This window comes from Tenrec ecaudatus, chromosome X, assembly GCF_050624435.1.
Source record: "Tenrec ecaudatus isolate mTenEca1 chromosome X, mTenEca1.hap1, whole genome shotgun sequence".
Lineage (NCBI taxonomy): Eukaryota > Metazoa > Chordata > Mammalia > Afrosoricida > Tenrecidae > Tenrec > Tenrec ecaudatus.
Genome location: NC_134548.1, coordinates 51891854 through 51963942, shown reverse-complemented (window position 1 = coordinate 51963942; position 72089 = coordinate 51891854). Strand labels below are relative to the sequence as shown.

Genomic DNA, 72089 nt, shown 5'->3' with positions numbered 1-72089 from the left:
TGATGAATGAGGTAAAACAAATAAAAATCCTAATAGTAAGAGGAAGTTTTACAGTAGCTCCTTCCTCTGAAGTGGGGAGCTAGGTCCTTCACCTCTATATGTTCTTAGCCTGGAAGTCCTGCTGAAAGCTGTTCACTTTGGGTGACCCTGCTGGCATTTGAAATACCAGTGACAGAGCTTCCAGCCTCACAGCTACACACAAGCCACCACAGTATGACACACTGACAGACAAGCGGTGGACCGTAATATATGAATTTCAGGCTCAGGTTCCCATTTCTATAGAGCAATGCGGCTTCCTGGAAGATGGCTGTGGAGTGACACATACCAGAGGGACTCCGCAGAATCCAGCTCAGGAGAGTTGCTTAGAGGGAAATTCAATGTTGCTGGATCGCAGGAGGTGCATCCTAAAGATAAGTAGGCACAGATTCACAGGGTTTTGAGGAGTTGGGGGCTTTTGGCTTACCTCAGTGGAAGCCGGCTGGGGCTTGACCCTAGCCCAGCTGCTGTTTCTGCCCAAGCCGGGACCATTTGGAGCCTGTAGCAGGGCTTGGTCTCAGCACAGCCACAGTTTTCCCCTACCTGCCTCAGAGCAGTGACATGACCCTTGGGGCTCCACTGGCAGGGATCTGGGTTCAGCTACATTGTTGTTTCTGTTTGCGTTTCTGCTCTATATTCCCACACAGCTTTGGAGGGCTGCACAGGGGTTTTTTCAAGGCACAGCCACAGCTTGCCCCATTGCGTGGTCTGAGCAGGGACTAAACCCAAACCCCCACAGCTCCTGATCAAGGTTCAGCTACACTGCGGCTTCTGATAACATCTCTGCTCTCTGTCACCCCACTTCTCTGGGTGCTGCTCAGCAGCTTTCTTGCAACTCACTTGGTGCTCAGCTGCGGACTACCACTGGGGCTTGGGGTAAGGCGTAAGCCCTTGCAGGTCCACAGGCAGGGAGTGGAACTCAGCTACATAGTTGCTTTTGCTTCCCTGACTTCCCTATACCCCTGCACAGTCTGGTCTCACTTTTAAACTTTTCTCCTCCTCTTATTCCTAAACTGCTCTCTCACACTCCATTGAGGATTTAGGGAGCACTCCCATTTCCCTAGGGAATTTGTGCCTGGGACACACCCGCAGTTAGTTGAGCTTCACCCTGCATAGATAGCCCAAGGCTAGGGAAAAGCCTGAATGCTCTCCAGGGGATACTCCTCAGACTTCTGACCAGGGAGTTCCTGACTGTGTACCTGGGGACATAAGGCAGCACAGCCAACACTTATCAATATTCAAACCAACGGCAGGAACTTCAGCCCAGCCTCTGCAAGACTGGGGCAGGCAGCCGACAAGCCATCTGGGGCACTCCCCTGATAGGAAAGCCACAGGAAGATAAAGTAGTAGGTAAATCTCATAGCAAAATCAGCTGTAGGCCAATCAAAGAAGCATTCCTATAAGTCTTCCAGAGAGAGACTAGAAAATGGCACTTGGTCTCTCTAAAACAATTCAATGCAAACAGCCATCAGCCCCAATGTCCTCAAGGAAAAAACAGGAGAAACAAAAGACAAAGGCAGAAAATGTCCTGAACATAGCAACATACATAGAAGAAGCAGACATTGAGATGCCACACAAAGAAACTCTCAGAATGCTGTTTAGAGCCTGAAGGATATGAAGGAAACAATACAGAAAAAGGATGAAATGATACAGGAGATAAAAACCATACACCAAAGGGAAATACAGAAGCTTAGATAGGAGATAACGAAAAATAATAGCAGAATCATGTTCCTTGAGAATCGTTTGGAGGAATAAGAGAACCGCATCAGTGTCTTCGAGGACTGCCAAGCAGACTTTAATAAACGTGAACAAAAATCTAATAAGAGCATCAGAGAAGCCGAAGAAAACCTAAGAGCTATTTCTGATGGTATGAAGCGGAACAACATTAGAATTATTGGCCTACTGGAGGAAGACACAACAAAGAAGTCATCTGCAAGAAGAGCGAGAGAATGCTTGGAGGAAAACTTCCCCAGCCTAATGAATGAAAACCAGGAAACAATCAAGGAGGCTGAAAGAACACCAGCACGACGGGACCCCAAGAAGAATTCACCCAGGCACATAATAGTTAAACTATCCAACCCTGAGGAAAAGGAGAAAATCATGAGAGGAGCTAGGGAAAAACAAGCAATCACATATAAAGGTTTCCACATAAGGATATGTTCAGACCTATCAGCAGAAATTACGAAAAAAAGGAGAGAGTGGAGTAACATATTCCAAAAATCAAAGGAAAACAACGCAAATCCGAGAATACTCTACCCAGCCAAATTATCGATCAAGATCGATGGAGAAGCAAAAGTCTTCCCAGACAAAGAAAAACACAAAAAATACGTTACAACAAACCCAGCCTTACAAAGGATGCTCGCCGACTCAGCATGGGCAGAAGAACAACACACACCAAGCACAAATAAGAGACCAACACATAGAACAACCTCACCCAGAGCACAACAAAGAGAAAACAGACCCCAAGATAGCAATGGCCTAAGGATGGAAAGAAGTTAAGAATGATACACACACAAAACACACACTAATGAGAAAGGACAGTAGGAAAACTCCCAACACAAAAGGTATAGAATGGCATCACAGATTCCGCACATGGAGATAATAACCCTGAATATCAATGGCCTGAACTCAGGCATTAAAGACGGTGACTAGCAGAATGGCTTAGAAAACTCAACCCATCAATTTGCTGCCTACAGGAGACACATCTCAAGGCTACAGACAAAAATAGGCTGAGAATCAAAGGCTGGAGAATGACCTACCAAGCAAACAGCAATGCAAAAAAAGCAGGGGTTGCAATCCTAATCTTGGATAAAATTGACCTGAAAGTGCAAACCATAAAAAGAGATAACGAGGGACACTATATAATGCTCAAGGGAATCATAGACAATGAACCACTGAGACCAGCTCAATATGTCAACTAAACAAACCAAAAGATAAAGAAAGAAATCATAGGCTCGACAATTTTAGTGGGTGACTTCAACACACAACTCACTGAGAAAGATAGATCTCAGGAAAAGAAACTCAGCAATTGGACAATTTGACCTAATAGATATTTACAGAGCTTTTCATCCAAATATAAAAAATTTCACGTTCTTTTCAAGTCCCCATGGCACATATTCAAAGATAGACCACATGTTGGGGCATAAGGCAAATCTACATAAATTTAAGCACATTGAAATAATACAGACCTCTCTCTTTGATGACTGTGCCATAAGACTGGAAATCAACAAAAGGAAGACAAAGAAAATAAGAGCAAATAATTGGAGGATGAATAACTCTCTACTGAAAAAGGAGTGCATACTGGTGCAGATCAGAAATGAAATCAGGAAATTGCTAGAAACCAAACGAAAATGAGCACACGACGTATCAAAACCTATGGGACACAGCAAAGGCAGTCATCAGAGGAAGGTTCATAGCAATACCAGCAGACCTAGGAAAGGAAGAGAGACTCATGATGGATACGCTGACACAAAATTTACAAAAACTAGAGCAGAGTCAGCAGGACAACCCTACTAATAGCAATAGAAAGGAAATTATAAAAATCTGGGCTGAGATTCAGGAGAGGGAAAATAAGAAAACTATGGAAAAAATTAATATCGCTAAAAGTTGGTTCTTTGAAAGGAGAAACAGGTTCGATAGACTATTGGCAAACCTAACCAAAGAAAGGAGGGAACAAATCTCAATAGCAAGAATAAGGGATGAAAGAGGGGTCATTATAACAGACCGTAATGAAATCAAAAGGATAGTTACACAGTACTATGAAGGATTGTACTCCAATGAATTCAACAATTTGGAAGACATGGACAATTCCTGGAAAAACACTCCCTCCCTAGACTATCCTCGGTGGACACCAAGAATCTCAACAGACCAAAGCAATAGAAGAAATGGAAAAGGTTATCAAGGGAATACCAACAGAAATATCCCCCGGACCAGATGACTACACTGGAGAATTCTACCAAGCATCCAGTGAAGAACTAACACCAATCCTACACAAACTTTTCCAGAACATAGAAAAAGATGGCAAACTCCCGAACTCCTTCTATGAAGCTGTATAACTCTGATATCCAAACCGGGCAAGGATCCCGCAATAATCAAGAACTACAGATCAATATCCCTAATGAACATTGATGTAAAAATCCTTAACAAAATACTGCCAATAGAATACAAAAATATATAAAAATCAAATAATTCACCATGACCAAGTGGGATTCATACCTAGGATGCAGGGATGGATCAACATACGAAAGTCCATTAGTATTATTCATCACATTAACATGAAAAGGTCTAAGAATCACATGATAATATCAATAGACACAGAAAAAGCATTCGACAACATACAACACCAATTCCTGTTTAAGACCCTAGCGAAGATAGGAATGGAAGGAAAGTTCCTCAAGACAATACAAGCTATATATGAAAAACCAACAGCCAACGTGGTAGTCAATGGAGAAAAGACTAACAATCCCACGGAAAAAGGGGACCAGACAAGGATGACCCTTGTCCCCACTCCTATTTAATATCGTGCTAGAGGTTTTAGCTAACAGCATAAGGCAAAGAAGTGACATCAAAGGTATACGTCTAGGAAAGGAAGAGGTGAAACTATCGTTATTTGCAAATGATATGATTTTATATATGGAAAATCCCAAAAGTTCCACAAGGGGAGTACTGGAAGCAATAGAGGAGTTTGGCAGAGTGGCAGGATACAAGATCAACAAACTGAAGCCCATCGGACTGTTATACACATCAGATAAGAGCACAGAAGAAGAGATCAAAAAGGTGGTACCCTTCACAATAGCCAAACACAAATTGAAATATCTAGGGATACACCAGACTGAAAAACCAAAAGATCTGTGTAAGGAAAACTATAGAACACTATTACAAGAAACCAAGAGCGACCTCAACAAATGGAAGAATATCCCATGCTTTTGGATTGGGAGATTTAATATACCTAAGATGTCAGTTCTGCCAAAAGCACTATATAAGTTTAATGCCATCCTGATACAATTACCGTCATCATTCTTCAAAGAAATGGAAAAACTGATTACCAACTTCATATGGAGAGAGGAGAAACCCAGAATTAGCAGAGAATGCCTTAAGAAGAAGGACACCGAGGTAGGGCTTGCTTTACCTGACTTTGGCACATACTATGCAGCCACAGTTCTCAAAACTACATGGTATGGGTACAATGAGAGATACTCAGACCAATGGGAAAGAACTGAAAACCCAGAAATAAAAGCATTGGCATACACACAGCTAATCTTTGGTAAGGGCCCCAAAAATATCAAATGGGAACCCGATGCTCACTTTAACAAGTGGTGCTGGAAAAAATGGATATCAACATGCCGAAAAATGAAGCAAGACCCTCATCTCACTCCATGCCCAAGAATAAACTCAAGGTGGATCACATACCTTGAAGTTAAACTCCAAACTATTAGGGCCATCAATGAAGGAATTGGGACCAACTTGAGAACTTTGGTGCAGGGAAAACTCAGGCTATCAGAAATAGGGAAGGACATAAACACAGAGGAGGCACAAATTGGCAAATGGGTTATACTGAAGATAAAACACTTGTGTCCATCTAAAGAATTCACCAAGAGAGTAATAAGAGAGTCCACAGACTGAGAAAACATCTTTAGCAATGACACATCAGACTAAGGCCCTATTACTAAAATCTACAATACTCTGCTAGCTTCCAAAAAGAAAAAAACCAATAGCCCACTTGAAAGGTGGGCAAAGGACTTGAACAGAAATTTCACTGAGACAAAAATCCGAATGGCCAATAAACATATGAGAAAATGTTCCTGATCTTTAGCCAAAAGAGAAATGCAAATTAAAACAACAATGAGGTACCACCTGACACCCTCAAAGGTAGCCCAATTCAAAAAATCAGAAAGCAACATGTGTTGGAGCGGCTGTGAGGATACAGAAATCTATCCAGTTCTGGTGGGCCTGTAAGTACGAAGAGCCAATATGGAAATCAATCTGGCGATACCTAAAACAGATGGAAATAGAGTTACCATATGACCCAGCAAGCCCCCTACTGGGCATATACCCAGAAGAGGCAAGAAAGAAACCAAGACCAGACATCTGTGCTCCAATGTTCATTGCGGCACAGTTCACAATTTCAAGGAGCTGGAAGCAATCCAAATGTCCATCAACTGACGATTGGATTAAAAAGCTGTGGTATATACATACAATGGAGTACTACGCATCACTAAAAAGCACTGATGAACGTATGAGGCACATAGCGGCATGGGAAGAACTGGAGGAAATCATGCTAAGTGAAGTAAGTCAGGCACAAAAGGACAAGTACAACATGAGCCCGCTGAGGTAAGTATTAAAAAAAAAAAAAAGTGGCATAGTGGAAAAAGCTACAGGATACAAACATTTTTGCAGTGAAGATGGTATAGTATGGCAGAGACCAGACCAAAACCAGGGTCACATGGTAGACAACGATGGATGGGGGGGGGTAGGGGGAAGGAAAATAAAAGGATGAATATAAGGAAGAAAAGGGGAGTGGGGACATGGGCACTAATCCACCGAAGGGGACCGTATTGTTTATTTCTCCACAGGGAAAGTGGGACCAGACTTCAAACCAGTGCCGCAAGGTGTGTATGCAATATCCTGGCATGGAGTACAGAACCAGTCGAGAGGTCTGGGTGATTGGCCCCAGCATCATAAATTAAGTAGATTCCTGCCCTTCCCACGAAAGGAATTTGTTCCAAAGAATGACATTGACTCTGCAGCTCCAGGAGATGGACATATCTGATCAGAGCACATGGGAGCAGATGAAGAGGCAGGAGGAGAGAGTGGAACACAGCCTGGCCCACCAGGCCGTGAGGATGAGGTTCCTGAGTAGAGCAGCCAGTCCACAGAGAGAACAGCATGGCTGGCCCCACTATGAGAAATGATACCCCTCAGTGACTAAGGGCAATACAGGGAACAGCACCGGAGACACAGTGTGGGAATTGCACCTGACCTGATCCCAGCACACCTAGGCAAAGCACTGGGGGAGTGCAGCGGAACAGCAAGGGAATGGAGTGGCAAGGTCCCCAGGGAATGCTGAATGTGGAATTTGGGGCCAGGGCGTGGTGCCCCAACAGACTGGACTGGAAAACGCTCCTAAGGGCCAGCAAATGGTCCTTGAACTAATTAAAAGCTTTTCTTTCATGAAGTGTTCTGTTTTGTTCTTTGTCAGTGGTTAGTTCTTGTTGTTTGGTTGTCTGGTTGTATACTGTTGCTTTGTTTTCCTCTGTCTTGTTTTCGTGCATGTTATTGTCTCCACAGGTCTGTATGTATAGGACAGGCTAGATGAACTATCTGGAGGTAAAACAATGGGACCAACAGTTCTGGGGGGAATTGGGGTGGGTGGGTGTTGAGGGGGGGGGTAAGGAAATGGTTTTAACAAACACAGGGACAAGGGAACAACATGGGACCCAAAATGGTAGTGAGGGGGGAGTGGCAGGCCTGGTGGGGAATGATCAAAGGTAAGGTTGCGTAGAGAAGAGGTATATCTGTAGCCCAGGTGGGGATGGAGAATGGTAGTAGTGATAGGAGGAAAGTCAAGGGAGATGGAGAAAAGCGCTGGGAGTCAAGGGGCATTTATGGAGGTCTAGAAAAAGACATGTACATGCAAATATATATATGAGGATGGGGAAATAGGTCTATATGTCTATATTTATAGGTGTTATATTAAGGTGGCGGAATGAAATTGGGCCTCTACTCAATCACTCCCTCAATGCATGAATACTTTCTTTTATTAAATTGGAACTCTACGATGCTCACTCTCCCGACACAACTGCTGAAGCCAAAGTGGGTGAACAAGTAAATGTGGTGAAGAAAGCTGATGGTGTCTGGCTATCAAGAGAGATCGTGACTGGGGTCTTAAAAGCTTGAAGAGAAACAAGGGGCCATCTAGCTTAGAAGCAACAAAGCCCACATGGAAGAACACATCAGCCTGTGTGATCGAGTGGTCGCGAAGGGATCAGTTATCAGGCATCAAAGAACAAAAAATCATATCACTGGCTGCACACCTCCATGATACGATCACCGAAGACAAACAGGTGTATAAGCAAATGTGGCGAAGATAGCTGATGGTGCCAGGCTAATGAAAGAGATAGTGTGTGGGGTCTTAAAGCCTTGAAGGTGAACAAGCGGCCAACTAGCTCAGACGCAATAAAGCCCACATGGAAGAAGCACACCAGCAGGTGTGATCACGAGGTGCCAAAGGGACCAGGTATATAGGCATCATGTAAACATATATATAAGTGTGTGAGGGGTGAGGCTGGGAGAGTGGAGGGTGAGTGGTTTGGAAAGGCAGAACTGATTAAAAGGATCCACATGTGACCTCCTACCTGGGAAATGGACGGCAGAGAAGGGGGGCAAGGGAGACTCCGGATAGGGCAAGATATGACAAAATAACAATGTATAAATTATCTAGGGCTCATGAGGGAAGGGGGAGCGGGGAAGGAGGGGGAAAAATAGGACCTGATGCAAAGGGCTTAAGTGGAGAGCAAATGTTTTGAGAATGATTGGGTAAGGGAATATGCGGATGTGCTTTATACAATTGATATATGTATATGTATGCATTGTGATAAGAGTTGTATGAGCCCCTAATAAAATGTAAAAAAAGAACAGAAAAAAAGAGAAAATGATTAGGGAAAAGAATGTACAGATGTGCTTTATACAATTGATGCATGTGTATGTATGGATTGTGAAAAGAGTTGTATGAGCCCCTAATAAAATGTTTTAAAAAAAGAAAATGCAAAAACAAAACAAAACAAAAAAAAAGAACACTGCAGTTGAAGTTTTTAAAGAGATTGTCTTGAATCTGTGGATCTATTAAAGGAACTATTTGGAGAACTATTGTCATCTTACCAATATTAAATCTTACAATTTGTGAATTTGGACTATCATTCCATTTATTGATGTCATCTTTGATTTACTTTAGAAAGTGTTAAACTTAATTGGTTAAATTCATTCCAAATGATCTTATTGTTTTTGTGTTATCATAAGTGAACTGTGCTCTTAGTTTCATTTTCAAATTGCTCATTTGTAGTGTGCAAAATCTACTACTTGTCTGTCAGTTTGTTTTCGTTAAACCCACCAACTGGTATATGTGAAAACATATTTCTGCTTCCATAGATATTTTAAAGGCCTTGGAAACTCTATATAGAGTTGCTTTAAGTTGAAATTAACTAATGGACATCGGTGAGGCTGTTATGCCCTTTGCTTATATTTTTTTCTTCATATGGATCTTATTTCCTGTCTATTTTCTTTTCTTTAGACCTGTTTTTTTTCAAGCAGAGATCCTAGCGATGAACTGTTAGGTTTTCTTTATCTGGAAATATCTTAATTTTCCTTTCATTTTGTAGGAATCTGCTTTTCCAGATATGGAATACTAGTTACACTTTCTGTCTTTCATCATTTTGAATGCCACTCCACTATCTTCTGGCCATCACAGTTTCGTATGTGAAACAGCTGTTATTTTTTAATCGTTTAATTAGGGGCTCGTACAACCCTTATCACAATCCATACATATATCAATAGTGTAAAGCACATTTGTACATTCATTGCCCTCATCATTTGCTTTCAACCTAAGCCCCTGGCCTCAGCTCCTCAATTTTCCCCTCCCTCCCCACTCCCCACTCCCTTAGGAACCTTTGATAATTTATAAATTATTATTTTGTCATACCTTTCCCTGTCTGATGTCTCCCTTCACCCACTTATCTGTTGTCCGTCCCCCAGGGAGGAGGATATATGTAGATCCTTGTAATCGGTTCCCCCCTCCAACTCTCCCTCCCTCCACCCTCCCAGTATTGCCACTCACACCACTGGTCCTGGAGGGATCATCCGCCCGGGATTCCCTGTTTTTCCAGCTCCTATCCATACCAGTGAGCATCATCTGGACTAGCCAGATTTGTAAGGAAGAATTAGGATCATGATAGTGGTGGGGGGAGGAAGAATTTAGGAACTAGAGGAAAGATGAAAGTTTCATCGTAGGTACATCAAACCCTGACTGGATAATCTCCTCCCAGAGACCCATCTGCAAGGGGATGTCCAGTGGCCTATAAATGGGCTATGGGTCTCCTCTCCGCACATTCCCCCTCATTCATAATGATATGATTTTTGTTCTGATGGTGGCTGATAGCTGATCCCTTCAATGCTTCGTGATCACACAGGCTAGTGTGCTGCTTCCATGTGGGCTTTGTTGCTTCTGAGCTAGATGGCCGCTTGTTCACCTTCAAGCCTTTAAGACCCCAGAAGCTATATCTTTTGATAGCCGGGCACTATCAGCTTTCTTCGCCACATTTGCTTATGCACCCATTCGTCTTCAGTGATCATATCAGGGAGGCGAGCACACAATGATATGAATTTATTTTGGTTCTTTGATACCTGATAACTGATCCCTTCACCACCTCATGATCATGGAGACTGGTGGGCTCCTTCCATGTGGGCTTTGTTGCTTCTGAGATAGATGGCCACTGGTTTACCTTCAAGCCTTCTAGAGCCCAGATGCTATCTTTTTTGATAGCCGGTCACCATCAGCTTTCTTCACCACATTTGCTTATGAACCCGCCTTGTCTTCAGTGATCATGTCAGGGAAGGTGACCTTCATGGAATGCAAGTTTAATACAACAAATTATTCTTGCATTGTGGAAGTACTTGAGTGGAGACCCAATATCCATCTGCTATCTTAACACTAAACCTATAAATATATGCACATAGATCTAGTTCCCCATCCTCATATATAAATGTATTTACATATGTACATGCCTTTATTTAGACCTCTATAAATGCCTTTGCCTCCTAAATCTTTCCTCTATTTCCTCTGACTTTCCTCTTAACCCACTATCATACTCAGACTTCATTTGGATATCAGTAATTCCTCTTGGTTACATTAATCTTGATCATGTCCTACCAGGCCTCCTGCACCCTACTCGTCACCGAATTGGATCACTTATTGTTTCCTTCTCCCTGGGTTTGTTAACACCACTAACTTTCGCCCACCTCCCCCTCTCCCATTTCCCGAGGGAACTGTAATTTTCATTGTTTTCGGCTCCAGATTGTTCACCAAGACTATCTTATTTAGACAGATCTGCAGAGATAATAACATGCAAGAAACAAGACAGAGCAAAACCAAGCAACAATATACAACAAAACCATAACAACAAACCAATGACAAATAAAAACAAAACACAAGAAAGAAAAGCTTTTAGTTAGCTCAAGGACTGCTTGTTAGCCTTTAAGAGTGTTTTCAGTTCATTCTGTTGGGGCACCAAGTCCTGGCCCCAAAGTCCACTTTCAGCATTCCCTGGGGACTTCGCCACTCCATTCCCTTGTTGTTTTGTTGCACCCCCTTAGTATTTTGCCTCGGTGTGGTGGGATCATCTAGGGCGCATTTCCCACACCGTGTCTGCAGTGTTGTCCCCTGTAGGGCTATGGGTCAATGAAGGACGTCATGTCTCATAGTGGGGCCAGCCACGTAATCCTGTCTCTGAACTGGTTGCTCTAATCAGGAACATGGTCTTCAAGGCCTAGTGGGCCATGATGTGCTCCACTCTCTCTTCCTTCCCCTTAATCTGTTCCCCTGTGCTCCAATCAGATATGTACCTTTCCCAGACCTGCAGATTCAGTGCCGTCCCTTGAAATAAATTCATCTGAGGAGAGGGGCAGGTGTCCACATAGTAATTGGGATTGGGGCTGGTCTCTCAGACCTCTCCACTGGCATGTTAACTGCTGTTATCCTTATTAAGGATACAGTTTATGTGATAATCTATTTTTCTTTCAATGCTTTTGAGATTCTAACAAAAGTTTGATTAGGATATATATCTGTAAATGTATTTGAAGTTATTCTTATTTTTAAGTTTATTGAGCTTCTTAGTTGTGAAGATTAAATGTTTTTCATGGAGTTTAGTAACTTTTGGCGTTTATTTCTTTGAAGACTTGCCTCACTTTTTTCCTCAGTTTTCTCTCCTTATACGTATGTCATTGTTTTCTCTAAAGCCTTTACGCATTTTTTAACATTCTTTTATCTCTGTTCTTAAGCATGAATAATTTTGACAAATCTATTTGTAATATTTTTTGTTCTTTATGGTCAAATATGTTATTATACAACTCTAGGGATTTTTTTTATTTCTATTTGGTTCCTTTATATAATTTCTATTTTTGCATAGTCTCCATTTCTTGAAACAAACACACATTCTGATGCTTCTCCCTATTTAATTAATTAGATATTATTTTTTGAACTTTATTCCTCTAAAACAAAGACTATTTTGAAGTTTTTGCCTAGTAAGTACACTGTCTGCATTTTTAAGTGCAACTTACGTGATTGCTTATTTTCCTGACAATGGATCATACTTTTTTTCATTGTATATCTTATAATATTTTGTTGAGAGTTGGATTGTGACATTTGGAAATTAGTTTCTCTCAATTTTCCAGCTTTGGTTACTGCTCTTTTGCATTTTAGCGTATGTTGTTTGCTTACTGGAATTTCTGAATGAATTTTGTAATGTCAAGTGTGTCTACTAAAGTTTCTCCGAGTTAGCTTAGTTCAGTAATGATTACATAAAATAATCATTAAATAACTGGACAAAGATATCTCCAATTATTTTTTTTAATTTTGGGTAATTGAATGATTATTTATTGTTTTATTTTTGTAGTTCTTAACCTGCAGGGAATTCCACAGCACCAATATTGATGCCACCTATGATATTTTGAGGGTGGCTGCCACCAACATTGCAGCCCACAAATTAGACATAACCTAGGATTTCATTAATAATTCGAGAGAATTCTCTGGCCAAAGATCAGTGTCTCATCTGACAGGCGATGCTGACAATCTCAACAGAAGATGTTCCCACTGTGCCTAATGTTTTGCTGCTTCTTTCTGTCCCCGGTTGGTTCATCAGGGGCTTTGATGATCAGAGTAGGGGCAGAATGCACCACTTCCATCTGGGCCGGTCTCTTCTGAATGATCAATTTCACAGTAATCCCTCACACCTTCTACTCACTGGTTGCCTTGGCAATGCCATCACCAACCTTTTATGGAGACAAACCAAAGAGCCTGATCTTGGGGGCCAGTGCAGATGTGGGCACTGACTTCCCCACCTCTTTACTTCAAGTACACGACTTTGGTCTCATGGGGGTCAAACTTGAGAAACATAACGGAGACGGCTGATGTCAGACAAACCCAGATGCAGAGCGACTGAAGAAAGGTGCATTGAACTCTCCTCTGATCCTACCGCTGAACGCTCCATCTTTTTTCTAAGGGCTCCTGTATTTGGTGGAGTGTGCCTTCAACATTAATCCAAGCAGTTTCCAGCATTCCCTTAATCCTCATCTCTTGCTAGTGCACAGCACCAAAGTCAGGCAGATGTAAGAGATCACAGCCTTCTCATATTTGTCCTGAACATGAGCAAAACCCTAAAAATGTGCATGCACCTCCAGGTTCTTCGATATATCCCAGCTTTTCTAAACCCCAGTGTATATCTCACCCCCAGTGTTGTAAAATTAGGCTGTCTGGCTGCTCTATTGTTTTCTCTACCTTTTATCTCATTTAAGACAACCCTGGTGGTGTAGTGGGTTACCAGCATGAGCTGTTGAACCTCAGTTCAATCAAATAACTACACCTTGGAAGAACGGTGAGTTGGTTTGCTTCCGTAAAATGTACAGCCTCAGAAACACTTAAGAGACTGTGACTCTTTGATGGAAGTAGAAAGGCCAGTCTTTCTCTTGAGGACATGTTGGTGGTTTTGAATTGTTGACCATGCAATTTGCACCCCAACTTGTAACCCTACACCACTATATGGTAGCAAAGAATATTAAATATACCAAAGACAGCCGGAAGAATGAGCAACTCTGTCTCGAAAGGAATAGGGCAGTGAAAGAAAGAGAAAGGACTAAGACAGGGATTGGCTTTAGAAATAAAGGTGTCAAGAAGTCTTCTCGTTTATTTTGGATGTCTTATCAGAGGGACAAATCCCCTAAGAAGGACATCATGATTGAAAGAGTAAAGGTTCAGGAAAAAACAGGAAGCTCTTCAATGAGCTAGAGTCATCCAGTGCAGACATATTGTGAAGATGGTGGACTACTGAGCAGCGCTGTGTTCTGTTGTCTGTGAGGTTGCTATGCCAATTTGAAAAACAAAACTAGCACAAAGAATTTTCCAAAAGTTAAAGGATATTTTACATTCTGTATTAAATCATTTTCTATATAATTTTTGAAGCTCCTCATAAATTCACTGAAGACACAACCACAGATACTCCTCAGACCTAACTAAATATCTTCCAAGGTCGGTTTTCTGTGTTTGAAGGCCTAGGCAATAGTCTCATAGAAAAACTCAGTCAATTTTCATTGAAGGAGTCTTCAAAAAGTGCAAGGAAGCAGCTGAGGAAAAACATAGCCACTGGCCTGAAGCTCTACAAAATCCTCTTCAAACAAGGCTTGTTTAAAAGTGAAGAAGAGGTCGCTAAAGACTATGCGGATGCATAAGCAAATGTGAAGAAAGATGATGGGGCCTGGCTATCAAAAGATATAGCGTCTAAGTTCTTCAAGACTTCAAGATAAACAAGCAGCCACCTAGCTCAGAGGCAACAAAGCCCACATGGAAGAAGCACACCAGCAGCCTGTGTGATCATGAGGTGTTGAACTGATCAGGCATCAGACATCAAAGAACAAGAAATCATATCATTGTGTGCTCACCTTCTCTATACGATCACTGAAGACAATTGGTTACATAAGCAAATGTGGTGAAGAAAGCTGATGGGGCCCAGCTATCAAAAGATATAGCATCTCGGCTCTTAAAGACTTGAAGGTAAACAAGTGGCCACATAGCTCAGAAGCAACAAAAGCCACATGGAAGAAGCACACCAGCCTGTGTGATCACAAGGTTTCTAAGGGATCAGGTATCAGGCATCAAAGAACAAAAAATGAAATCATTGTGAATGAGGGGGAGTGCAGAATGGGGAACCAAGACCCATCTGGAGGCAACTGGATATCCCTTTACTGGAGGGTAGCAGGGAGGAAATGAGCCAGTCAGGGTGCAGTGTTGCAATGATGAAACATACAATTTTCCTCTAGTTCTTAAATGCTTCCTTCCACCACTATCAAGATCCCAATTCTACCTTACAAATCTTCCTAGACCAGAAGATGTATACTGGATCAGATAGGAACTGCAAACACAGGGAATCCAGAACAGATGGTCCCTTCAGGACCAGTGGTGAAATTAGCAATAGCGGGAAGGTGGAGGGAGGGTGGGGTGGAAAGGGGGAACTGATTACAAGGATCTACATATAACCTCATCCCTGTTGGATGGAAAACAGAAAAAGTGTGTTAAGGGAGATGTCAGACAGTGATGAAATAATAATAATTTATAAAATATAAAGGTTTCATGAGGGAGGAAAGTGTGGGGAGGGATGGGGAAAATGAGAAGCTGATAACAAGGGCTCAAGCAGAAATCTAATGTTTTGAGAATGATCATGGCAACAAATGTGCTTGAAACAATGGATGGATGGATTGTGATGAGTTGTACGAGCCCCACAAAAGAACATTTTAAAGATTAATTAATTGAAATAGAAGAAGATTCAGGAACCTGAGTTCTAATCTCCCCAGAAGAATAGAAACCCCTGCTAGTAACAGCCTGGTCACATCAGAGGAAGGAATTCAGTGTACAGAAACCAAAAGAAGCCTCAAATTCTTGGCTATCTTGAAGTGACATCTGCAGAGATGCCCCTTTCCCCAGTGCTCCAGAAATTAGCTGAAGAGAAGGATTTTGTGAGAACAGGCCAACCTTACAAAAAACACTGACATTGGTTGTTTGAACAGAGAATCAACAATATACTGCATCCAAAGATCAACATATATGATGTAATTTTTAAGAAATCATCCTCCATAAGTAACACACAGAGTGAAACAAAATGGTACAATTCAACATAGGGAAGCTCAGGTAACATTCTGCAATAAAGACAACAATATGGTGTGGGATTATAAAGAGACTTTTCCCCAGCTTTGTTTCCCCCAAAGACATGGAAAGCATTAGGGGCTTTTGGCTAGCATATGGGGGGAGGTCAGATGCTTACAGACAGCTTCCCTGGAGGCATTCAGTCACCAGACTAAGGTAGACCCAGCTCCCTGATGTTAAGGACAAAGGATTACTTCTCCCTAAAGGTTTGCAGTCATTGATTTGGTTCCTAGAGGTGGATCTCACACCCTACTGATTATGGTCTGTATCAGTTGAGCCAGGGAACAGATCAAACCATCTCAGTCACATCCAAGTTAGGCTGCCATCCTGAATCTAGGATCTGCCCATCTTGACACATTTATACCCCCAATCCCTCATCGTCCTATTGGGTGGATACCCCCAGGTCACCCCCTCCCATTATTGTATTACCTATAGCACAACCTTCTCCTGTGACGTATGTCTTCACCTGTAATTAGGGGGCTTACATGTCCCCAGAGAATATAAAAGCCTTGGTTAGCATTAAATCTCTCTCTGTCCACGTGAATCATCATTGAGCCTCAGTTGAGCAATGCTCCCATGAAATGTGTCTGACTCCGTTATTTCTGCCTCTTTTATCTCTGATTCTCCCTATGACTTTACTATGATCTTTATTATTATCGCTGTACAATTGCACTTACCGGGCCCGTGATGATGTGCCAGGGGCAGGCTTCACCTTGCAATACTGTAATACAGTACTTACAATAAAGGAAGAGAAGAAACATAGCAGATATTAGTCGAATGGAGAAGATACTGAGTAGTTAACAAAAGACAAGAAACCGCCTTAAATTTGGAAAGAAAGTAATTAAAAGCAAACTGATCTCAAAAAAATTCTATAAGTTCAACAAAATAAAAAGGGAAAATCATAAAATGTTCTTAAACAGTAAGGTAAAAACAGGAAAAAGTTGAACAGAAAAAACATAAGAAAATGGAAATCATCATCGAAAATCATGATGAACAAGGAAATGAACACCATGAAAATATACCAAAATGCTCTTTCACCGGAGGTCTACGCATCAACGCCCTGTTACTGCCATGTCTCTAGTTATCCCTGCGAATTTCCTGCACAATTTGTAAGTGCTCAAGACTAAAAATACATGGTTGGCAGAAAATAGCCTTTGCCTTCACTGCCATGAAGGGTGTGGGGCGAAGATATGCTCATGTTGAGGAAATCAGACATTGAGCTCACCAAGAGAGCAGGGGAGCTCACCAAAGATGAGGTTGAGGGGGTGATCACCATCCTCCAGAATCCACTGCCATACAAGATTCCAGACTGGTTCGTGAATAGACAGAAAGATGTTAACAATGGCAAATCCAGCCAGGTCCTGGCCAACCATCTGGACAACAGGGTCTGTGACATCTGGAGCAATGTGAAACATTGGGGGCCCACAGAGGGCTGTGCCACCTCTGGGATTTTGACATCAAAGTCAGCACACCAAGACCACTGACTGCAGTGGTCAAACCCGTGGACTGTCTAAGATGAACTAAAGCCTATCAACCTTGTCTATTAATTAGTAGTTTATACATAAAAAGGAAACATATACAACAAAGTGGTAAGATTAAAAACATACCCATCGATAATAACATCGTATGTAAATGTATAAGATCTACTAGTTAAGAGACAAAGATTGTTAGAATGGATGAGAAAAATTGAGCTATTAATATGCTGCTTATAAGAAACACATCTCAGCTATAAAGACAAAAAACAGACTAAAAATCAAAATATAAAAAATATCAAACTAATGGTAGTCAAAAGAAAGCAGAAGTAATATTAATTTTTGAAAAAATAAATATCAAAGTAAAAACTATCAAGAGAGACATTGTATACAGTTGGGAGTTGAAATTGGACAAGTAGACATAACAAAATAAACATCTATGTATGCAAAGGAAAACCTCAAAATACATTAACATTACATAATTAAAGAGAGGAAAAGACTAAATTACAATAATACCAGGAAATGTTAATATATCACTTATGACCAAAACAGATGAAAAAAGAAAATCAATAAAGATTTAGAAGTAAGAATGTAATTAATCAACTTGATTCCTTAGACCTATACACAGCACATAAAAAGAGCATAATGTGCATCATTCCCAGTGCTCATATAATACTCCAGAATAGATTATACACTAGGCCGCAAAGCAAGCATCAATACATTTTAAACATTAAGATATTACAAAACATTTTTTCAGATCACAATGCTATAAAATTAGATATCAAGTACACGACAATTGACCTAAAAGTCAATTATATGGAAACTGAACAATGTTCTACTTTAAAACATCCAAGTAACTGAAGAAATAAAGAATGCAATTTAGAAATTTCTTGAAACAAATGAGAATGTAATGCAGCATACCACAATCTGTTAAATGGCAAAAGCAGTACTGAGAGGGCAATTTTAACAGTAAGTACTCGCATCACAAAGGAAGAAAGGATTAAAACAGACACCATAACACTACATCTAAAACAATTAGAACAATAAACTCTCAGACACTAAAAGACAAGGAATAAAAACATTAGAGCAGAAATAAATGAATCAGGAATAGATTAAATGTAGGAAAATTCAACAAGAACTTGTTTCTTCAAAAGGATTAACAAAATTGATAAGCCATGTGCGAACCTAACAAAGGTAAAGGAGAAAAAGCAAACATTGTAAATAAAAAATGAAAATGGTGATATCACAATAGAACCAACTGAAAAAAAAGATAATTATACAATTTATGAAAAAGGTGTATTCCAACAAACTTGAAAATCTAGAAGTGTAATTTTTTCCTAGAAACCCGTTACCTACCTACAATTATACAGAGAGGTCTATAAAACCTCAACTTCAAAATAAAAATGTCTGAGACCAAAGGGTTTTACAGGGGAAATCTACTAATCATTTAGGCGTCATCAAACTAAGGTCCGTGGGCCACATGTGGCCCACTGAAGGACATTTATCCAGTCCGCCGGGTGTTTTTGCCCCGTTTATTTTTTTTTACTTCAAAATAAAATATGTGCAGTTTGCATAGGAATTTGTTCACAGATTTTTTTCTTTAAAAACTATAGTCCGCCCCTCCAATTGGTCTGAGGGAAAGTGAATTGGCCCCCTGTTTAAAGAGTCTGAGGATGCCTGATTTTAGAGAATAGTTAACACCTATTCTACATAAACAATTTCAGAATTTTAAAAAGGATAAGATATTACTAAACTCATTTTGTGAAACAAGTATGAACCTAATAACTATGCCATTCGAAGACATCAGATTTGACAACTTCTGACCAATATCTCTTGTAAATATAGGTGTCAAATTTTTCAAAAAGCTGCCAGCTAAGATTTTCAGCAAAACATTTTTTAAAACACCATGATCAAGTGAGATTCATACCAGGTATCCAAAGATGGTTTAATATTAGAAAATAGTCAATGAAATCTATCAAGAAAATCCATCAAAAGATGCCTGGCTATCAAAAGATAGAGTGTCAAGGGTCTTAAAGACTTGAAGGTAACAAAGTGGTCATCTAACTCAGAAGCAACAACGTCCACATGGAAGAAGCACACCAATCTGTGTGATCACAAGGTGCCAATTATCAGGCATAAAAGAACAAAACAATCATATCATTGTGTTCTCACCTGCCTGATACAGTCTCTGAAGACAAATGGGTACATAAGCAAATGTGGTGAAGACAGCTAATGGTGCCAGCCTTTCAAAAGATATAGCATCTGGATCCTTAAGGGCTTGAAGGTAAACAATCGGACATGTAGCTCAGAAGCCAGAAAGACCACATGGAAGAAGCACACCATCCTGTGTGATCACAAGATGTTGAAGGGCTCAGGTATCAGGCATCAAAGAACAAAAAAATCAAATCATTGTGAATGGGGGGTGTGTACAAGATCCAAGATCCATCAGTAGGCAACTGGATATCCCTTTACAAGAATGGTTGCGGGGAGGAGACGAGTCAGTTAGGGTGCAGTGTAGCAATGATTAAATATACAACTTTCCTCTAGTTACTAACTGCTTAATTCCCCCACTATCATGATCCCAATTCTACCTTAGAAATCTGGCTAGACCAGAGGACGAACACTGGTACAGATAGGAACTGGAAACACAGGAAATCCTGGACAGATGATCCCTTAAGGACCAGTGCGAAGAGTGGCAATGCTGGGAGGGCAGAGGGAAGGAGGGGTAGAAAGGGGGAGCGGATTACACGGATCTACTTATAACCTCCTCTTCCGGGATGAACAATAGAAAAGTGGGTGAAGGGAGACGTCGGGCATTGTAATATATGATAAAATAATAATAATTTATAACTTATCAAAGGCTCATGATAGAGGGGGGAGGGTGGGTGAGAAATGAGGAACTGATTCCAACGACTCAAATAGAAAGAAAATATTTTGAGAATGATGATGTCAACAGATGTACAATTGTGCTTGACACAATAGATTGATATATGGATTGTGATAAGAGTTGTATGAGCCCCCCCTAAAATTATCTTTAAAAAAGAATCCACCAAAAGAAACAATCATATCAATCAATACAGAAAAGGCATGTGATGGAATTCATTATCCATTCTTGATAAAAACACTTAATACAATAGGAATAGAAGGAAAATTCCTCAACATAATAAACGCCATATGAAAAACCAGCAGCTATCATCTCACTCAATGAACAGACATTGAAAGCACTTTCCTTCCCAATGAAACCCAGAGAAGGTTGCCATTTATCACTATTCTTATTTAATATTATCCTGGAAGTCTTACCCAAGTTATAAGATATCAAAAAGTTATTAAAAATTACAAGTTGGCAAGAAGAAAAAACGAAATTTTGTTTCTTTACAGACACCATGATTTTATAAAAACGTCACAGAGAACCAATAAAAAATGCTGAAACAAATTGAAATTTTCACAATATATCAGAATATGAGATCAAGAAACATAAATCAATTGGATCCTTGTATATTAATAAGGAGGACACTGAAAAAAAATTAAAATAAAACAATGACAATAACCACCCCAAAGAGAAAATACTTAGGAATAAATCTAACAAAAAAACTAAAAGGCTTATACAAAGAAAACTATAGAACATTTCCACAAGAAACTAAAAGAAATTTACATAAATGGAAGAACATCCCATGAGCAGTAAAGGAAGCTATAATGGAGTGAAAAATGTCAATATTACCAAAAGCACTCTATAAATTCAGTCCAATTCTCATCCAAGTCCCAGCATAATTCTTTAAACAAATGAAAAATTGAATCACCAGCTTCATATGGAAAGGAAATAAACCCATAAAATCACACAAACACACACACACCAAGAAAAAAAGTAAAAGTCCTCTCACTTCCTGATTTCAAAACTTATTATAAAGGCATGATCATGAAAATAGCTTGATATTTGTAATATGATGGATATGTAGACCAATGGATTAGAACAGAGAATCCACAAATAAAACCAAGCACCTACCAATACCTGATTTTCCATAAAACACTTTAAAGGAGGAAATAGTCTTTTTGATAAATGGTGTTGGGAAAATTAGGTTTCCACTTGCAAAAAAATGAAACAGACCCATATCTCAAACCACATACAAAGAGGAGCACAATTACATTAAAGAATAAAATAGAAACCACAGGACTATTAATACCATCAATGACAAAAAAGGAACAAACTCAATGGTCCTGATAGAAAGCATAAACACACTACCAAACATAATAAAAAACACACACACAACAGAAGACAAAATAGATGGCAGAGGCCATTTAAGAATACGACACTTGTGTCCTTGTTTTGTTTGGTTTCTGTTTGTCTGTGTATGGGGGTGTCTGAGGATTTCAGTCACTGAGGATCACTCTCTTGAAGTTGAGTTATAGACCCCAGATGCTGTATCTTTTAATAGTCAGTGAGAGAGTTAGTTGATTGTGCTTACCTGGTCGATAAACACATGTGGTTTTGTTGAAGCGCGGAGAGATAAATGGCGCAGTGAGCCTCTCCTTTCTAGTTCTCCAGTCTCTTGCTTTCTGTGGTTAGACCAGGGTGCAGCTGCCTTACCTGGTTCCCTGCTTCAGGTGGCAAGGCTCACTTCCTGTAAGACATCCCTGAGAAAAAGCCATGTAGACCTACCCTGATGCAGCACTGGGTGCTGGAGAAGCCGTGTGGAGACCCGTCAGTGATGAGATGCTTACATGTTCACTGATTAGGCTTTTCTCCTGCACTATGTGCCATTGCATCCATTTTGTGAGATGGAGGAGGGACTTTGTGGATTGGTGTCGGACATATGGGTTAATGTTGGACTTGTAGGCTTGGGCAGCTCTGGGTTGTAATGTTTTCTTGCTGTGCACTTACCCTTTAAATAAAACTCTCTCTTATACATATGAGTTTCTGTGGCTTTGTTTCTCTAATGTACATCAACTTTCTTCACCACATTTGCATATGCACCCATTTTGTATTCTGTGATCATCTCAGGATGGTGACTATGATACAATAAGACATTAGTAGAATAAACTATTCTTATACCAAAAAGATTTAAGAGCAGGCCCAAAGTCCATGTGCTTCTTGTTGCATTTGCATATATACACACATAAACAAATAGAGCAATATTTAGATATTTACATATGTCCACATATATGTATATATTGTTCGTTCTTCTTTTTTCGTTTCACCTGCCTCAATCTCACGTTTACCCATCATTTCCCTCCCAGTAATTCCTCTCAGATACAATTAGATTGATCAGACACCACCACAAAAGCTACACCCTCCTCGCCATCAAATTCAAACCCTTAATATTCTCCTATCCCCAACATTACAGGCTCACCACTCACCTCCCCTGCCTTCGCCTTACCATGCCTACGCCACAACCTTTGGTTCCACTGTTGTTGTCTCCATGGGATTGCCTCACCAGCCTATCTTGTAGAGATAAAAGATAGAGGGAGAGAGAGAGAGAGAGAGAGAGAGAGAGAGAGAGAGAGAGAGAGAGAGAGAGAAGAGGTAGCATACAAATAGTCCGAAATCTAACAGAGATCCTGACACAGATTACAGAATATTGCTCTGTTCAATACTGAGAAGGACAAGTTATAATCCAGCTGTCCAGTCCCCCCTTTTTATCAGGGTTCCATATCCCAGGACCTACTTACCTAACAGCAGATATGTCCTTATTTAGTCTTCAGCGATCGTGTATCTTTTAGCTTCGTTTTCCCACAAACTTTTTTAAGCCCTCTCATATAGCTCACAAAGTTCATGTTCTGAAGCCCGATGAGATGAGTAGGGCTTCGGGGTCTAAAAGCCTGCAAGAGGTCATCTAAGATACAACTATGGATCTCTCCTGGGTAGGAGAAATAGTAAGAAAGTGATCAACATGTGATGAGACACAAGTTTACAAGGCTAATAGACTACATGGTCTAAGACCTCAACTACTCTGAGAACAGAAGAGCTAAATGGTGCCCAGGTTCCACCTTGAGCTATCTGATGGACGCAGGGGCACGCAATAAACATCTCTGATTAGTATGGTAGAAAAATATAGAACAAACAAAAAATTCTTAAATATTCCCAGACTACTTGGGCCACCTGAGGCCAGAGGACTCTCTGGGCTATCATCATGCGATACCTTGACACCGCCCCCCCCAATAGATCCTGTTAGATGAATATTATTGTAAAAAAAACACCTGCATGAGTCAAAAAGTGAACATTTAATCCAAAACAATGAAGACAAAATAAGAAAGGAACGGCAAACAAGAGTACTGGAAATGGAAAAATGGTAACATAATTAATAGGAATATTGAAACAATATGAAAAACATCAGTAATGTCATTTTCAATATGTGTGGAAATTGTCAAGGGGGAAATGAACATGTGTAAATTTTCACCAGAACACAATAAAATATTATTTTTAAAGTAAATAGAAAATTACCATAAAATGTCAATATAAATGTAAAGAATATGGAATTACTAACAAGTTGAAATCAAAGAGTAAAGTAGAAAGACTTAATTTCCTGCTTTTAAAACTTTTCAAGTCCACAGTAATCATGACATCACAGTATTAACATGAGGATAGACATAAGATCCAAGGCGGGAAATATCCAAGGAAATAATTTTAAAAGGAAAGATACCTATGTATTTAAGATCAATTGATTTTAAACCATGGTACCAAGTAATATAATGGGAAGGGAATAGCCTTCAACCATTTTTTGGTTATATGCCTGTGATTGGTAGGTTTATTGTGCCAACCAGTGAACACATGGGGTTATTTCAAGGGCATTTTAATAGAAGGGCGAGAGATAAATGGCTCCAAGAGCCTTGCCTTTCTTGTCTCTTGCTCTTTGGTGATTGGACCAGTGTGTGGCTGCCTTAGCTAGTTCGTTGCCTCAGCGTGTGAGCTACATTACCTGTGGGACACCCAACACATGGACTGTGTCGCTATAGTTTGAGGTTCCTTCAAGGCCTGCTTGACCATACTGCTGGTGTAAACATCACTTGAACTGTGGAAGGTGGGACCATGTCATCTGGATGACTGTTGGTGACCTGCCCTGCTGTTTGCTACCTGTGGCTGGATTGTCTGAATAGTTCTACAGAAGATTCAGCTGTCTGCTTCATTAACTTGCACCCAGCAGACCTCATGAGTTGAAGTACTGCCATTGTATGAATTGTCTCGCAGAAGTGAGTGCACTCTGCCCTTTGTACTGCTCTGTGGACTAATGAGCTGTTCATTTCTTATATTGTATCTACCAATCTATCTTTCCATCTTAAATCATGCATGTCTTGGTCTTCTTTCTCTAGAGAACCCTGTCTAACACAATGCCATATATAATATGAACTTAAACTTCTATTTTACAAAATACACAAAAATGCACTAAAAAACTTATCATATACCTAAAGCTGGGAGCTAAAGCTACAACACTTCAAGAAGGAAATATGAGAAAATATTTGTAATCATGACTTCAGGAGATATTTTATCTATGAAATAAAACCATACTCCATAAAACCTTTTTTAAATGATAAATTACGCTACGTAACCTTTTTTCCTCGTTTTTTTAAATGAGGAAAAGAACAGACATTCCAAAAAAGATTATGTATAGATATCCAATCCAATACACACGTGACAATATACTTAACATGCATAATTGGCAAAGTATAATCGCAAAGTGATTTAAATTCACATGCAACTAAATCAGCGATGCTCACAGTGATAGAAAATGAAAAATATTGGTGAGGATGTAGAGAAATTCACGCTCTCAGACACGATTGGTGAGTATGCAAAATAGCTTATCTGCCTTTGAAAACACTTTTATAATTCCTTTAAACATTTTATATACACAATGTCTATAAAGTGCCGCAATTCCACACCTCAGTATTTATGCCAGAGCGATGAATCATTTGTTCACCCCGAAACCTATATGCAAACGCTCACAGCACCATTGTTCATAATAAGAAAAAACTGTAAACAACCAAACTGTACCTCAGTTAGGGAGAAGATAAACAAAATTCTGCATGTATGTGTGTGTGTACACATACATACATACATACATACACAATAATATAGTACTTAGAATATAGGGAATAAGTTGTTATATATGAAAGGTGGATTAACATAAAATATGCTAACAGAAGGCACACGCAAAATAATCTGTATTTCATGGTACTATGTATAAGAAATAACTAGAAAAGGTATAACTATAAAGACAGACACCTATTGGGCCATTGCTGGGGATGAAAGGTTGTGTGGAAATTTCTGTGTACAATACAAAAATGGCATGAGCACATGAGCAGCAAAACAAATGCAATTGAATAGAGCCAAATCTGTGAGAAAGGATAACTAGAGAGCCTTATAGGTCATTGAGGACATGTTAAACTATTTAATCAGCAGTATGAAAACATTTGATTATCTCTTCATGGACAAATAAATAGAGCCCCATTCCAAGCCATTGGCAAAAAAATAGATTTCAAATGGATGTTCTTAAATGTAAATATAAAAAATTAAATATTACCCCCAAAATTTCAGAATTACCTGATGAGCAACAAAAACCACCAGCCTTGATGAACAACAGAAATGTGGGGCTTAAAGGAGACAGCAGTGGGTGTAAGATACAAAAATAATAATAATTTCACTGGGCTAGAAGTAGGGAAGCCGAGAAGGTGGCGGTGGATCAGACCATGAGCCGGAATACCTTTGGCGAGCTCAGAGTCTAAGAGAGATGGTTGTTTTAAATATAATTGTATTTGCTTGTGCACCAGCCTGTGTGATCGAGTGGTCGCGAAGGAATCAGTTATCAGGCATCAAAGAACATACAATCATATGATTGGATGCAAACCTCCATGATAGGATCGCTGAAGACAAATGGGTGCACAAGCAAATGTGGTGAAGAAAGCTGATGGTGCCCGGCTATCAAAAGAGATAGTGTTTGGGGTCTTAAAGGATTGAAGGTGAACAAGCGGCCATCTCGGTCAGAAACAAATAAGCCCACATGGAAGAAGCACACCGGCCAGTGCGATCACGAGGTGCCCAAGGGACCAGATAAAAGGCATCATGCAAACAAAAAAAAAAGATGTAAGTGTGTGTATGTATGTGTATATATGTGTATATGTATATATGTATGCGTATATATATATTATATTAAATGAAGGGGGAAGTGCAGAGTGGAGACCCAAGGCCCAAGTGTCGGCCAATGGAGATCCCATCATAGAGGGGCTTAGGAAAGGAGATGGGTTAATTAGGGTGTGAGGTAGTATGGATGAAGAACACAGCTTTCCCCCAGATCCTGGATGCTTCCTCCCCCCAACTACCATGATCCGAATTCTACCTTGCAGGGCTGGATAGGACAGAGGCTGTGCACTGGTACATATGAGGGTTGGAGATACAGGGAATCCAGGGTGGAAGATACCTCCAGGACCAAGGGCGTGAGGGACGATGCTGGGAGAGTGGAGGGTGAGTGGGTTGGAAAGGGGGAACTGATTACAAGGAGCCACATGTGACCTCTTCCCTGGGAGAGGGACAGCAGAGAAGGGGGGAAGGGAGACCCCGAATAGGGCAAGATATGACAAAATAACGAGGTATAAATTACCAAGGGCATATGAGGGAGGGGGGAAAAGGGAGGGAGGGGGGGAAAAAAAGAGGACCTGATGCAAGGGGCTTAAGTGAAGAGCAAATGCCTTGAGAATGATTGGGACAGGGAATGTATGGGTGTGCTTTATACAATTGATGTATGTATATGTATGGATTGTGGTAAGAGTTGTTGGAGTCCCTAATAAAATGTAAATGAAGAAAAGAGGAGAAAAAAATGATTAGGGCAAAGACTGTACAGATGTGCTTTATACAATTGATGTATGTATATGTATGAACTGTGAAAAGAATTGTATCAGCCCCAATAATTTGTTAAAAAATAAAAAATAATTATTAAAAAAAAAAAAAGAAAAGAAAACATGCTTTTTTCCTTCCCCTTTACCAGTTCACACTTCTTTTAGAGCCTACAATTTAAAATAAAAATATTTTAATAAAGTGCTCATTGCAATTATAAAAAAAAATAAATAAAAAAAATAAATATAATTGTAGTTTGAAAAACTATAAATCCACATGACAATAAGGATAGAATCAGAAAAAGCATTCAACAACATGTAACACCAATTCCTGTTTAAGCCATTTGAGAAGCTTGGAATGGAAGGAAAATTCCTCAAGACAATACAAGCTATATATGAAAAACCAACGACCAATGTGGTAGTCAATGGAGAAAAGACTAACACAATCCCACTGAAAAAGGAGACCAGAAAAGATGCCCCTTGTCCCCACTCTTAATTACTATCATGCTGGAGGTATTAGCTAACAGCATAAGGCAAAGAAAAGTCATCAAATGTTTTCCTCTGTGGAAGGAAGAGGTGAAAATATTATTTGCAGATGATATGATTTTATATATGGAAAATCCCAAAAGTTCCACAAGGGGACTACTGGAAGCAGTAAAGGAGTTTGGCAGAGGAGCAGGATACAAGATCAACAAACAGAAGTCCATTGGACTGTTACACACATAGGATAAGACCACAGAAGAGGAGATCAAAAAGGTGGTACACTTCACAATAGCCAAACACGAATTGAAATATCTAGGGATATACCTGCCTAAAAGAACAAAAGGTCAATATGCGGAAAACTACAGAACGCTATTACAAGAAACCAAGAGCAACCTCAACAAATGGAAGAATATCCCAGGCTCATAGATTGGAAGGCTCAATATAGTCAAGATGTCAGTTCTGCCTAAGGCACTCTATAAGTTTAATGCAATCTCGATACAACTACACTCATCTTCCTTCAAAGAAATGCAAAAGCTGATTGCCAACTTCATATGGAGAGGGAAGAAGCCCAGAATTAGCAGAGAACTGCTCAAAAAGAAGGATACAGTAGGAGGGCTTGCTTTACCTGAATTTAGCACACACTATACAACCACATGGTCAAAACCGCATGGTGTTGGTACAATGGCAGATACTCAGACCAATAGAAAAGAACTGAAAAGCCAGAAAAAAATCATCAGCATAGAGACAACTGATCTTTGATAAGGGCCCCAACAATATCCAAAGGGAAGCAGATGCCCTTTTTAACAAGTGCTGCTGGAAAAATATGTATATTTAGCTGCAGAAAAATGAAGCAAGAACCTTATCTCACTCCATGCTCAAGAAGAAACTCTAAGAGGATCAGAGACCTTGAAGTTAAACCTGAAACTATTAGGGCCATCAATGAAGGAATTGGGATGAAATTGAGAACTTTGGCACAGGGAATACGCAGGCTATCACAAACAGGAAAGGACACAAACACAGAAGAGAAACATATTGACAAATGGGATATAATGAAGATAAAACACCTGTGTACATGGAAAGAATTCACCAGGAGAGCAATAACAGCGTCCACGGACTGGGAAAACATCTTTAGCAATGACACATCACACAAAGGCCTTATTAGTAAAATCCACAATACTCTGGTAGCTGCACAGGGGCAGACATCTGAATGGCCCAAAAACATATGAGAAAATGTTCCTGATCTTTAGCCATAAGAGACTTGCAAATTAAAACAACAATGAGGTACCACCTAACACCCTCAAAGATAGCCCAATTCAAAGAAATAGAAAGAAACAAGTTTTGGAGTGGCAGTGGTGAGACAAGAACACTCATCCACTGTTGGTGGACCTGTAAGTATGTACAGCCACTATGGAAATCGATCTGGTGATATCTAAGACACATGGAAATTGAGTTACCACATGACCCAGCAACCCCCTTACTGGGCATATACCCAGAAGAGGTAAGAAAGAAACCAAGGCCAGACATGTGTGCTCCAATGTTCAATGCGGCACAGTTCACAATCGCAAGGAGTTGGGAACAACCCAAATTTCTATCAACTGACGAGTGGATTCGAAAGCTGTGGTACATACATACAATGGAGTACTATGCATCACTAAAAAGCAGTGATGAAACGTATGAAGCACATCGCTACATGGAAAGAACTGGAGGAAATCATGCTAAACGAAGTAAGCCACGGACAAAAGGACAAGTACTACATGAGTCCGCTGAGGTAAGCATTAAAAAAAAAAATGCAAAAGGGCCATAGGGGAAAAGCTGCTGTATACAAACATTCTTGGGCTAAGGACCAGGTAGTATGGCACAGACCAGACCAAATACAGGGATACATATGGTAGACAACTAAAAACAAGGTGGGAAAAGGAAAAAATACTAATAATAAAAAAGAAATGGGTATCAGGGGCACAGGGCACTAACCCACCCAAGGGGAAGGTGTTGCTTATATCTCCACAGGGAAATATGGACCAGGCGTGTTTTAGTCAGGGTTCTAAAACAACAAACTATCGCAAGACTTCAACCCAGTGCTCCAAGAAGTGAATGCAACATGCCAGGGTGGAGGAGGGAACAAGTGAAGAGGTGTGAGGGGCAGGCCCTAATCCCAAGTACTATGTGGATACCTGTTCCTGCCCCCACCCAGAAGAATTTATTTCAAAAGACCTCATTGAATCTGCAGCTCCAGGAGATGGAGATATCTGATTGGAGCACATGGGAGCCGATGAAAGGGGAGGAGGAGAGAGTGGAGTACATCCTGACCCACTAGGCTTGAGGAAAGTGTCCCCAATTAGAGAAGCCAGCCCACATGGTCGGCCCCACTATGAGATATGATGTCCCTCACTGACCCATAGCCCTACAGGGGACAACACCGGAGACACAGTGAGGGAATTGCGCCCTAGATAATCCCGCCACACCTAGACAAAACAGTAAAGTGGTGCAACAGAACAGCAAGGAACGGAGCGGCAAGATCTACAGGGAATGTTAAAGGTGGACTTTGGGCCAGGGCAGGTTCCCGAACACACTGGACAGGTAAACACTCCTAAAGGCCAACAAATAGTCGTTGAACTGAATACAAGCTTTCTTTTCTAGAAGTAGCACGCTAGCTTGGTGATTACAAGGGGCCGAAGGGATCCTTTACCAGGCATCAATGAACAAAAAATCATAATATTCTGTGCTCACCTCCCTGATACAATCACTGAAGACAAATGGGCACATAAGTAAATGTGGCAAAGAAAAGCTGATGCTTCCCAGTTATCAAAAGATATAGCATCTGGGGCCTTAAATGCTTGAAGGTAAACACGTGGCCATCTAGCTCTGAAACAACAAAGCTAACCTGGAAGAAACACACCGTCCCGTGTGATCAGAAATTGACGAAGGGGTCAGGTATCAAGCATCATCAGAACACAAAAGATATCCCAGTGAATGAGTTGGGGAGTGCAGAGTGGAAACCCAAAACCCATTTGCAGGACACTGGACATCCCCTTACATAAGGAAGGGTCTTGGGGATGAGATGAGCTAGTCAGGGTCCGACATAGCAATAATGAAATATACACCTTTCCTCTAGTTCCTAAATGTGTCCTTCTCCCCCACTATCATGATCCCAATTCTACCTTACAAATATGGCTAGACCAGAGGATGTACACTGGTACAGATAGGAACTGGAAACACAGGGAATCCAGGGTGTATGATCCCTTTCAGACCAGTGGTGTGAGTGACTATACTTGGAAAGTGGAGTGAGGTGGGTTGGAAACCAGGAACCGATTACAATGATTTATATGTGACCTCATCCCTAGGGGATAGACAACAAAAGAGTGGGCAAGGGGAGATGTCAGACAAGCAAGATATGACAAAATAATAATTTATAAATTATCAAGGGTTCATGAAGGAGGGAGGTGGGGAGGGAAGGGAAAAATGAGGGGCTGATGCCAGGGGCTAGGGGGGGGAGTAAAAGTTGTGAAAATGATGAGGGCATTGAATGTGCTTTACACAATTGATGTATGTTTGGATTGTGGTAAGAGTTGTATGAGCCCCTGATAAAACGATTAAAAAAAATAATTGGAGCTTTGGTCGCGAGGAAGCGAATGAAGGAGATATAGATAAAGATGGGGCAGATCTGCTAAGTGTAGATGAAGATGAGGATTCTGAGACCTCAAAAGGAACAAAGGTGAATTGCCGATCTGAAATTGTTTCTTGATGACCTATGTAAGATAAAACAAGACTGAAAGTTTTAAAACTTTGAAAGGGAACCCACTTGGACTTAACATGTTAAGCGACCATAAGACTTGAGTGAGAAGACACAAAATGCACCATTATGTTCGGCAACTGTAGTTCATGGTAGACGTTTGCAACATGCTAGCGCACGGATGTCATTAGTGCAAGCAGCAGCCCGAACAGAAAGGAACTGATAACCACCTGGTTCCCAGAAGGTTGACACTGCTCCTTTAAGGCCTTTCTGTTGGCCCCAAAGTATTGCCAAGGTGCTCTGACGTCAACAATGCTACCCCTCGTGCCACGCCCACGTCAAAAGAATCCCGCTGGTCTTTCCGGGAGTTTCCCAGTCAAGGTCCGTGAGCAGCTTGAAGGTCGTCCAAGCTCTGGAAGAGAAAGGACGATCACCGCGTCTGCCGAAGTGGCGGTATGAATCTGTCCAAGGACTTTCACAAGAACTGTAGACAAGCCATAGGTCCGAGTGAATCGCCTGGACCGTTATCCGGGATGTCGGTTCCTCAGAATCCTGCAGGCCCGAAGTCACAAAATACAAAAGCAATCAACAAGTGTTATGGCCCCAGCCAGGGTAAGCCCCCCACTAATATGACTGTTAACTGTGATGATAGTAGACAGACATATGGGCTGACTAGTGGGAACGTCATTTTAGCCAATGCGAAAGGAACCAAAATGGCAAAGAGGAAGGAAAGGAAACCCAGGCTTTCACACCCACATGATCCAATCGATTTGTTCAGTGATGATGAGGACAGTGACAGAGCCAACAGAAGAGAGAGCGTAGCTCCTCAACAGGCTGCTTCAGCATGTTGCTCCCGAGCGCCCCCCACCGGGAGTCTGGAAGCAGCCTGCAACGAAAACACACATAGAGGAGGCATTCTGGCCCAAACCGAGTTAAATACTGCTCCGTTGGCAATTAAAGCAAGCATGAGAGACCCTTTGCGCAGTTTTGGTCTCAACAAGCCTCCAAAACGGCGTAAAATTGTTTCTGAAGGAACCGTAGTACATCCTTTGTCCACAAGCTGCCAGAGTTCCTGTGACAGGGTCATTTTAAAGTGTCGATGTGTACGAGTAGGAATATTTCTCCGGGTTTTACTTGAGCCAGTCACTTTTGCTTTGGGTTTTATCAAGATAAAGCTAGAAGAACCGGAAGGTGGTCAGGCAGCAATTACCATAGACACCTCTGATGTAATGAAATGTGACTGGTGTCAAGTCCGAAACCCCCCAGTCGTGTTTCTCCAGACCACACCAGCAGTTTATGGAAAGTTGAGCACTCAGCTGCAAATGCACAAGAAAGAGAAAGTTTGGACTGAGTGTAAAGAAATAAATAAGATACCGAATCTAGAACGATATATCATCTTAAGTTTTGACACTGACCTTGATCTTGAAACAAATACACGATTTGAAAAAATCCTTATTGAAATAGGTAGAAAGAATAAGATTTCCAATTTTTTTTCAAAAATTTCCTTTGAAGAAGCCAATACCAGAATTGTTGCCTGTAGAAAAACCTATGCTGAAAGCATCAAAGGAACTGTGGTACAAAAATTGAACATAATGAAAACTATGTCCTTTAACACTAAAATACTACTTCAAATCAAACAGAAACTCCAATTGGTTGGTGATGACAAAGCTACTGGACAGAACCAAGCCGCCTTTACTGGTCCTGTAGAAAAACTAATAGTGTACCCACCACCTCCAGCTAGAGGAGGAATCTGTGTTACCAATGTGGACCTACACTGTCTAAAGGAAGGGGTATTTCTAAATGATATTATTATTGACTTTTATTTGAAATATTTGGTGCTTGAGAAACTGAAGAAAGAGGAAGCGAACCGAATTCATATATTCAGTTCGTTTTTCTACCCATGCCTGACTGACATAAAAAGACAGCCTTTTCAGGAATGTACCAATCTATCAACACCAAAAAAGCGACATCTGAGAGTAAAATCCTGGACCCGGCATGTAAATATTTTTGCAAAAGATTTTATTTTTGTACCCCTTAATGAAAATGCACATTGGTTTCTGGCTATTATTTGTTTCCCTGGCTTTGAGAAACCACAATATGAGCCTAATCCTCATTTCCACAAAAATACACTCGTCCAAAAAACTTCAACTGTAGTAGACCGTTGTATTTCTTCTCCTCCAGCCAACGTAATGGCCAGTTCTTCACAAGCCTGCTCTGCCAAGCCTGTAATTTCGAGTATTCTAAACAGAAAGCCTCACATGCCTTTATTTCCTACAAAGAGTGCCACACAGGAAGAAAGGGACCCTCGGTGTGGGGCAAATACATGCAATGTAAAAGGTAGTTTGGAAAAAGTAAGCCAGACTGCAAGTGAAAGTGAAGCATCAAAGAAAGGAGATTCCGTGTGCGAGGAGGTTGTTGAAAAGAATAACAGTGAACATGGGCCACAAGGGGACTGTTTAAGACCGTCACAACATGCACACGCAGTGAGTGAAATCAAGCCAAACTGTCCTCATGGGTCACCCTTCAAAGAGCAGGAGAGCCCTTGCAGCCCAGAGAGAGGACAGTACCATTTCGAGCCCACCGTGTGTAAGCAGCCTTGCATCTTGCTACTGGACTCTCTACGAGGCCCTTCCCGCTCACATGTTGTGAAAATTCTTCGAGAATATCTAGAGGAAGAATGGGAAATTAAAAAAGGCACCAAGAGGAGTTTTTCCACAGATGTCATGATGGACCTGAGTCCAAACGTGCCCCAACAAAGCAACCTCAGTGATTGCGGTGTCTATTTGCTGCAGTATGTCGAGAGTTTTTTTGAGAATCCAGTTCTCAATTTTGCACTACCTATGGATTTGAAAAACTGGTTTCCTCCTCTAAGAATACGGGCAAAGAGAGAGGAAATCCGCAACCTAATTCTGAAGATGGAAGCAGAGCAGTGCAACGGGAGAACAAGCGTACAGACAGGCTTTCAGAAGAAACGCCTTTAGGTGAAGGAACGCAACCAGATGACGCCAGGATCGCAGACTGACCATTTCTCTTGCCTGGTCAGTTCTGCCTCTAGAAATAATACACTCTTGATCTTGGTCTAGACAATAAAACATGCAATTGTCCATGACTCAGAGTGATTTGTAAATTTTCATGCTTCTCTAAATGTCCTATAATTAATTTTCCATAAAGTATGTATTAAGTAAATGTCGATAATTATGTTAATGGGGCCAATTTTCCTAGCATTTATCATTTCGTTTTTCACCCATTAGGAAGCTTTTGTTATGTGTTTTCTGTTTCTATAACTTAAACCTGCAACTTCTAAGCACAAAACAAAAATAGAGGAAAAAATAGAAGAAGAAGAATTTATAATTCATCAAGGTTTGACTAGGGTGTAAAGGTGGGGGAGGGAGATGGAGAGGGAAACAAAGAGGAGTTGACACAAGGGGCTCAAGAGAAAGAAAAGGTTTTGAAAGGGATGATGGCAACATATGTACTAATGTGCTTGATACGCATAAACACTGAAGACGAAGGTGTACATAAGCAAGTCTGGTGAAGAAGGCTGTTGGTGCCCGGCTACTGACAGATATAGCGTGTGGGGACTTAAAGGCTTGAAAGAAAACAAGTGGCCATCTATCCCAGAAGCAAAAAAGCCCACACAGGAGCAGCACACCAACATGGGTGATCGTGAAGGGCAGAGGAGACCGGGTCTCTAACAACAAAGCAGGGGTGGGGGTCGTGGGAATCACATCACCGTGAATGAGGGGGAGTGCGTGTTGGGGACCCAATGCCCATCTTTAGATAGTTGGACATCCCTTGCAGAGGGGTAGTGGGGAGGAGATGAGTCACTCAGGGTTCAGTGTAGCAACAATGAAACTCAAAACCTTCTTCTGGTTCCTGAACACTTCCTCCCCTCCCAATTATCATGACCCCAATTCTACCTTGCGGACCTGGTTATACCAGAGGATGTACAGCAGTGCAGTAGGGATCTGGAAAATCAGGGAATCTAGGACAGACGAACCGCTCAACACTCGCGGTAAGAGTGGCAACACCAGGAGGGAAGGGGGTGTAGAAAGGGAGAATCGATCCTGGAGATCTATGTGTAATCTCCTCTCTGGGAGATGGGCAATGGGAAGGTGAGTGAGGGGAAACGCCAGGCAGTGTAAGATAAGATAAAATAATTATCTATAACCTATTAAGGGACCAGGGGGATGGGGGATTTGGGAGGGAGGGGGGAGGGAAAAAAAGGAAACAAAGCTAATTCCAGGAACCCAAGTGGAAGGTGAATTTTGAGAATGATGAGTGCAATGAATGTATAAGGGTGCTTTTCTCAACTGAAGTATGTATGGATTGTGATAAGAATTGTATGAGCCCCAATAAAAAGATTTATTAATTAAAAAAAATACAAGAACACTTTGTTCTAACAAATTGGCAATCTGAGATGCTCACCCTCCAGACACAATCACTGAAGACAAAATGGGTGCAAAAGCAAATGTGGTGACGAAGACTGGTGGTGTGCAGCTCTTAAGAGATACAGCTTCTGGGGTCTTAACGGCTTGAAGTTAAACAAGTGGCCATCTCGCAGAGAAGCAACAAGCCCACATGGAAGAAGCACACTGCCAGTGTGATCATGAGGAGTCATTGGGACCGGGTAACAGGCGTCATAAGACACATAGCAAATGAAAAAAAAACATCGTTGAGGACGAGGGGGGTTGGAGCAGAGACCCAAAACTTCGAGGCTTCCTCACGCCCCACTATCATGACCCCAATGCAGCTTCTCAATTCAGACTAGACCGGAACATGCACACAGGTATAGATAAGAGATGGGAACTCACGTCACACAGAATCCAGGATGAGGAGTAGGAATAGCAATACCACAAGGGTAGGAGGAAGGGGCTAAAAAAATAGGAAAAAGGGGGAACCGATCGCAATGATCAACACATAACCACACACACACCCCCTCCAGGGGAAAGAAGAAGAGAAAACATGGGGGAAGAGAGACAGCAGTCAGTGTTGAGATATGAAAATAGTAATAATTTATAATCTATCAAGTGTCGTCGAGTGGGGGGAGAAAGAGGAGCTGATACCAAGGGCTCAATAGAAATTAAACATCAAGAAAAGAATGATGGCAACAAACATGCCTGATGCAGTCAATGTATGGATTGTAGTAAGAGTTGCAAGAGCCACCAATAAAATGATCTTTTAGTAAAAATAAATTTTAAAAAGCATCTGAGCTGGAGATGCTGTTATGAAAATCATCAATAGTTCCCAGTGCTACTCGACCCTGCTGTCTTTTGCTTTTACATTTGGTTCTTACAGTTTCAAAGGGGCTCCTGTGTTTTAGGCCTCATGTCTACCTTCCACAAATTAAAAACTGAGGAAAGTGCAAAAAGCAACCATGCTCTCCTTTTTAAGTTAGTGCCTTTGTATCTTGGAAGGCCTGAACAAAGGACAGGCCCAGCCCCTGCTGTTAGAGAAGGTTTTCACTTTCAGGCTCCACAGAAAAGGACAGTCAGGAAAAAGTCATTGAAATGAATTTGATTAGCCCAACAGCTTCTGTCCCATGTTTTCCATATCGCAATCTAGTAATGCATAACATGTACTCGATTTTAAGTGATGATACCCTAAGAGAGTATTTCCTTGGCCACACTAAAATATGGCATGTCTCCCCTGACCCTTTTTATATCTTTTTAGGACTATATTCCACATTATAAAAATGACTTGAAGACGATGTGTCTTAAAAGTAGTTGGATATATTTGTTTGTTGTTATGGTTGTTTGTTTTAAATCATTACCTCTGACTGGTAGAATTGCAGATATTTTTAAACTTATTTCTCTGTACTCTTTTTAATTTTGCTTGTTTTCTGTTATGAAAGCATATTATTTTGTAATAAGAAAACCAAAATATTTTTTCTCAAATTAGAATGCTTATGATTGTTTATATTTTCAAATACAGGGGGAGCACAGTGCAGGGAAGAACAGTATCTAGAAGATGTTTCCAATATTCTGAAGCAAGAATGTGCATGTTAGCAATAGTTAATAATAACCTATAAAAAATAAAAATAATTGATAAATTATCAAGGGGTCATGAGGGAGGGAGGGGGGAAATGAGCTGATACCAAGGTCTCAAGTAGAAAGAAAATGTTTTGAAAATGATGATGGCAACCTATTTACGAATGTGCTTGACACAATGTATGGATGGATTGTGATAAGAGCTCTATGAGCCTCCAATACAATGATTTAAAAAAACAAAACAAAAAAAACGAAAAATAGAAGAAGAAGAATTTATAATTCATCAAGGTTTGAGGAGGGTGGTAGGGTGGGGGAGGGAGAGGGAAACAAAGAGGAGCTGACACAAAGTGCACAAGAGAAGGAAAAGGTTTTGAAAGGGATGATGGCAACAAATGTACTGATGTGCCTGATACAATGGCTGTATGAATTGTTATAAGAGCTATAGACGACCCCTTCCCCCTGCCCTCATGGTATCACTACTCTCAATACCTATCCTGGATTCTGTGTGTCCTGAGCTCTTTCCTATACCTGTGTACATGCTCCGGTCTAGCTAGATTTCTAAGATAGAACGCAGGTCATAATATTGGGGCGTGGGAGAAGCATTAAAGAAGTAGAGGAATGTTGTATGTTTCACCAGTGCTATACTGCACCTGGATGGCTCGTCCCTTCTTTGTGACCCTTCTGTGAAGGGATGTCCAATGGGGTACTGATGGGCATTGGGTCTCTATTCCGACAAAGGTACGGCTTTCTACTCCAGTAAATAGTTTCAGTATTGTCCTTTCTGCCCTGTCCTAAAGGGTGACTAAGGGTTGGCACTGACTTGGGTGTAGTGAGTACACACACGCCCACACACACTGATACACACACAATGTGAGTGTTATTGTCAACGATACTGAGAATGTGCTCTTACATAAAATTGCTGAGCCCAGTTTGGGAGCTAAGGAAGGGCCCAAAGGAAAATGCTGTTCCACGATGTGGAGTGGGGGCTTCATATGTTCAGGCACAGAGCCGACAGAACACAGAATAATTGGATATCTCATGGACAGAAGGGAAGGACACAACATCCAGGGCAGAGGATCCAGCAGCTGGGATGGCTAATCCAGGCTCCTGGCTACATCTGATCGAGCAGGAACAAACAAACAAACGGGAACACAAAAACCAACTTGTGACAAACCATAAAGAAGGAGCAGCTCCACAGATCTTTCTACCGCAGAGTTCCTTGTGGTGGAGGGACCCTGCCAGCCACGGGCGACTTTCTTAGTTTCTAACACAAAGTATTTCATAGTGAGGTCTTGGGTCTGTCTGCTACTCTCTTCACTAGATGAGGCAGTAGGTCAAATAGAAAGAGCTTAGATGAAACTGCGCACTCTCTAAGAATATTTTCTCCTTCCTGCGCACAGCAGTACTGCTTAACCATGGCAGCAATAGTGAGCCCTGAGTTGTTCTCCAGGATGCTGGTCTATCTTTACCATATTCCATATACTTTGCACTTCACTATATTTACTCTTTTCCAAATGCTGAGCACCAAGCATCATCGTAACTTCCCCATGCACACTTCTGAGCACTGCACAGGAGCAAAGCCTCACACTACCTGACAACATGATAAAGGGCTATGGGTTGTGGCTCCCACGAGTTAGAGGTTTGCATCCCATCTCGAAGAAAATAAACACAAGCACAGAGAGGTTTATGGTAAATTTCAACTGGATATTCACACAGTGTGCACTGCAGACTAGGGGTGATGGATGGTTTCCACAATTACATAGCTCTTGGAATGGTTATTTAAATTGTTCTACACACCCCCGACCACCAGCCCCCAGCCCCTCCAGAAAGGGTACTTTTAGATTAGGGATGGCAAATGAATGTCATCTTGAGACCCCTACAAACAATTGGTTCCCAGAATGAAGAAGGCTAAGGCTGCTTTGGGGTCAGGAGGAAGGTGCCGGGATCCATGTCAGATCTATGTCCTGGTGCAGTTTGAATGGAAGGCAACCTGAATGTGCTATTTGATACATTGGTTATAAAAAGATGGCTGTCTCCACTGAGTACTTCCCTCTACTGAGCAAAGTCTCCTGGAAAGATTCCCTCCACTGAGAGCAATCATGGACCCATGGCCGAGGGGCAGTCCAGCAGCACTAAGTCCAAACTGCCCACATGCATGCAAGAGTTTCACTGCTTCACCGCTACTTACAGAGCTGACAGAGAACGCTCTAGATCCTGAAGGTGGTTTGAACAGCAGCCTGCAGTATAACTGGGAAAGGTGTCTTCGCTCAACGTATCACGTTAGGATTTGCTATGTAGGTGGAATCCTGTGGGATGCTGACAGTTTGTGGGAATTTTATGTGGAAGGAACTATGCTAGTAAGGTCACTTTCCTCTCTTTTTTTTTGTTTAAGCATTATTCAGCTATATGTGTTGAAAAAAAGATCGCTAACTTCCAGGGCCTGTATTACATATTTTCATAAAGGAAAATATTGTGCCTCTATATCTCCAGCAATGAGTTATTCCTGATTTTAAATTGTGTGGATATTTTTCTCAAGAATCATAAAAATCATAGCAATAATATTTATAATTTATCAAGGGTTGACCAGCTTGGGAGAGTCGGGGAGTTTGGGAAAAAAGAAGGGTTGATACAAAGGTCTCAATAGAGAAATGATTTTGTGGGGAAAATGAGGAGCTGATGCCAGGGGCTTAAGTAGGTAGCAAATGTTTTCAGAATGATGAGGGTAATGAATGTACAAATGTGCTTTAGACAATTAGTGTATGTATGGATTGTCGTAAGGGTTGTATGAGCCCCTAATAAAATGATTAAAAAATAGAATAGCATCTGAAGTCTTCAAAGCTTATTTCCATGTAAGCAGCTTTCTAAGTGAGACATCCACTAAGTCCAAATGGAAGAAGCACACCAATATCCATAATCCAAGAGCTGTAAATTACATAATCAAAATCCCAAATTTGGAATAGTATCATAGTTATAAGATTTTGGGGTGCAGAGGGCTATGGATGACAGCAGGAGCCGGAAATACAGTTGCAGGTCTACACAGAGAATAAAGCTCCCTGTAACCATCACTGAGGGATGAGAATCACCTGGGTGTCACACAGAGTGTATTGGAGGGGTGACAGTAGTAGATTACAGCGACCAAGCTGACTTGAACGGTTCAAACTTTGTCACTTGATCTCCCCTCTGATATACTTTGTGCTCTATCTGAGTTTTGATATTTTCTCTGGGTTTTTTCTTCATATTGAAGTTATCTCTGTCATATTTTGTTCTTGATAGCCTTTTTGATTCTTTGTTATAAACCCAGGATAGGTGAATCTACACAGAAAACAACTAGAATAAGCGGTAAGGTGGGGAGGTGGGGAGGTAACGGGGAGCTGATATCAAGGGGTTTAAGAAGGAAGGAAGAAGTATTTTGAAACTGATTGTGCTAGCAATTATACAACACTGCTTGCTATGGTTGAACTATGGAATGGTACGATGTCTGGATTAGCTCTTAATAAAACAGTTTTAAATAAAGGAAAGGTTTTGAACAAGATGATCATAACAAATGTACTGATGTGCTTGGTACATTGGATGTATGGATTGTTATAAGAGATGTAAATGGTTCCAATAAAAGGATTTATATTAAAAATACCCAAAAAACAAAAACTACAGCCTTCAGTATGAAATAAACATCAACTTAAAAAAAAAACAGAAATTATTCTCATAACTAGGTCAATAAGTGAGCAACATTATGACAAAGGGAGAAAGAATTGAAGTTATCAAGAATTTCATTTTATTGGTCTCAGAATAAATGCTTGTAGAAGCAGCAGTCACGAATCAAATGACATATTACTTTGGGAAAATCTTGTGCAAAAGACATCCAAGTGACCTTGAGGGCTCAGGTGTCCATGGTCCAAGCCATGGTCCTTTCAATTTCTCCATAGACCGATGAACCTGAGCAATGGATAAAGAAAACTTGGGAAGAATTGTTAGGGTTTAATTATGGTCCTGGAAAAGAATATTAGAAGTACCACCGAATGTCTATAAAACAAACAGAGCTGTCTTGGAAATAGTACAGCCACATTTTCCTTGGAAACGGGAAAGCAAGACATTGTCACACACTCTGGACAGGTTATTGGGAGGGACTGGTCCCTGGAGAAGGACATCATGCTAGTTACAGTAGAAGGTCCACCAGAGAAAGGAAGACCCTCAATAAGACGGAGTGACACAGAGGCAGTGACAAAGTGACTCAACTTCACAGTGTTTGTGAGGATGGTGCAAGATCAGGTAGTGCTTAGTTAAGATGGGTGTGCATCACAACCAATTCAATAGCAACTGCGTCTAAGAACAACAATATGTTATTTATGTAAACATATACAAATATATATATATATATATGAAAAACCCAATGTGTATGTATGTGAACAAATTATAAGCAGAAAGATTGAAGATAAGAATACAGACTAACTAAATTGAGGCTAGTAGATGTGTCTGAGGAAAAATATATATGATACTAGAGAAGGGGTACAAAGGAAGCTTCAATTCTACTTGCCTTTTCCTGATACAAAAAATCTGAAGCAAAGGAAAGTTCCAGTTTGTGTTTTGCATACTTATATGTTTGCTATATTATTCTCTGTACTATGTACTTAAACTTCTGTTCCAATAGTAAAATTAAGGGGAAAACCCATGTTACATGCAGTATGTAAGGATTCGGATAACCATTTACTCAGTTACTCATTGGAAGTCATTCCTCCTTCAAACAGAACATCAAAAATGACCCTCCATCTGTTGTGGAATTGCTGTGGGAATATTGTGCAAGGATTGCAGTGTACAAATATGAGAACAGAGACAGGTGATGGTTGACTAGCATGATAAACCTATAATTAATATTACTTAATTGCACACATGAATATTGTTGAAACAGTGACTATTTTGTTACATACATAATGGCACAATAGAAAATGAATGAGAGAATAACATATGAATAACATAGACCCTTATGTGTCATTCCAAAGAAAGCCAAAGATGTGTGCTGCCATAAATATTTAGCCTTGGAAGACCTAGGGAGCAGTTGTACCCTGTCCTATAGAGTCACCAGGAGTCAGAATCAATTCGACAGCAGTAGTTCGTTATATACATCCTCCCCAATTCTTCTGCCTCTTTGTAGTACCGCAATGGTGTGTGCGACAGAGATGCTAGAAGGCATGCCACCAGTACTGCAAATACCAGTAGGGCCATCCATGATGAAGAAGTTTCCCTTGACCTTCCAGAAAAAAGGACAAACTAGGAACAAGGAATTGGTGGTCCACTTCTGATGTAGTTTCAGAAGATGAGCCCCTAACTGTAGAAGTTGTCAAGGATTTCATTTTACTTGGATCCACAATCAATGCTTATGAACGCAATATCAAGTAATCAAAAGAAGGGTAGCACTGGGCACAAATCTTTAAAGCTTTAAAGAGGAAAGATGCCACTTAGAGCCCTAAGCAAGGCCTTTTCAATCATCACATGAGCATGTCAAAGTGAATGACTAAGGGAGACGGGAGAATTCATGCATTTTAAATTTGCCAAGGAATATTATAAGTATAATGGATTTCAGAAAAACAAACAGATCTATCTTGGAGAAAGTAATGCTAGAGTGCTCCTCATCAAGAAGAATAGCAAGACTTTGTCTCATATACTTTGGACTTGTTGAAAAGAAACCAGACCCCAGAAAAAGACATCATGATGGAAAGTAGCAGGTCGTTGAAAAAGGAGGAAGACCTTCATGGAGATGGATCGACACCGTGGCTGCAACAATGGGCTCCAACCTCTCCATTGTGAGGATGGTGCAGGACCAGACAGTGTTTCCTTTTTGGGTAGCATAGTAGTTATGGTTGAAAATCTAAAGTTCAAAGCCACTAGCTACTCCTCAGGAAAGGGCTTTCTTTCTTTCTTTCTTTCTTTCTTTCTTTCTTTCTTTCTTCCTTCCTTCCTTCCTTCCTTTCTTTCCTCTGATTTTAGTTTATTTTTATAAATCATTTTATTGGTGGCTCTAACAGCTCTTGTACCAATGAATACATCAATTGCATTGAGTAAATTTGTACATATGTTGCAATCATCATTTCCAAAACATTTTCTTTCTACTTGAGCCCTTGGTATCAGCTCCTCTTTTGTTCCCCTCCTCTCCCACCCTCCTTCCCCCATGAACCCTTGATAATTAATACATTATATTAATTTTCATATTTTATACCACCCTCTGTCTCCCTTTGTCTACTTCTCTATTGTCTGTCCATCCGGGTGGGGGGGGGGGTTAGGTTTGTACATCGATCATTCCTATTGGTTCCCACTTTCTCCCCATTCTCCCTCAAACTTCCCCCTATCTCCACGTTCTGAGGAGTTAATCTGTCCTGAATTCTCTGTGTTGCAAGCTCTTATCTGCACTAGGGTACATGCTCTGATCTAGCCAGATTTCTAAAGTAGAATTAGGGTCATGATAGATGGGTGGGGAGAAAGCATTAAAGAACTAGAGGAAAGTTGTATGTTTCATTGGTGCTATACTGCACACTGATTGGCTCATCCCCTTCCTTGTGACCCTTCTGTAAGGGGATGTCCAGTTGTTTGTAGATGGGCTTTGAGTTGCCCCTCTGCCCCCCAACTTTTTCACATTGATATGATATTTTGTTTTGGGTCTTTGATGCCGGATAAATGATCCCATTGTCACCTCATGATCACACAGGCTGGTGAGCTTCTTTCATGTGTGCTTTGTTTTTTACCTTCAATCCCCAAAAGTATAACTGCTAGTACTAGAATTCTTCAAAACAATACATTTAAGTCTGAGTTCTTTGTATATATTATTAAGGCCATGAACAAGTTTTCAAATATCTATTGGCTGATAAAATGGACTTATTACTTTGATTATATTTATAAAGTTTATCATGCAGTAATAATTTGTGTGTGTGTTAGATAACTGGCAAATGCTGGAGAAAATCAGAGAAAAAAGTTATAGTTGAAACAGTAACTTGCACTTTAACAGTTTTTATGAACAAATTATAAACATTGTATGTAGTATATAGTCTCTATTTTGCTTTATCCCAGAAACACCACATCATGGTTTTCCCTATATTACTAGACTTATACACTGGGAAACTGCTCACACAAATGAGTAAAGTTTTCAGTCACCATTAAATGGTGTTTTTGTTCTAATTATTCTAATAATTATTCTCCTTCTCTTATTCCTAACCTGCTCTCTCACACTCCATTGCAGATTTAGGGGGCACTCTCATTGCCCTAGGGCATTTGTGCCTTCGCAACACCCACCTAGTTGAGTTCCATCTTGCATAGATAGCCCAAGGCTAGGGAAAGGCCTGATTGCTCTCCAGGGTATAATCCTCAGACTTCTCCCCAGGGATTTCCTTCCTGTGTGCCTGAAGACATAAGGAAGCTCAGCCAACACTTAACAATATTCAAATCAATAGCAGAAACTTCAGCCCAGCCTCTGCAACACTGGGGTAGGCAGCCGACCTGCCATCTGGGGCACGCCCACCTATAGGAAAGCCACAGGAAGAGAAAATGTTAGGTTAATCCCATCGCAAAATCAGCTGTAAGCAGTTCAAAGAAGCATTCCTATAAATCATCCAGAGACAGACTAGAAAATGACACCTGGTACCTCTAAAACAACTCAAAGCAAACAGCCATCAGCCCCAACGACCTCAACGAAAAAATAGGAGAAACAAAAGAAAAAGGTAGAAGATGTCCTTAACATTGCAACATACATAGAAGAAGCAGACATTGAGATGCCATACAAAGAAACTCTCAGAATGCTGCTTGGATCCATGCAGGATATGAGGGAAACAATACAGAAAAGGATGAAACGATAGAGGAGATAAAAGCCATACAGCAAAGGGAAATATAGAAGCTTAGATAGGAGATAGCGAAAAACAATAACAGAATCATGTTCCTTGAGAATTGATTGGAGGAATCAGAGAACCGCATCAGTGTCTTGCAGAACAGCCAAGCGGACTTTAATAAACGTGAACAAAAATTTAATAAGAGCATCAGAGAAGCCGCAGAAAACCTAAGAGCTATGTCTGATGGTATATAGCGGAAGAACATTAGAATTATTGGCCTACCGGAGGAAGACACAACAAAGAAGTCATCTGCAACAATAGCGAGATAATTCTTGAAGGAAAACTTCCCCCGCCTAATGAAAGAAAACCAGGTAACCATCCAGGAGGCTGAAAGAAAACTAGCATGATGGGACCCCAAGAAGAAATCATCAAGGCACATAATAGTTAAACTATCCAACTTTGAAGAAAAGGAGAAAATCATGAGAGCAGCTAGGGAAAAACAAGCAATCACATATAAAGGTTTCCACATAAGGATATGCTCAGACCTATCAGCAGGAACTATGAAAAAAAGGAGAGAGTGGAGGAACATATTCCAAAATTTGAAGGAAAACAAGGCAAATCGGAGAATACTCTACCCAGCCAATTTATCGACCAAGATTGATAAAGAAGTAAAAGTCTTCCCAGAAAAGGAAAAACTCAAAAATTACATTACAACAAACCCAGCCTTACAAAAGATCCTTGCCGACTCAGTATGGGAAGAAGAAAAACACTCACCAAGCACAAATAAGAGACCAACACATAGAACAACCTCACCCAGAGCACAACAAGAGAAAACAGACCCCAAGATAGCAATGGCTTAAGGATGGAAAGAAGTCAAGAATGATACACACACAAAACACACATTAATGAGAAAGGAAAGTAGGAAAACTCCCAACAAAAAAGGTAAAAAATGGCATCACAGAGTCCACACATGGAGATAATAACCCTGAATATCAATGGCCTGAACTCAGGCATTAAAGACGGAGAATAGCAGAATGGCTTAGAAAACACAACCCATCAATTTGCTGCCTACAGGAGACATATCTCAAGACTACAGACAAAAACAGGCTGAGAATCAAAGGCTGGAGAAGGACCTACGAAGCAAACAACAATAAAAAAAAAGCAGGGGTTGCAATCCTAATCTTGGATAAAATTGACCTGAAAGTGCAAACCATAAAGAGAGATAAGGAGGGACACTATATAATGCTCAAGGGAATCATAGACAATGAACCACTAAGCATTTTGAACGTATATTCCCGAATGAGAGACCAGCTCAGTACATCAACCAAACACGCCAAAAGATTAAGAAATAAATCACAGACTTGACAATTATAGTGGGTGACTTCAACACACCACTCACTGAGAAATATAGATCACAGGGAAAGATATTCAACAAGGAAACTAGAGAGCTAAACTCCACAATTAGACAATTTGACCTAATAGATATTTACAGAGATTTTCATCCAAATATAAATAATTTCACATTCTTTTCAAGCCCCCATGGCACATATTCGAAGATAGACCACATGCTGGGGCATAAGGCAAATCTACATAAATTTAAGCACATTGAAATAATACAGACCTCTCTCTCTGATCACTGTGCCATAAGACTGGAAATCAACAAAAGGAAGACAAAGAAAATAAGAGCAAATAATTGGAGGATGAATAACTCTCTAATGCAAAAGGAGTGCATACTGGTGCAGATCAGAGACGAAATCAGGAAATTGTTAGAAACCAACCTAAATGAGCACACGACGTACCAAAACCTATGGGACACAGCAAAGGCAGTCATCAGAGGAAGGTTCATAGCAATACAAGCACATCTAAGAAAGGAAGAGAGACTCATGATGGATACACTGACTCAAAATTTACAAAAACTAGAGCAGACTCAGCAGGACAACCCTACTAATAGCAAAAGAAAACAAATGATAAAAATCAGGGCTGAGATTCAGGAAAGGGAAAATAAGAAAACTATGGAAAAAATTAATATCGCTAAAAGTTGGTTCTTTGAAAGGATAAATAGGATTGATAGACCATTGGCAAACCTAACCAAAGAAAGGAGGGAACAAATCTCAATAGCAAGAATAAGGGATGAAAGAGGGGTCATTACAACAGACCCTAGTGAAATCAAAAGATAGTTACACAGTACTATGAAGGAATGTACACAATGAATTCAACAATTTGGAAGACATGGACAGATTCCTGGAAAAACAATCCCTCCCTAGACTATCTTCGGTGGACATCAAGAATCTCAACAGACCCAAAGCAATAAAAGAAATAGAAAAGGTTATCAAGGGATTACCAACAGAAATATCCCCTGCACCAGATGACTACACTGAAGAATTCTACCAAGCATTCGGGGAAGAACTAATACCAATCCTACACAAACTTTTTGAGAACATAGAAAAAGATGGCAAACTCCCGAACTCCTTCTATGAAGCGGGTATAACTCTGATATCCAAACCGGGCATGATCCCACAATAATCAAGAACTACCGACCAAAATCCCTAATGAACATTGATGCAAAAATCCTTAACAAAATGCTAGACAACAGGATACAAAAGTATATAAAACAAATAATTCACCATGAGCAAGTGGGATTCATACCAGGGATGCAGGGATGGTTCAACATACGAAAGACCATTAGTATTATTCATCACATTGACATGAAAAAGTATAAGAATCACATGATAATATCAATAGACACAGAAAAAGCATTCGACAACATCCAACACCAATTTCTGTTTAAGACCCTAGCGAAGATAGGAATGGAAGGAAAGTTCCTCAAGACAATACAAGCTATATATGAAAAACTAACAGCCAAAGTGGTAATCAATGGAGAAAAGACTAACACAATCCCACGGAAAAAGGGGACCAGACAAGGATGCCCCTTGTCCCCACTCCTATTTAATATCGTGCTAGATGTTTTAGCTAACAGCATAAGGCAAAGAAGTGACATCAAAGGTATTCGTCTGAGGAAGGAAGAGGTGAAACTATCATTACTTGCAGATAATATGATTTTATATATGGAAAATCCCAAAAGTTCCACAAGGGGAGTACTGGAAGCAATAGAAGAGTTTGACAGAGTGGCAGGATAAAAGATCAACAAACAGAAGTCCATCGGACTGTTATACACATCAGATAAGGCCACAGAAGAAGAGATCAAAAAGGTGGTACCCTTCACAATAGCCAAACACAAATGGAAATATCTAGGGATACACCTGGCTGAAAAAAACAAAAGATCTGTGTAAGGAAAACTATAGAGCACTATTACAAGAAACCAAGAGCAACCTCAATAAATGGAAGAATATCCCATGCTCTTGGATTGGTAGACTTAATATAGTTAAGATGTCAGTTATGCCAAAAGTACTATATAAGTTTAATGCCATCCAGATACAATTACCGTCATCATTCTTCAAAGAAATGGAAAAACTGATTACCAACTTCATATGGAGAGGGAAGAAGCCCAGAATTAGCAGAGAATGTCTTAAGAAGAAGGACACCGTGGGAGGGCTTGCTTTACCTGACTCTGGCACATACTGTGCAGCCACAGTTCTCAAAACTGCATGGTATTGGTACAATGACAGGTACTGAGACCAAGGGAAAAGAACTGAAAACCCAGAAATAAAAGCATTAGCATACACACAGCTAATCTTTGGTAAGGGCCCCAAAAATATCAAATGGGAAGCTGATGCCCTCTTTAAAAAGTGGTGCTGGAAAAAATGGATATCAACATGCAGAAAAAAGAAGCAAGACCCTCATCTCACTCCATGCACAAGAATAAACTCAAGGTGGATCACAGGCCTTGAAGTTAAACCCCAAACTATTAGGGCCATCAATGAGGGAATTGGGACCAACTTGAGGACTTTGGCGCAGGGAATACACAGGCTATCAGAAATAGAGAAGGACACAAACACAGAGGAGGCACAAATTGACAAATGGGATATACTGAAGATAAAACACTGTGTACATCTAAAGAATTCACCAAGAGAGTAATTAGAGAGTCCACAAACTCGGAAAACATCTTTAGCAATCACACATCAGACAAAGGCCTTATTACTAAAATCTACAATACTCTGCTAGCTTCCAAAAAGAAAAAAAAAAACCAATAGCCCACTTGAAAGGTGGGCAAATGACTTCAACAGAAATTTCACTGGGACAGAAATCCGAATGGCCAACAAACATATGAGAAAATGTTCCTGATCTTTAGCCAAAAGAGAAATGCAAATTAAAACAACAATGAGGTACCACCTGACACCCTCAAAGGTAGCCCAATTCAAAAAATCAGAAAGCAACAAGTGTTGGAGGGGCTGTGGGGAGACAGGAACTCTCATCCACTGCTGGTGGGCCTGTAAGTACATACAGTCACTATGGAAATCGATCTGGCGATACCTAAAACAGATGGAAATAGAGTGACCATATGACCCAGCAATCCCCCTACTGGGCATATACCCAGAAGAGGCAAGAAACAAACCAAGGCCAGACATCTGTGCTCCAATGTTCATTACGGCACAATTCACAGTTCACAATTGCAAGGAGCTGGAAGCAACCCAAATTTCCATCAACTGACGATTGGATTAAAAAGCTGTGGTATATACATACAATGGAGTGCTAAGCATCACTAAAAAGCAGTGATGAACATATGAGGAACATAGTGGCATGGAAAGAACTGGAGGAAATCATGCTAAGTAAAGAAAGTCAGGCACAAAAGGACAAGTACAACATGAGCCCGCTGAGGTAAGTATTAAAAAAAAAAAAAACCAAAATTGGAATAGGGGAAAAAGCTACAGTATACAAACATTTTTGGGGTGAAGACTGTGTAGTATGGCAGAGACCAGACCAAAACCAGGGATGAACGTGGTAGACAATGATGGATGAGGGGGGCGGGAAGGAAAATACAAGGATGAATATAAGGAAGAAAAGGGGAGTGGGGGCATGGGGCACTAATCCACCCAATGGGAGGGCATTGTTTATATCTCCACAGGGAAAGTGGGACCAGACTTCAACCCAGTGCCGCAAGGTGTGAATGCAATATTCTAGCGTGGAGTACGGAACCAGTGGAGAGGTCTGGGCGGCTGACCCCAGCACCATAAATGAAGTGGATTCCTGCCCGTCCCCCGAAAGGAATTTGTTCCAAAGGATGACATTGACTCTGCAGCTCCGGGAGATGGATATATCTGATCAGAGCACATGGGAGCAGATGAAGGGGCAGGAGGAGAGAGTGGAACGCAGCCTGGCCCACCAGGCCGGGAGAATGATGTTCCTGAGTAGAGCAGCCAGTCCACAGAGAGAACAGCATGGCTGCCCCACTATGAGAAATGATGCCCCTCAGTGACTAAGGGCGATACAGGGGACAGCAACGGAGACACAGTGTGGGAATTGCACCTGACCTGATCCCAGCACACCTAGGCAAAGCACTGGGGGAGTGCAGCGGAACAGCAATGGAATGGAGTGGCAAGGTCCCCAGGGAATGCTGAAAGTAGACGTTGGGGCCAGGGCGTGGTAGCCCAACAGACTGGACTGGAAAACACTCCTAAGGGCCAACAAACGATCCTTGAACTAACTACAAGTTTTTCTTTCGTGAAGTGTTTTGTTTTGTTCTTTGTCTGGTTTGTTTTTGTTGTATGGTTGTCTGGTTGTATACTGTTGCTTTGTTTACCTCTGTCTTGCTTTCGTGCATGTTAGTGTCTCCACAGGTCTGTCTGAATAGGACAGGCTGGATGAACTATCTGGAGGAAAAACAATGGGACCGACAGTTCCGGGGGGGAGTTGGGGTGGGGGGAGGTTTGGGGGTTAAGGAAATGGTGTTAAAAAACACAGGGACAAGGGAACAACATGGGACCCAAAATGGTAGAGAGGGTGGAGTGGCAGGCCTGGTGGGGAAATGATCAAGGGTAAGGTTGCGTAGAGAAGACGTATAGCTGTAGCCCAGGTGGGGATGGAGCATGGGAGTAAGGCAGGAGGAAAGTCAAGGGAGATGGAGAAAAGAGCAAGGAGTCAAGGAGCATTTATGGAGGTCTAGACAAAGACATGTACATGCAAATATATATATGAGGATGAGGAAATAGATCTATGAGTCTATATTTATAGGTTAAGTATGAGGGTGGCGGTAGGACCTTGGGCCTCTACTCAAGCACTCCCTCGATGCATGAATACTTTCTTTTATTAAATTTGCACTCTATAATGCTCACTCTCCCAACACAACTACAGAAGCCAAAGTGGGTGAACAAGTAAATGTGGTGAAAAAAGCTGATGTAGCCCGGCTATCAAAAGAGATAGTGACTGGGATCTTAAAGGCTTGAAGATAAACAAGCGGCCATCTATCTCAGAAGCAACAAAGCCCACATGGAAGAACACACCAGCCTGTGTGATCGAGTGGTAGCGAAGGGATCAGTTATCAGGCATCAAAGAACAAAAAATCATATCATTGGATGCACACCTCCATGATACGATCGCTGAATAAAAAACAGGTGCATAAGCAAATGTGGTGAAGAAAGCTGATGGTGCCCGGCTATCAAAAGAGATAGCGTCTGGGGTCTTAAAGGCTTCAAGGTGAACAAGCAGCCATCTAGCTCAGAAGCAATAAAGCCCACATGGAAGAAGCACACCAGCCAGTGCGATCACAAGGTGCCAAATGGACCAGGTATAAGGTATCATGCAAAAAAAGGATATATATATATGTGTGTGTGTGTGTATGTAATATACATACATATATATATACCATATTGAATGAAGGGGGAAGTGCAGAGTGGAGACCCAAGCCCCAAGTGTCGGCCACTGGAGATACCCTCACAGAGGGGTTTAGGAGAGGAGAAGGGTCAGTCAAGGTGCGAGGTAGTACCGTTGAAGAACACAGCTTTCCCCCAGATCCTGGGTGCTTCATCTCCCAACTACCATGATCCGAATTCTACCTTGTAAGACTGGATAGGGCAGAGCTTGTACACTGGTGCATATGGGGGCTGGAGGCACAGGGAATCCAGGGTGGATAATACCAAGCCTGTGAGGAGTGATGCTGGGAGAGTGGAGGGTGAGTGGGTTGGAAAGGGGAAACTGATTACAAGGATCCACATGTAACCTCCTACCTGGGAGATGGACAGCAGAGAAGAGGGGCAAGGGAGACTCCGGATAGGCAAGAAATGACAATATAACAATGTATAAATTATCAAGGGTTCATGAAGGAAGGGGGAGCGGGGAAGGAGGGTAAAAAAAGTGGACCTAATGCAAAGGGCTTAAGTGGAGAGCAAATGTTTTGAGAATGCATGGGGCTGGGAATATGCGGATGTGCTTTATACAATTGATATGTATATGTATGCATTGTGATAAGAGTTGTATGAGTCCCTAATAAAATGTAAAAAAAGAACAGAAAAAAAAAGAAAATGACTAGGGCAAAGAATGCATAGATGTGCTTTATACAATTGATGCATGTGTATGTATGGATTGTGATAAGAGTTGTATGAGTCTCTAATAAAATGTTTTTTAAAAAAGAAAATGCAAAAATAAAACAAACAAAAAGAACACTGCAGTTGAACTTTTTAAAGAGATTGTCTTGAATCTGTGGATCTATTTCGGGAACTATTTGGAGAACTATTGTCATCTTACCAATATTAAATCTTACAATTTATGAATTTGGAATATCATTCCATTTATTCATGTCATCTTTGATTTACTTTAGAAAGTGTTAAACTTAATTGGTTAAATTCCAAATGATCTTATTGTTTTGTGTTATCATAAGTGAACTGTGCTCTTAGTTTCATTTTCAATTTGCTCATTTGTAGTGTGCAAAATCAACGACTTGTCTGTCTGTTTGTTGTGGTTAAACCCAGCAACTGGTACATGTGAGAAACATCTTTCTGGTCCCATATATACTTTAAAGGCCTTGGAAACTCTATATAGAGTTGCTTTAATTTGAAATTGACAAATAGCCATCAGTGAAGCTGTTAAGCCCTTTGCTTATATTCTTTTCTTCATATAGATTCTATTTGCTATTATTTTATTTTCTTTAGACCAGTTTTTTTCAAGCAGAGATCCTAGCGATGGACTGTTAGGTTTTCTTTATCTGGAAATATCTTAATTTTCTTTTCATTTTGTAGGAATCTGCTTTTCCAGATATGGAATACTGGTTACACTTTCTGTCTTTGATCATTTTGAATGCCACTCCACTATCTTCTGGCCATCACAGTTTCGTATGTGGAACAGATGTTATGTTTTAATCGTTTAATTGGGGGCTCATTCAACTCTTATCACAATCCATACATATATCAATCGTGTAAAGCACATTTGTACATTCATTGCCCTCATCATTTGCTTTCCACCTAAGCCCTGGCCTCAGCTCCTCAATTTTTCCGTCCCTCCCCACTTCCCCCTCCCTTAGGAACCTTTGATAATTTATAAATTATTATTTTGTCATACCTTTCCCTGCCTGACGTCTCCCTTCACCCATTTATCTGTTGTCCGCCCCCCAGGGAGGAGGGTATATGTAGATCCATCTAATCGGTTCCCACCTCCAACTCTTCCTCCCTCCACCCTCCCAGTATTGCAACCCATACCACTGGTCCTGAAGGATCGTCCACCCGGGATTCCCTGTTTTCCAGTTCCTATCTGCACCAGTGTGCATCATCTGGACTAGCCAGATTTGTAAGGTAGAAAAGGATCATGATAGTGATCTCTGTCCTTAAGCATGAATAATTTTGACAAATCTATTTGTAATATATTTTGTTCTTTATGTTCAAATATGCTATTAAACAACTCTAGGGACTTTTTTATTTCCATTTGATTCCTTTTTATAATTTCTATTTTTGCATAGTCTCCATTTGTTGAAACAAACACCCATTCGGATGCTTCTCCCTTTTTAAATTAATTAGATATTATTTTTGAACTTTATTCCTGTAAAACAAAGACTATTTTGAAGTTTTTGCCTAGGAAGTACACTGTTTGCATTTCTTTAAGTGCAACTTAAGTGATTGCTTATTTTCCTGACAAGGGATCATACCTTTGTTTCGTTGTATATCTTATAATATTTTGTTGAGAGTTGGATTGTAACATTTGGAAATTAGTTTCTCTCAATTTTCCAGCTTTGGTTGCTGCTCTTTTGTATTTCAGCGTATGTTGTTTGCTTACTGGCATTTCTGAATGAATTTTGTAATGTCAAGTATGTCTACTAAAGTTTCTCCTAGTTAGCTTAATTCAGTAATGATTACATAAAATAATCATTAAATAACTGGACAAATATGTCTCCAATTATTTTTATTTTGGGAAATTGAATGATTATTTATTGTTTTATTTGGTAGTTCTTAACCTGCAGGGAATTCCACAGCACCAATATTGATGCTATCTATGATATTTTGAGGGTGTCTGCGACCAACATTGCAGCCCACAAACTAGGCATACCCTAGGATTTCGTTAACACTTTGAGAGAGTTCTCAGGCCAAACATCAGTGTCTCATCTGACAGGCGATGCTGACAATCTCAACAGAAGATGTTCCCACAGTGCTTAATGTTTTGCTGCTTCTTTCTGTCCCCGGGTGGTTCATTGGGGACTTTGATGATCAGAGCAGAGGCAGAATTCACCACTTCCATCTGGGCCGGTCTATTCTGAATGATCAGTTTCACAGTAATCCTTCACCCCTTCTAGTCACTGGTTGCCTTAACAATGCCATCACCAACCTTTTATGGAGACAAACCAAAGAGCCTGATCTTGGGGGCCAGTGCAGATGTGGCACTGACTTCCCCACCTATTTATTTCAAGTACACGACTTTGGTCTCATGGGGGTCAAACTTGAGAAGCATAACGGAGGCGGCTGGTGTCAGACAAACCCAGATGCAGAGCGACTGAAGAAAGGTGCATTGAACTCTCCTCTGATCCTACCGCTGAAAGCTCCACCTTTTTTCTAAGGGCTCTTGTATTTGGTGGAGTGTGCCTTCAACATTAATCCAAGCAGTTTCCAGCATTCCCTTAATCCTCATCTCTTGCTAGTGCACAGCACCAAAGTCAGGCAGATGTAAGAGATCACAGCCTTCTCATATTTGTCCTGAACATGAGAAAAACCCTAAAAATGTGCATGCACCTCCAGATTCTTCGATATGTCCCAGCTTTTCCAAACCCCAGTGGATAGCTCACACCCAGTGTTGTAAAATTAGGCTGTCTGGCTGCTCTATTGTTTTCTCTACCTTTTATCTCATTTAAGACAACCCTGGTGGTGTAGTGGGTTACCAGCATGAGCTGTTGAACCTCAGTTCAATCCAATAACTACTCATTGGAAGAACGGTGAGTTGATTTGCTTCCGTAAAATGTACACCCTCAGAAACACTAAAGAGACTGTGACACTTTGATGGAAGTAGGAAGCACAGTCTTTCTCCTGAGGGGATGTTGGTGGTTTCGAACTATTGACCATGCAAATTGCACCCTAACGTGTAACCCTACACCACTAGCTGGTAGCAAAGTATATTAAATATACCAAAGACAGCCGGACGAACGAGCAACTCTGTCTCGAAAGAAATAGGGCAGGGAAAGATAGAGAAAGAACTAGGGCAGGGATTCGCCTTAGAAATGAAAGTGTCAAGAAGTCTTCTCGTGTATTTTGGATGTCTTATCAGGAGGGACAAATCCCCGAAGAAGGACATCATGATTGAAAGAGTAAAGGTTCAGAAAAAAAACAGGAAGTCCCTCAATGAGCAAGAGTCATCCAGTGCAGACATACTGTGAAGATGGTGGACTACTGAGCAGCGCTGTGTTCTGTTGTCCGTGAGGTTGCTATGCCAATTTAAAGAAAAAACTATCACAAAGAGTTTTCAAAAAGCAAAAGGAAATTTTACATTCTGTATTAAATCATTTTCTATATAATTTTTGAAGCTCCTCATAAATTCACTGAAGACACAACCACAGATACTCCTCAGACCTAACTAAATATCTTCCAAGGTCGGTTTTCTGTGTTTGAAGGCCTAGGCAATAGTCTCATAGAAAAACTCAGTCAATTTTCATTGAAGGAGCCTTCAAAAAGTGCAAGGAAGCAGCTGAGGAAAAACATAGCCACTGGCCTGAAGCTCTACAAAATCCTCTTCAAACAAGGCTTGTTTAAAAGTGAAGAAGAGGTCGCTGAAGACTAAGCGGATGCATAAGCAAATGTGGTGAAGAAAGATGATGGGGCCTGGCTATCAAAAGATATAGCATCTAAGTTCTTCAAGACTTAAAGATAAACAAGCAGCCACCTAGCTCAGAGGCAACAAAGCCCACATGGAAGAAGCACACCAGCAGCCTGTGTGATCATGAGGTGTTGAAGTGATCAGGCATCAGACATCAAAGAACAAGAAATCATACCATTGGGTGCTCACCTTCCCTATACGATCGCTGAAGACAATTGGTTACATAAGCAAATGTGGTGAAGAAAGCTGATGGGGCCCAGGTATCAAAAGATATAGCATCTGGGCTCTTAAAGACTTGAAGGTAAACAAGTGGCCACCTAGCACAGAAGCAACAAAGGCCACGTGGAAGTAGCACACCAGCTTGTGTGATCACAAGGTTTCTAAGGGATCAGGTATCAGGCATCAAAGAACAAAAAATGAAATCATTGTGAATGAGGGGGAGTGCAGATTGGGGAACCAAGACCCATCTGGAGGTAACTGCATATCCCTTTACTGGAGGGTAGCAAGGAGGAAATGAGCCAGTGAGGGTGCAGTGTTGCAATGATGAAACATACAATTTTCCTCTAGTTCTTAAATGCTTCCTTCCACCACTATCAAGATCCCAATTCTACCTTACAAATCTTGTTAGACCAGAGGATGTATACTGGACTAGATAGGAACTGGAAACATAGGGAATCCAGGACAGATGGTCCCTTCAGGACCAGTCGTGAAAGTAGCAATAGCGGGAAGGTGGAGGGAGGGTGGGGTGGAAAGGGGGAACTGATTACAAGGATCTACATATAACCTCATCCCTGTTGGATGGAAAACAGAAAAAGTGTGTTAAGGGAGATGTCAGACAGTGATAAAATAATAATAATTTATAAATTATCAAGGGTTCATAAGGGAAGAAGGTGTGGGGAGGGATGGGGAAAATGAGAAGCTGATAACAAGGGCTCTAGCAGAAAGGTAATGTTTTGAGAATGATCATGGCAACAAATGTGCTTGACACAATGGATGGATGGATTGTGATGAGTTGTATGAGCCCCACAAAAGAACATTTAAAAATTAATTAATTGAAATTGAAGAAGATTCAGGAACCTGAGTTCTAACCTCCCCAGAAGAATAGAAACCCCTGCTAGTAACAGCCTGGTCACATCAGAGGAAGGAATTCAGTGTAGAGAAACCAAAAGAAGCCTCAAATTCTTGGCTATCTTGAAGTGACATCTGCAGAGATGCCCCTCTCCCCAGTGCTCCAGAAAATCAGCTGAGGAGAAGGATTTTGTGAGAACAGGCCAACCTTACAAAAAACACTGACATTGGTTCTTTGAACAGAGAATCAACAATATACAGCATCCTAAGATCAACATATATGATGTAATTTTTAAGAAATCATCCTCCATAAGTAACACACAGAGTGAAACAAAATGGTACAATTCAACATAGGGAAGCTCAGGTAACATTCTGCAATAAAGACAACAATATGGTGTGGGATTATAAAGAGACTTTTCCCCAGCTTTGTTTCCCCCAAAGACATGGAAAGCATTAGGGGCTTTTGGCTAGCATATGGGGGGAGGTCAGATGCTTACAGACAGCTTCCCTGGAGGCATTCAGTCACCAGACTAAGGTAGACCCAGCTCCCTGATGTTAAGGACAAAGGATTACTTCTCCCTAAAGGTTTGCAGTCATTGATTTGGTTCCTGTAGGTGGAGTTCACACCCTACTGATTATGGTCTCCATCAGTTGTGCCAGGGAACAGGTGAAACCATCTTAGTGACATCCAAGGTAGGCTGCCATCCTGAATCTAGGATCCACCCATCTTGCCACATGTATACCCCAATCCCTCATCGTCCTATTGGGTGGATAACCCCAGGTTACCCCCTCCCATTATTGTATTACCTATAGCACAACCCTTTCCTGTGACGTATGTCTTCACCTGTAATTAGGGGTCTTACATCTCCCCAGAGAATATAAAAGCCTTGGTTAGCATTAAATCTCTCTCTGTCCACGTGAATCACCATTGAGCCTCAGTTGTGCAATGCTCCCATAAAATGTGTCTGACTCCTTTATTTCTATCTCTTTTATCTCTCATTCTCCCTATGACTCTACTATGATCTTCATTATTATTGCTGTAAAATTGCACTTACCGGGCCCGTGATGATGTGCCAGGGGCAGGCCTCACCTTGCAATACTGTAATACGGTACTTACAATACAGTAAGAGAAGAAACATAGCAGATATTAGTCGAATGGAGAAGATACTGAGTAGTTAACAAAAGACCAGAAACCGCCTTAAATTTGGAAAGAAAGTAATTAAAAGCAAACTGATCTCAAATAAAATTCTATAACTTCAACAAAATAAAAAGGGAAAATCATAAAATTCTCTTAAACAGTAAGGTAAAAACAGGAAAAAATTGAACAGAAAATCCCTAAGAAAATGGAAATCAGCACGGAAAATCATGATGAGCAATGAAATGAATACCATAAAAATATACCAAAATGCTCTTTCACCGGAGGTCTACACATCAACGCCACTGCTACCGCCATGTCTCTAGTAATCCCTGCGAACTTCCAGCACATTTTGTAAGTGCTCAAGACTAACATAGATGGGCGGCAGAAAATAGCCTTTGCCTTCACTGCCATGAAGTGTGTGGGGCGAAGATATGCTCGTGTTGAGGAAATCAGACATTGACCTCACCAAGAGAGCAGGGGAGCTCACCAAAGACAAGGTTGAGGGGGTGACCACCATCCTGCAGAATCCACTGCCATACAAGATTCCAGACTGGTTCTTGAATAGACAGAAAGATGAGAAAGATGGCAACTGTCCTGGCCAACCGTCTGGACAACAGGGTCTTTGAACATCTGGAGCAACTGAGAAAGATGGGGGCCCACAGAGGGCTGTGCCACTTCTGAGATTTTGACATCAAGGTCAGCACACCAAGACCACTGGCCGCCGTGGTCGAACCCGTGGACTGTCTAAGAAGAACTAAAGCCTATCAAACTTGTCTATTAGTGAATAGTTTATGCATAAAAAAGGAAACATATATAACAAAGTGATAGCATTAAAAACATACCCATCGATAATAACATCGTATGTAAATGTATAAGATCTACTAGTTAAGAGACAAAAATTGCTAGAATGGATGAGAAAACTTGAGCTATTAATATGCTGCTTATAGAAAACACATCTCAGCTATAAGGACAAAAACAGACTAAAAAACAAAATATAAAAAATATCAAACTAATGGTAGTCAAAAGAAAGCAGAAGTAATATTAATTTTTGAAAAAAATGGATATCAAAGTAAAAACTATCAAGAGAGACAAAGAAGGCCATTGTATACTCATGGGAGTTGAAATTGGACAAGTAGACATAACAAAATAAACATCTACGTATGCAAAGAAAAACCTCAAAATACATTAATCTTACGTAACTGAAGAGAGGAAAGACTATAATACAATAATACCAGGAAATGTTAATATATCACTTATGACCATAACAGATAAAGAAGAAAGAAAATCCATAAAGATATAGAAGAAGTAAGAATACATAAAAAGAGCATAATATGCATCATTCCCAGTGCTCATAGAATACTCCAGAACAGATCATACACTAGACCGCAAAGCAGGCATCAATATACTTTAAACATTAAGATATTACAAAACATTTTTTCAGATCACAATGCTATAAAATTAGATATCAAGTACATGACAATTGACCTAAAAGTCAATTATATGGAACCTGAACAATGTTGTACTTTAAAACTTCCGAGTAACTGAAGAAATAAAGAATGCAATTTAGAAATTTCTTGAAACAAATGAGAATGCAGCATACCACAATCTGTTAAATGGCAAAAGCGGTACTGAGAGGGCAATTTTAACAGTAAGTACTCGCATCACAAAGGAAGAAAGGATTAAAACAGACACCATAACACTACATCTAAAACAATTAGAACAATAAACTCTCAGACACTAAAAGACAAGGAATAAAAACATTAGAGCAGAAATAAAAGAATCAGGAATAGATTAAATGTAGGAAAATTCAACAAGAATTTGTTTCTTGAAAAGGATTAACAAAATTGACAAGCCATGTGAGAACCTAACAAAGGTAAAGGAGAAAAAGCAAACATTGTAAATAAAAAATGAAAATGGTGATATCACAAGAGAACCAACTGAAATAAAACAGATAATTATACAATTTATGAAAAAGGTGTATTCCAACAAACTTGAAAATCTAGAAGTGTATGTTTTTCCTAGAATCCCATTACCTACCTACAATTAAACAGAGAGGTCTATAAAATCTTAACTTCAAAATAAAAATGTCTGAAACCAAAGGGTTTTACAGGGGAAATCTACTAATCATTTAGGCGTCATCAAACTACGGTCCGTGGGCCACATGTGGCCCACTGAAGGACATTTATCCGGTCCGCCGGGTGTTTTTGCCCCGTTTTTTTTTACTTCAAAATAAGGTATGTGCAGTGTGCGTAGGAATTTGTTCACAGATTTTTTTCTTTAAAAACTATAGTCTGCCCCTCCAACGGGTCTGAGGGAAAGTGAACTGGCCCCCTGTTTAAAAAGTCTGAGGATGCCTGATTTTAGAGAATAGTTAACACCTATTCTACATAAACAATTTCAGAATTTTAAAAAGGATAAGATATTACTAAACTCATTTTGTGAAATAAGTATGAACCTAATAACTATGCCATTCGAAGACATCAGATTTGACAAATTCTGACCAATATCTCTTGTAAATATAGGTGTCAAATTTTTCAAAAAACTGCCAGCTAAAATTTTCAGCAAAACATTTTTTAAAACATCATGATCAAGTGAGATTCATACCAGGTATCCAAAGATGGTTTAATATTAGAAAATAGTCAATGAAATCTATCAAGAAAATCCATCAAAAGATGCCTGGTTATCAAAAGATAGAGTGTCTAGGGTCTTAAAGACTTGAAGGTAACAAAGTGTTCATCTAACTCAGAAGCAACAACGTCCACATGAAAGAAGCACACCAAATCTGTGTGATCACAAGGTGCCAATTATCAGGCATAAAAGAACAAAACAATCTTATCATTGTGTGCTCACCTGCCTGATACAGTCTCTGAAGACAAATGGGTACATAAGCAAATGTGGTGAAGACAGCTAATGGTGCCAGGCTTTCAAAAGATATAGCATGTGGAGTCTTAAGGGATTGAAGGTAAACAATCAGACATCTAGCTCAGAAGCAACAAAGACCACATGGAAGAAGCACACCAGACGGTGTGATCACAAGATGTTGAAGGGCTCAAGTATCAGGCATCAAAGAACAAAAAAAATCAAATCATTGTGAATGGGGGGGTGTACAAGATCCAAGACCCATCAGTAGGCAACTGGACATCCCTTTACAAGAATGGTTGCGGGGAGGAGACGAGTCAGTCAGGGTGCAGTGTAGCAATGATGAAATATACAACTTTCCTCTAGTTACTAAATGCTTAATTCCCCCACTATCATGATCCCAATTCTACCTTACAAATCTGGCTAGATCAGAGGACGTACACTGGTACAGATAGGAACTGGAAACACAGGAAATCCTGGACAGATGATCCCTTAAGGACCAGTGCCAAGAGTGGCAATGCTGGCAGGGCGGAGGGAAGGAGGGGTAGAAAGGGGGAGCGGATTACACGGATCTACTTATAACCTACTCTCCGGGGATTAACAATAGAAAAGTGGGTGAAGGGAGACGTCGGGCAGTGTAATAAATGATAAAATAATAATAATTCATAAATTATCAAAGGCTCATGATAGAGTGGGGAGTGGGGTGGGAGTGTGAGAAATGAGGAACTGATTCCAAGGACTCAAATAGAAAGAAAATATTTTGAGAATGACATTGGCAACAGATGTACAATTGTGCTTGAAACAATAGATTGATATATGGATTGTGATAAGAGTTGTATGAGCCGCCCCTAAAATTATCTTTAAAAAAGAATCTACCAAAAGAAACAATAATATCAATCAATACAGAAAAGGCATTTGATGGAACTCATTATCCATTCTTGATAAAAACACTTAATACAATAGGAATAGAAGGGAAATTCCTCAACACAATAAACACCATATGCAAAACCAGGAGCTAGCATCTCACTCAATGAAGAGACATTGAAAGCATTATCCTTCCCAATGAGACCCAGAGAAGGTTGCCATTTATCACTATTCTTATTTAATGTTATCCTGGAAGTCTTACCCAAGTTATAAGACATCAAAAAGTTATTAAAAATTACAAGTTGGCAAGAAGAAGAAACAAAATTTTGTTTCTTTACAGACACCATGATTTTATATAAACATCACAGAGAAACAATTAAAAACATGCTGAAACAAATTGAAGATTTTGACAATATATCAGAATATGAGATCAACAAACATAAATCAATTGGATTCTTGTATATTAATAAGGACTCTGAAAAAGAAATTAAAATAAAAACAATGACAATAACCACCCCAAAGAGAAAATACTTAGGAATCATTCTAACCAGAAAAACAAAAGGCTTATACAAAGAAAATTATAGAACATTTCCACAAGAAACTAAAAGAAATTTACATAAATGGAAGACCATCCCATGAGCAGTAAAGGAAGCTATAATGGAGTGAAAAATGTCAATATTACCAAAAGCACTCTATAAATTCAGTCCAATTCTTATCCAAGTCCCATCATAATATTTTAAACAAATGAAAACTTGAATCACCAGCTTCATATGGGAAGGAAATAAACCCATGAAATCGCGCGCACACACACACACACACACACACACACACACACACACACACCAAGAAACAAAGTAGAAGTCCTCTCCCTTCCTGATTTCAAAACCTATTATAAAGGCATGATAATGAAAACAGCTTGATATTTGTAATATGATAGATATGTAGACCAATGGATTAGAACAGAGAATTCACAAATACAACCATTACCCGATTTTTTATAAAACATTTTAAATGAGGAAATAGTCTTTTTGATAAATGGTGCTGGGAAAATTAGGTTTCCACTGGCAAAAAAAATGAAACAGGACCCATATCTCAAACACATACAAAAAGGAGCACAAATACATTAAAGAATAAAATAGAAACCCCAGGACTATTAATACCATCAATGACAAAAAAGGAACAAACTCAAAGGTCCTGGTAGAAAGCATAAACACACTACCAAAGATAATAAAAAACACCCACAAGACAGAAGACAAAATAGAGGGCAGAGGCCATTTAAGAATACGACACTTTTGTCCTTGTTTTGTTTGGTTTCTGCTTGTACGTATATGGGGGTGTCTGAGGAGACCGGTCGCTGAGGATCATTCTCTTGAAGTTGTGTTATATCTTTTTTTCATGTATCAGTATAAGAAGCTCAGGTTTAGGAGAGAGCAAGTAGAGTAAGGGATTCTGGGGTAGAGGGGTACAGCGGGGTTGGTGCGAGGAAGGGAAGTCGATGTCAAGGAGTCCGTGTAGAAAAGAATTGTTTGGAAAATGATTGTGGTAGCAAATGTACAATTATACTGGACATGATTGAGCTATGAAATCATATGATACATGTATTAATTCCCAATTGACAATAATAATAATGCTTCAGAAAAAGAGTAAAAAGAGGACCCACAGACAATAATAATAATGGCTTCAGAAAAGGGGTAAAAAGAGGACCTACAGATTAGGAAAAATATTTCAAATTTTAAAATGGGCACAAAATATCAATACATGGCAGCCAAGAAATGTTCTCCATAATTAGCAATACAGAGTTGAGAAATGATGAGATACCACCTCACACTGACACTGTTAAAGAAACTTAAAGCAAACAGAAAATACCAAATGCTAGAGAAGATGGGGACAGATTGGAATGCTTATCCATTGCTGTGGGGATTGCAGAATTGTACAGCTACTTTGAAGAACAGTATGGCACTTCCTTAAACAAATACCAATAGAAATACCATATGTCCTTGCGATCAAGGGATACACACCAACGAAATAAAGAGCAAAACAAATGCAGATATATGGATATCATGTTTATTACATCAGTTTCTATAATAGCAAAAGGACAGAAACAACCGAAAACCTCATTTGTGGTGACATGAATAAACAAACTCTGTGGTATATACACAACATGTCATATGCCTCTCTAAAAACCAATTGAGAGACTGTCAAACACCTCATGACACAGACGAAATTGGAAGACATTCTGTGGAACAAAGTTAGTCAGTTTCATAAAGAAATTTTTCAGGACACCACTATAAAAAGGAAAAATACAAAAGCAAAAGAAATGGTATGCACCACAAAGGAAAAGACTTTGAAGGCTATAATTGAGGAGAGAATAGGAGAGGGTTGGGACAGGAAGAGAAGGAGGGAGTTAATGGAAAACAAAAAGAAGATAGAGCCATATGCGGGGGCGAGTGGCTATGGGGACACAATCACAGTGCTGAAGCCCTGGGCTGTACAAGTATGTATAAAGTATAGTATATTTTGCTTTGTATGGATTATCCTCCACAAATGAAAGGGGAAAATAATGTAATTAAATAAACATGGACAAAATTTAAAGAGAAGAGGATCACAGTCTTGAAAACTCTCCATTTTCTTCCCCATCATATATGAATACTGGTTTGAGAGGTTAAAAAGGACTGAAAAATAAAAACTGAAACGGACTTCCATGTTTTTGTGGTACACAAAATGAAGTTTGTGGGAAAATTCCACAATATTTTCTTAATAATCTTTTTATTGGGAGCTCTTAGAAATATCATAACATTCCATAATTCAATCACGTCACACACACATTCTTGTGCCACTGCTACCACAATCAGTTTCAAAACATTTTCCTTCTTCTTGAACCCCTTGACATCAGCTCCCTTTATCCCCTCCCTCTCCCACCCTACCCCAAGAAACCCCTATTTAGTTAGTTAGTTCTTTTGCCATCCAAGATATCCATTCACATATTCTGTTGTTCACTCCTCTCCAGCAGAGTTGTACTGTCATCCAGACTATCAGCCTCCCTTCCCACCCTTCTCCCCACCCCCTTCCTGTGCCCTCAGGGAGCCATTACTCCTGTTACTCCTGTTAGTGGTTTCTCAAGGATTATCTATCTTGACTTTCATGGATTGAATGATCCTAATTATACAAATGAACATATGCCAGTCTAACATGATTAATGAAGTAAATCAAATAAAATCCATAATGGAGGAGGAAATATTTTTAAAATAGAGGATAGTTATATGTTTCATCAGTGATATACCACACACTGGCTTAATCATTCCTTTCCTGTGCCTTTTCTGAGAGGGATTGTCCAATTGTTTTACAGGTGGGGTTTGGCCTCCACCACATCCATGCCCCTTCACATAGATTTGGTTGCTTGTGTTTGAATTTTTGATACCTTCTCCCTTTCATACCTCAAAATCATGCATGCTGGAATGCTTCTTCCATATGGGTTTTGTTGCTTCCCTGCTAGATGACCGCTTGTTTGGCTAGAAGCTTTTAAGACCCCAGATGCTGTATCTTTTAATAGCCAGTGAGATAGTTCGTTGATTGTGCTTACCTGGTCGATAAACACATGTGGTGTCGTTGAAGCGCGGAGAGATAAATGGCGCAGTGAGCATCTCCTTTCTAGTTCTCAGGTCTCTTGCTTTCTGTGGTCAGACCAGGGTGCAGCTGCCTTAGCCGGTTCCCTGCTTCAGGTGGCAAGGCTCACTTCCTGTAAGTCATCCCTAAGAAGCCACGTAGACCTAACCTGATGCAGCACTGGGTGCTGGAGCAGCCATGTGGAGACCCCTGTCAGTGATGAGATGCTTACATGTTCACTGATTAGGCTTTTCTCCTGCACTATGTGTCATTGCGTCTGTTTTGTGAGATGGAGGAGGATTTTGTGGATTGGTGTCGGACATATGAGCTAATGTTGGACTTGTGTGCTTGGGCAGGTCTGGGTTGTAATGTTTTCTTGCTGTGTACTTACCCTTTAAATAAAACTCTCTCTTATACATATGAGTTTCTGTGGCTTTGTTTCTCTAATGTACATCAACTTTCTTAACCACATTTGCATATGCACCCATTTTGTATTCTGTGATCATCTCAGGATGGTGACTATCATACAATAAGACATTAGTAGAACAAACCATTCTTATAACAAAAAGATTTAAGAGCAGGCCCAAAGTTCATCTGCTTCTTGTTGCATTTGCATATATACACACATAAACAAATAGAGCAATATTTAGATATTTACATATGTCCACATCTATGTATATTTTGTTCGTTAATTCTTTTTCTTTCCAGCGCCTCAATCTCACATTTACCCATCATTCCCCTCTGTAATTCCTCTCAGGTACAATTAGATTGATCAGACACCACCACAAAAGCTACACCCCCCTCGCCATCCAATTAGAACCCTTAATATACCCGTGTGTCCATCATTACAGGCTCACCACTCACCTCCCCTGCCTTCTCCCTTACCATGCCTACTCCACAACCTTTGGTCCCACTGTTGTTGTCTCCATGGGATTGCCTCGCCAGCCTATCTTGTAGAGATAAATGAGAGAAAGAGAGAGAGAGAGAGAGAGCAGAGGTAGCATACAAATAGTCCGAAGTCTAACAGAGATCCTGACACAGAGTATAGAATATTACTCTGTTCAATACTGAGAAGGACAAGTTATAATCCAGCTGTCTAGTCCCCCCTTTTTATCAGGGTTCCATATCCCAGGACCTACTTACCTAACAGCAGATATGTTCTTTTTTAGTCTTCAGCGATCGTGTATCTTTTAGCTTCGTTTTCCCACAAACTTGTTGAAGCCCTCTCATATAGCTCACAAAGTTCATGTTCTGAAGCCCGATGAGATGAGTAGGGCTTCAGGGTCTTAAAAGCCTGCAAGTGGTCATCTAAGATACAAATATGGATCTCTCCTGGGTAGGAGAAAAATAGTAAGAAAGTAATCAACCTCAGATGAGAAACAAGTTTACAAGGCTGATAGACTACATGGTCTAAGACCTCAACTACTCTGAGAACAGAAGAGCTAAATGGTGCCCAGGTACCACCTTGAGCTATCTGATGGACGCAGGGGCACACAATAAACATCTCTGATTAGTATGGTAGAAAAATATAGAACAAACAAAACATTCTTAAATATTCGCAGACTACTTGGGCCACCTGAGGCCAGAGGACTCTCTGAGCTATCATCTTGAGATACCTTGACCCACCCCCCCAAATAGATCCTGTTAGATGAATATTATTGTAAAAAAAAAAACAAACACCTGCATGAGTGAAAAGGTCAACTTTTAATCCCAAACAATGAAGACAAAAGAAGAAAGGAAAGGCAAACAAGAGTACTGGAAATAGAAAAAAGGTAACATAATTAAAAGGAATATTGAAACCATATGAAAAACATCAGTAATGTCATTTTTCAATATGTGTGGAAATTGTCAAGGGGGAAATGAACATGTTTAAATTTTCACCAGAATACAATAAAATATTATTTTAAAAGTAAATCGAAAATTACCATAAAATGTCAATATAAATGTAAAGAATATGGAATTACTACAAGTCGAAATCAAAGATTAAAGGTGAAAGAGTTAATTTCCTGCTTTTAAAACTTTTAAAGTCCACAGTAATTATGACATCATAGTATTAACATGAGGATAGACATACCGATCGATGGGCGGAAATATCCAAAGAAATAATTTAAAAAGGAAAGATACCTACATATTTATGATCAATTGATTTTCAACCAAAGTACCAAGTAATCTAATGGGAAGGGAATATTCTTCAATAATTTTTTGGATATATACCTGAGATTGGTAGGTTTATTGTGCCAACCAGTGAACACATGGGGTTATTTCAAGGGTATTTTAATAGAAGGACGAGAGATAAATGGCTCCAAGAGCCTTGCCTTTCTTGTCTCTTGCTCTTTGGTGATTGGACCAGTGTGTGGCTGCCTTAGCTACTTCGTTGCCTCAGCGTGTGAGCTATACTACCTGTGGGACACCCAACACATGGACTGTGTCGCTATAGTTTGAGGTTCCTTCAAGGCCTGCTTGACCATATTGCTGGTGTAAACATCACTTGAACTCTGGAAGTTAGGACCATGTCATCTGGCTGACTGTTGGTGACCTGCCCTGCTGTTTGCTACCTGTGGCTGGATTGTCTGAATAGTTCTACAGAAGATTCACCTGTCTGCTTCATTAACTTGCACCCAGCAGACCTCATGAGTTGAAGTACTGCCATTGTATGAATTGTCTCACAGAAGTGAATTGCACTCTGCCATTTGTACCGCTCTGTGTACTAATGAGCTGTTCATTTCTTATGTTGTATCTCCCAATCTATCTTTCTGTCTATCTAAAATCATGCATGTCTTGGTCTTCTTTCTCTAGAGAACCCTGTTTAACACAATGCCATTTATAATATGAACTTAACTTCTATTTTACAAAAATTAACCAAAAAACTATCATATACCTAAAGTTGGGAGCTAAAGCTACAACACTTCAAGAAGGAAATATTAGAAATTATTTGTAATCATGACTTCAGGAGATATTTTATCTATGAAATAAACCATACTCCATGAAACCTTTTTGAAATGATAAATTACACTATGTAACCTTTTTCCTCGTTTTTTTTTTAAATGAGGAAAAGGACAGACATTCTACAAAAGATTATGTATAGATATCCCAATCTAATACACATGTGACAATATACTTAACATGCATAATTGGCAAAGTATAATTGCAAAGTGATTTAAATTCATATGCAACTAAATCAGCGATGCTCACAGTGATAGAAAATGAAAAATATTGGTGAGGATGTAGAGAAATTCACGCTCTCAGACACAATTGTTGAGTATGCAAAATAGCTTATCTGCCTTTGAAAACACTTTTATAATTCCTTTAAACATTTTATATACACAATGTCTATAAAGTGCAGCAATTCCACGCCTCAGTATTTATGCCAGAGCGATGAATCATTTGTTCACCCCGAAACCTATATGCAAACGCTCACAGCACCATTGTTCATAATAAGCAAAAACTGTAAACAACCAAACTGTACCTCAGGGACTAGATAAATAAAATGCTGCATGTATATGTGTGTGAGTGTGTGTGTATATACATACATACATACACAATAGTGTACTACTTAGGATATAGGGAATGAGTTGTTATATATGAAAGGTGGATTAACATAAAATATGCTAACAGAAGGCACACACAAAATAATCTGTACTTCATGGTACTATGTATGAAATATTTAGAAAAGTTATAACTATAAAGACAGACAACTATTAGGCCATTGCTGGGGATGAAAGGTTGTGTGGAAATTTCTGTGTACAATACAAAAATGGCATGAGCACATGAGTAGCAAAACAAATGCAATTGAATAGAGCCAAATCTGTGAGAAAGGATAACTAGAGAGCCTTATAGGTCATTGAGGACATGTTAAACTATTTAATCAGCAGTATGAAAACATTTGATTATCTCTTCATGGACAAATAAATAGAGCCCCATTCCAAGCCATTGGCAAAAAATAGATTTCAAATGAATGTTCTTAAATGTAAATATTAAAAATTTAATTATTACCCTCAAAATTTCATAATTAACTGATGAGCACCAAAAACCACCAGCCTTGATGAACAACAGCAATGTGGGGGTTAAAGGAGACAGCAGTGGGTGTAAGATACAAAAAAATAATAATTTCGCTGGGCTAGGAGTAGGGAAGCCGAGAAGGTGGCGGTGGATCAGACGTTGAGCCGGAATACCTTTGGCGAGCTCGGAGTCTAAGAGAGATGATTGTTTTAAAAATAATTGTAGTTTGAAAAACTATAAATCCACATGACCAAACGGATAGACTCAGAAAAAGCATTCAACAACATGTAACACCAATTCCTGTTTAAGACACTTGAGAAGCTGGAATGGAAGGAAAATTCCTCAAGACAATACAAGCTATATATGAAAAACCAATGGCCAATGTGGTAGTCAATGGAAAAGACTAACACAATCCCACTGAAAAAGGAGACCAGAAAAGTTGCCCCTTGTCCCCACTCTTAATTACTATCATGCTGGACATATTAGCTAACAACATAAGGCAAAGAAAAGACATCAAATGTTTTCCGCTGTGGAAGGAAGAGGTGAAAATATTATTTGCAGATGATATGATTTTATATATGGAAAATCCCAAAAGTTCCACAAGGGGAGTACTGGAAGCAGTAAAGGAGTTTGGCAGAGGAGCAGGATACAAGATCAACAAACAGAAGTCCATTGGACTGTTACACACATAGGATAAGACCACAGAAGAGGAGATCAAAAAGGTGGTACCCTTCACAATAGCCAAACACAAATTGAAATATCTAGGGATATACCTGCCTAAAAGAACAAAAGATCAATATGAGGAAAACTACAGAACGCTATTACAAGAAATCAAGAGCAACCTCAACAAATGGAAGAATATCCCAGGCTCATAGATTGGAAGGCTCAATATAGTCAAGATGTCAGTTCTGCCTAAGGCACTCTATAAGTTTAATGCAATCTCGATACAACTACCCTCATCTTCCTTCAAAGAAATGCAAAAGCTGATTGCCAACTTCATATGGAGAGGGAAGAAGCCCAGAATTAGCAGAGAACTCCTCAAGAAGAAGGATACAGTAGGAGGGCTTGCTTTACCTGGATTTAGCACACAATGTACAACCACAGTGGTCAAAACCTCATGGTGTTGGTACAATGGCAGATACTCAGACCAATAGAAAAAAACTGAAAAGCCAGAAAAAAATCATCAGCATAGAGACAACTGATCTTTGATAAGGGCCCCAACATTATCCAAAGGGAAGCAGATGCCCTTTTTAACATGTGGTGCTGGAAAAATATGTATATTTAGCTGCAGAAAAATGAAGCAAGAACCTTATCTCACTCCATGCTCAAGAAGAAACTCTAAGAGGATCACAGACCTTGAAGTTACACCTGAAACTAATAGGGCCATCAATGAAGGAACTGGGATGAACTCGAGAACTTTGGCACAGGGAATACGCAGGCTATCACAAATAGGAAAGGACACAGATACAGAAGAGAAACATATTGACAAATGGGATATAATGAAGATAAAACACCTGTGTACATGGAAAGAATTCACCAGGAGAGCAATAACAGCGTCCACGGACTGGGAAAACATCTTTAGCAATGACACATCACACAAAGGCCTTATTAGTAAAATCCACAATACTCTGGTAGCTGCACAGGGGCAGACATCTGAATGGCCCAAAAACGTATGAGAAAATGTTCCTGATCTTTAGCCATAAGAGACTTGCAAATTAAAACAACAATGAGGTACCACCTAACACCCTCAAAGATAGCCCAATTGAAAAAAATAGAAAGAAACAAGTTTTGGAGTGGCAATGGGGAGACAAGAACACTCATCCACAGCTGGTGGACCTGTAAGTATGTACAGCCACTATGGAAATTGATCTGGTGATATCTAAGACAGATGGAAATCAAGTTACCATATGACCCAGCAATCCCTTTACTGGGCATATACCCAGAAAAGGTAAGAAAGAAACCAAGGCCAGACACCTGTGCTCCAATGTTCATTGCGGCACAGTTCACAATAGCAAGGAATTGGGAATAATCCAAATTTCTATCAACTGACGAGTGGATACGAAAGCTGTGGCACATACATACAATGGAGT

General features: G+C 40.2%; 5 pseudogenes; 4 read left to right on the top strand and 1 right to left on the bottom strand.

Annotated features, from left to right (window-relative positions):
* Positions 1-17065: 17065 nt before the first annotated feature.
* On the top strand, positions 17066-17518 carry LOC142433353 (small ribosomal subunit protein uS13-like; annotated as a pseudogene).
* A 12773-nt stretch (positions 17519-30291) lies between these two features.
* LOC142433351 (sentrin-specific protease 6 pseudogene) lies at positions 30292-34517 on the top strand (annotated as a pseudogene).
* A 20102-nt stretch (positions 34518-54619) lies between these two features.
* On the bottom strand, positions 54620-55115 carry LOC142433350 (large ribosomal subunit protein uL11 pseudogene; annotated as a pseudogene).
* Positions 55116-58987: 3872 nt separating this feature from the next.
* Positions 58988-59432, top strand: LOC142433349 (small ribosomal subunit protein uS13-like; annotated as a pseudogene).
* Positions 59433-69203: 9771 nt separating this feature from the next.
* LOC142433348 (sentrin-specific protease 6 pseudogene) overlaps positions 69204-72089 on the top strand; it is an 8755-nt pseudogene continuing 5869 nt past the window's right edge.